At 41.3% G+C, this 69,758-nt stretch overlaps 5 protein-coding genes and 1 non-coding gene across 19 annotated transcripts in view; 5 read left to right on the top strand and 1 right to left on the bottom strand.

Annotated features, from left to right (window-relative positions):
• pxna (paxillin a) overlaps positions 1–26,565 on the top strand; it is a 29,203-nt gene extending 2,638 nt beyond the window's left edge. For 2 of the 3 annotated variants that reach the window (XM_040159487.1, XM_040159488.1), the window contains exons 2-11: positions 14,719–14,900; positions 15,041–15,126; positions 15,492–15,631; positions 15,851–16,046; positions 16,199–16,346; positions 21,932–22,090; positions 22,999–23,172; positions 24,741–24,822; positions 24,950–25,098; positions 25,187–26,565. In XM_040159487.1, coding sequence (XP_040015421.1) covers positions 14,719–14,900; positions 15,041–15,126; positions 15,492–15,631; positions 15,851–16,046; positions 16,199–16,346; positions 21,932–22,090; positions 22,999–23,172; positions 24,741–24,822; positions 24,950–25,098; positions 25,187–25,453 — 1,583 coding nt within the window. In that variant the 3' untranslated portion in view covers positions 25,454–26,565. Of the gene's footprint in view, positions 1–13,373; positions 13,474–14,718; positions 14,901–15,040; positions 15,127–15,491; positions 15,632–15,850; positions 16,047–16,198; positions 16,347–21,931; positions 22,091–22,998; positions 23,173–24,740; positions 24,823–24,949; positions 25,099–25,186 lie in introns of those variants that run through there. The other variant, XM_040159489.1, reaches the window with a different exon arrangement.
• A 4,317-nt stretch (positions 26,566–30,882) lies between these two features.
• On the top strand, positions 30,883–34,276 carry rplp0 (ribosomal protein, large, P0). The gene is made up of 8 exons (XM_040158449.1): positions 30,883–30,998; positions 31,295–31,402; positions 31,569–31,744; positions 32,002–32,089; positions 33,021–33,167; positions 33,347–33,532; positions 33,627–33,767; positions 34,047–34,276. The coding sequence occupies exons 2-8, from the start codon at positions 31,349–31,351 to the stop codon at positions 34,203–34,205; spliced, it is 951 nt and encodes a 316-aa protein (XP_040014383.1). The 5' UTR covers positions 30,883–30,998; positions 31,295–31,348; the 3' UTR covers positions 34,206–34,276.
• On the top strand, positions 32,782–32,911 carry LOC120783516. Its single transcript, XR_005706350.1, has one exon. It is a non-coding gene; the product is annotated as a small nucleolar RNA SNORA63 (small nucleolar RNA).
• A 728-nt stretch (positions 34,277–35,004) lies between the features above and the next one.
• Positions 35,005–37,109, top strand: golga7 (golgin A7). The gene is made up of 6 exons (XM_040158632.1): positions 35,005–35,094; positions 35,582–35,704; positions 35,788–35,940; positions 36,066–36,167; positions 36,432–36,490; positions 36,812–37,109. Exons 1-5 carry the CDS (start codon positions 35,086–35,088, stop codon positions 36,477–36,479), a joined length of 435 nt encoding a protein of 144 aa, XP_040014566.1. The 5' UTR covers positions 35,005–35,085; the 3' UTR covers positions 36,480–36,490; positions 36,812–37,109.
• A 1,885-nt stretch (positions 37,110–38,994) lies between these two features.
• Positions 38,995–45,802, top strand: r3hcc1 (R3H domain and coiled-coil containing 1). 10 transcript variants are annotated; one of them, XM_040158624.1, is made up of 9 exons: positions 38,995–39,084; positions 39,425–39,585; positions 40,094–40,231; positions 40,597–41,179; positions 41,396–41,571; positions 41,868–41,938; positions 42,035–42,130; positions 42,267–42,410; positions 44,382–45,801. In XM_040158624.1, the coding sequence occupies exons 2-8, from the start codon at positions 39,542–39,544 to the stop codon at positions 42,374–42,376; spliced, it is 1,218 nt and encodes a 405-aa protein (XP_040014558.1). In that variant the 5' UTR covers positions 38,995–39,084; positions 39,425–39,541; the 3' UTR covers positions 42,377–42,410; positions 44,382–45,801. The 10 variants fall into 10 exon arrangements, with proteins under 10 accessions (XP_040014558.1, XP_040014565.1, XP_040014564.1 ...); XM_040158631.1 differs by having other exon boundaries at positions 39,018–39,140; positions 40,124–40,231; positions 44,382–45,802; XM_040158630.1 differs by having other exon boundaries at positions 39,018–39,140; positions 40,121–40,231; positions 44,382–45,802.
• Positions 42,640–68,720, bottom strand: LOC120807015 (lysyl oxidase homolog 2A-like). Of its 3 annotated transcripts, none has more exons than XM_040158618.1 (14): positions 68,606–68,720; positions 66,388–66,692; positions 63,835–64,010; positions 55,375–55,583; positions 53,341–53,557; positions 52,167–52,350; positions 51,391–51,542; positions 51,137–51,304; positions 48,231–48,396; positions 47,764–48,004; positions 47,225–47,340; positions 46,828–46,964; positions 46,336–46,447; positions 42,641–44,013 (listed from the first exon to the last, which is right to left on the bottom strand). In XM_040158618.1, exons 1-14 carry the CDS (start codon positions 68,611–68,613, stop codon positions 43,943–43,945), a joined length of 2,262 nt encoding a protein of 753 aa, XP_040014552.1. In that variant the 5' UTR covers positions 68,614–68,720; the 3' UTR covers positions 42,641–43,942. The 3 variants fall into 3 exon arrangements, with proteins under 3 accessions (XP_040014554.1, XP_040014552.1, XP_040014553.1); XM_040158619.1 differs by lacking the exons at positions 66,388–66,692; positions 68,606–68,720 and adding exons at positions 64,118–64,378; positions 64,521–64,744 and having other exon boundaries at positions 42,642–44,013; XM_040158620.1 differs by lacking the exons at positions 66,388–66,692; positions 68,606–68,720 and adding an exon at positions 64,118–64,264 and having other exon boundaries at positions 42,640–44,013.
• Between the last annotated feature and the right edge of the window lie 1,038 nt (positions 68,721–69,758).

Below are 69,758 nucleotides of genomic sequence, written 5' to 3'. Positions count from 1 at the left end.
AGTGGATCAGGCCCACATGCAGGGATTGGGCCTCAGCCAAAATTTATCCTCCTTAAACACTGCACTGCCCCACCCTCTCTCTTCTCACTCCCCACCATTCCTGTGGCGAACCACGTAGGAAGCTGCAGGCTGCAAGTTATTGACAGTTTAAAGCTGGCTGAGTTTGCAGGAGAACAGATTAGCCTTTGGATTTTTTGGATCAAGGCAGATTGTTATGCTTGATCGCTTGCAGTTATCAGGTTTTCAACTCCAGTAATCAGTAAGCAGTAATGAGAGTCAGTATTGGAAATTGTAACAGCAATAGTAACACAAGCCAGAGTCCGTCTTTTATTATGCTAAACGTGGATTTATATCATTTGTCTCTCCTTTTATTTGTGCAATCTTTGCAGTTTGGATGCTGTGTCAGGTTCTGAGGCAAACTTTCAATGACCTCCCCTCCTCAGCTATCAGTGCTGCCAGGCGTTTGCTCCATGCTTCATTGCTCTGGGCCTGCACCAACAAGACATGAATGTCAAATAGCCTCCAAAGTTAACATCCTTTCACTGACTTTGATCCGCAGTACCTTTCACTATTTCCTTTTTATGCCTGCAAATACAGTAACTGCCCTGTTTCTCTCTCGCTGATTTGTTACACTGTCACTTCAGTGGCATCAGTGGAAGTCAAGTGATTCCCCTGAGCCCTGACAGCAGAGCAGCTGCAGCATTTGAAATGTCACTCATAGAGGGGGTGTGGGCGAAATAGTTCCTTACTAACTCCAAGTGAGGTCTGATGTAGCCTAGATACACAACCAGTTCTAAATTTAGGTTGGTTCATTGTTTATACACAAAAAAAAAAACATCAGACAGCTCACATTTGGACATTTGTCATTTCCTCTACATGCTCTAAAGTTAAGTCCATAGTATTTGGAAAATGACCCAATTTTCATATTTCATCTTACCTATGTACACCACCACAGTGGATTTGAAACAAAGCGATCAAGATGTGATTGAAGTGTAGACTTTCATCTTTAATTCCAGGGGTTTAACAAAAATGTTGCACTAACTGTTTAGGAATTACTGCCATTGTTATAAATAATCACTCCATTTTCAGAGGCTCAAAAGTAATTGTAAAATAAATGTAAATACAAGGATTATTTTAAATATTTGGATTAAAATCCTTCTTTAGATGTTTTCTGGAAAAGTCTAATCTGGCCTTTCTGTTCTTGAGTATTACCAGTGATTTGCACCTTGTAGTAAACCCTCTGTATTTACATTCATGAAAGCCTGTCTTGATTGTAGACTTTGACAATGATACGTCTACCTCCTTGAGAGTGTTCTTGAGCAGGCTAGATGTTGTGAAGGGTTCTTCTTCACCAAGGAAAGAATTCTGTGATCATCTACTTTAGCTGTCTTCTGTGGTCTAAAGTTTATACTAATGATGGCCTCCTTCATTTGCATTGACAGCTTTTTTGACAGCATATTGAGAGTTCCCATGAACAGCTACAAATGTAAATTCAACACTAGGAATGGTTTTGTTTCAAATCCATTGTGGTTGGCCTCACTGTCCACATATTTATGGACCTAACTGTATATTAGACTTTGACATGAATGTCAGTTATGGCTGAGTGGTAGTTTTTCACTCCATCAGGGAAACAGTTTGTGTAATAACCTCATATGTTCTTTCCATAGTGGCAGCAAAACCCTGCCAGGCAGTGCAGTTGTCAGCAATAGTCACATTTCTTATTAATTTGAATCAGGATGTAGTGATGCACCAGTAACTCTACAGTCCTTACAGTGTGATAACTAGTGAATGAGATACAGAGTTGAAGGAATTTTTCAGCTTTTTACTTGGAAGTGAATTTACAAATTGCATTTAACCTTACTTAAGAATCACAAACATGTTTTGGGGAAAATCAGGAGCAGGCAAAATTACATATCTGTATTTTCTGTATTGTTGATTTGAACATAAACAATTATTGTTTTTTCCTGTGATCTTACAGAGAGAAAGAGAGAGAGAGACTCTAAAGGAAGACTGACATTTTGGGAAATACCCTTATTGTTTTTTTTGTTTTTGTTTTTTTAGCAAAAAGCAGATGAGAAGATTGATACCACTCTCATGTATGTATGCTAAATATGTAGCTGAAGCCCACAGCCAGTTAGCTTAGCTCAGCATTATTATTATTATTATTATTATTATTATTGTTATTATTATTTATTTTATTTTTTTTGGCATTTTGCTTTAATTTCAGAGTTGAGAGTTTATGATTGCAGTAATGTGGTAAATCACTTTGGCCACCCGATGCCCCTAATACATATTTACTGAACAGATTTGAGAGTGTTATCAGTCTTCCCATCTAACTCTTGCCAAGACAGCAAATAAGCGTGTTTCCCAAATCGCTGAACTAAAAGCTATCTTATCTAGGACTTGAGGTCTACATATTTAAAAGACAGTCTGGGTTAAGCCCAAGGTGTGGATTTTTAAAAGACATGGGCATTTACCAGGCAGGAAGGATGTAACAAAAGACGCTATTGACTTGCATTATTAGAAGTGTAGGGTCCAACGTTTTTGGAGGTTGACAGATACTGGAGACTAAAAGTTGGGACACCTCTCAGTAGAGGCAGATGGCCACCCATGCAGTGCCTGGTTTCTTCCCGTTAAAAGGGAGTTTTTCCTTGTCACTGCCAAGTTCTTGCTCGTGGGGAAATGTTGTGTCTCTGCAAATAATATTGTAAAGAGAACGGTCTAGACCTGCTGTACATGAAAAGTGCCCTGAGATAGCCTCTGATATGATTCGGCGCTATATCAATAAAATTGACTTGACTTGACTTGAAATCTCTTCCCCTGCTGCTTCGATTATGACCATTCTTTTTTGAATCTTTGTCATGCAACTTTATTGAAATGCAATACTAAATCACTGGAATACTCTTCTAAGTTTGAACTTAGACGTTCCTGTTATCAAATATCCCCTCCAATTAAGTTTCTTTCCACTTAAGCTTAAAAAAAATAAAACCCTGGCAAGTTGTTGTTGCGAATTACATCTCTAGTGACATTTGGCTTAATGCAACAAGGAGCCTGCCTACACTGGATGATAAGTCTCATGTGCCTGACACATGCACATAAATCACAAACGGAGTCAGTGTAGCATCCGAAAGCTTGAGACAATCCCCTGCATCTCCTCTAGTCAATCTGTTTGACTTTAAAAGGGAATGCTGCAGGGCTTTGAAACATATGGTGTATGCACACACACACAAACAAACACACACACACACACACACACACACTCAAAACACCTTCCTGATCACAGACTGCTGGTGTGGACAGACAGCTCTGAAAGGGGAAGCTGACTAAGCAGCGATAGCTCTACATTCAGCCAACCGTCATGTCATCTCTCATGGGCCCAGCGCACCATAAAAACAGCCTGCAGGGTCGATATCCAAACAGCTACTGTAGGTTTTTAGAACCAGGATTTAAATGGAAATAGGCCTTAAAGCCAAAACACATTCTTGGGCTCACAGGCACTGGAGCAAAATCTGGCCATGGTGGGGATCTGTGTAGTTTCAGCTATAGAATAGCAGGTCGTGCAGTACAGTTACTACATGTACTAGTCATGTTTTCTGTTCTGCTGTTTGGCAGCTGAGCTCAATGACCCCTTTTTATTGGGTGGCTACTCTCCTGCTAGACACGTTTCTTGACAGGAAGTGTCCTCAGTGACCTCTGTTGTAGTAGCAGTCAGGAGGTTTATTTGTTGCTAACATCCGAATAATCTACTGTAAGTCACAGACATTATGTTAGTCACATATAACTTGTGGACATGTCTCATCCTGTCCTATTCTTGTTGACTTCCTTAATGTGAGCAGAAGAAACTGGTTTACTTTGGGTCTTGTTAAATCCTGAATTTCTTTCTTGTTGTTTTCGCTGTTTCCCTACTGTTTCCAGGCAACCACAACAGCTCATTACCTTGATGTAGCATGTTGTCAGTGACGAAATGAAGCAAAAGGAGGAGAAAGTAAGGGGCACTTATAAGACATTTTGTATCATGTATCAGGGATATACTATATGCGTATGTGCCTAAAGCTGTAATAAGCCTTCCACCATCCGGCTGCGCTCTGAATTGAGCTCCCTGCTGACTTTGTGGGATGCTCATCCTCGCACTCAGTCTGACAGTGACTGACAGCTTGGTTGGCGTGATGTGTGCCGCCGCTGATCCTCTGATGCGAGCTGTAATGCGAAAACAGCAGGTATAACAGTTTTGCGTAGAAGATAAAGATGCCAGAGAAATTGCAGGATTTGTTTGGTAGCACAGACAGGAATCCGTCACAGTGTTTCAGAAGAAACTGCTGTTACAATAGCAGTCCTTTGCTCCAGTGTAATAATAAATTTGTCATTTAAATTTGAGCTCTTGAAATGTCAGATGGCCTTTCAAATGCACCTGCGTGGTTTTTCAGGCTTTCTCTAATTGGCTCCTAAATGTCATTTTTCTAGGAGGAGGTATGGTTGGCAGGGCTGCAGGCTCAGATAACACATCACTGTTTTATTAGGAAATGGGTTTGTGCCCAGTAGGTTTCCTCTGGCCTTGGCACAGGTTTAAATGGTCACAACACACTGCTGCTTCTGCCCTATTTTGGATATAAAGCCATCACAATGAAGGGCTTTGATGAATTGGGAAGTTGGGGGGGGGGCAAGTGAGTGTGCACATGTAAGAGAGAGTGTGTGTGTGTGTGTGTGTGTGTGTGTGTGTGTGTGTGTGTGTGTGTGTGTGTGTGTGTGTGTGTGTGTGTGTGTGTGTGTTTCAGATTGCTTATGCTTCAGCTGGATTTTACAATCAGCATCTGGCTTGATAAAGAGGATCATTCAGTCGGTCTGATCTAGACCCCACTCGGGTTAATGATAGCATCAGTGATGCTGGGTCAGAATTACTATCCCACAAGTTTATAGGGGGGAAGGTTAAGAGGACTTCAAACATGCGCATGCACACGCATGCACACAAACATGGCAGGTTCTGGCACCCGGATAGAGCTGATTGTTTTTCAGTGGAATTGTTGGGCCTGCTCTGCAGACCTCACCACCCCTTCCTTTCCATGCTCTTCCCTCTGTCCTTGTCCTGCCGGAGGGGGACAAAGAGCAGCTTGTTTCTGGTGCTGTGACCTACTTCAACCCAGAAAAGACCGAACCAGACATGACCGATTAGGGGAAGGGAGAAAAATGTCCTTCAATCCATCTGTCCATCTCTCGCTCCAGCCATTCTGTTTTCTTACACCTATTGGATTTTGGCTCATAATCACAGCAAGCTAAGCACAGTAGCTCAAAAATTGAGCATCATTCTATACTTAGGTATTTTAGTAGTTTGACAAAAGTATCTTAACTCAAGTTCCTCTTAAATGCTTTTTTTCCCCTCATACCTTTCAACCACGTCTCACAAACTTAATCAATGGATTGAATATGCTCAGTTGGGAGCTAAACTAAGATGGTCATCTTAGTATTACCTGCATAACACCAGCATGTTAGCATTATCACTGTGAGGATGTTAGCATTCTGATGTTCACATTTAGCTCAAAGCACCTCTGTTCCTAAGTACAGCCTCACAGAGCTGCTAGCATGGCTGTAGACTCTTAGTTGTTTGTTATCTAAAGGATGTAGTGTTTCATTAATGCCACTCTATAACCCTTGTTCATTGAGATTTTGTAACTAGTAACTACATGCTATCAGTTTCCTTGCAGCACAAACACAATATGCCCGGTCTTTGACAGATGCATGTTGTATTCCTGAAAGAGAAGATTTACCTGTATAACACGGATGTTGGATAAATATAACAACAAAATGCAGTTCATTTCATATCTGACTTTACCTTATTACCTTATTACCTTACCTTATTGACTTTATAGGACTTTACCTTGGTAATGCATATTACTTACAGACAAGGCAACACTTTTGCTGCCCTTTAGACAGGTGACCTCAGTTGGAGTATACAGTATGTCTATATTTTATTCCTCTATTGTGCCTTCAATTACCCCCTTATTCAGCAGGCAGAGTTGCATCGGCACAGGACGAATGCTGAGGATTTCTTGTCTGGCAGTAGAGCTGAGGAAGGTGTCTGGATGAATGAATGAATGAATGTCTTCAATGTCACAACAATAGTCCAGTGGTTTTCCACGTGTTACTGGAAAACCTAGATGAATGACTTGACTGTACACAGCCAGCAGAATTATTAACTACTATTTCCCTTTTTGCTCAGTTTATAGTGTGTTCATTAGACTTTAGACGGTGTTTGCTGTCAGAAGCACAATAACAGTGCAAACTTTTAAGTGTGCAATTCAACAAACCTTAAAAACAAACATCGCCACAATATTGTTCATACTATCTTTAAAAAATGTGGCAGCCTCAGTACTGCTAAAACATTTTTAAAGTGCTTTCACCACTGTTGCATGCACCAAAATAACCATAGGGGCAACGATAAACCACAGGAAAGCTGTTCGCCCACGGACCACCTCTTTTTTCCTCTATAGGGGGAGGAAGATTAGAGACAGCAAGAGGAGAGTTCATCTTTTGACTAGTATTATTTAAGTTACAAATAGTCTTGTCTCCCTTTATTTCCTTCAGTTTTTAGAGTCATGTAGAGGTTGAAACATTATTCATACATTAAAATATCCTTTAATCAGTGATTTAACTCTTTATCTCCACCAAGAAGGTTATGTGATCCACTGTGTCTGTCTGTTTGTTGTTTTTTTTGTTTGTTTGTCAGCAGGATTATGCAAAAACTACTAAACCGATTTGTACTGAATTTGGTGGATGTCTGGGGCATGGGCCAGGGAAGACCCACTAAATTTTGTGGCAGATCCATATCATTTACTTTGAATTTCAATTTTTTCCTCTGAAGTCTGATGTATGTTCTTTGACATTGTGATTGGCAGAGGTCTGCGCTCTGTTGAGCCTATGGGCAATAGATTTGCAGCACGGATTAAAAAAAAGTTCAAACACAACTCAGGAGCCATAACAACAACGGAAAAAGAATTCAAACATAGTAGAAAAAGCATCAAGCAAAATAATCAGCAGTGACTTAAAAGCAGACAGGAGAGGAAGTTAAAAGTGTATGTTAATAATTCTGAGACGTTTGGTGGGAAAAGATGAATGTTTTGCTCCTGAGCTGCACAAAGTAACAATTTCAAAGCAATCCTAACATTATGGATCTCCTTCTCACTCTTAAAGTAAATCTGGGAGGCTGCAAAGAAGACGTAAAAATATTAATCAAGAAATTATCCAAAATCTCACATTATCCAGTTTTAGGAATCACAGCTCTAACTGTAATAGCTGCAAGGCAGGACCGCTTTAGATGATATAGTTATAAATGTTGGATGCTGGAAGGCCTGAACAACAGATAAGTCCAAGGAAAACTGAACGTGCAGAGTAAGGTTAATGTGCTAAAAAGAACAGAAGCAGGATCACCATCGGATTGGCTTTCTAAGATGAAAAGCACTCAAAGATGAGACTGAAGAGAGATAAAGATAATGCCGTTAAGTCGCACGAGTTGCACGGATGGATCGCTACCAAGAAGTGTCTTAAAAAATCACTCAAAATAATATAGTGCAGGAATTCGTTGGGACATGGTCAGTTGCTTGCTGTCCTACTCTTAATCTCCATTATGCCTCTTTACAAGGTAATCTTTGTTTTAAGGCCCTTATTGGGGATGTATCGGTTCAACCTACTAACCTAGAGGGGGGTATTTGAACCTTCCTTTGACACCTTGTAGACTGCAGCTTTTTTATATTGTTAAGGTCAAACCTACATTAATTTCTGGGAAAGCAGACTCATCAACAGGCTAGAAGGGTGGGACTTTCTGGGTGGAAACGTACAGAGATGAGGTGTCAAACTTGTGACTATTTCTGCGGTCAGCTGTCACTTGAGGTGGCTGCACCCTTGTCAGAAGGCTTAACTTCGAATACCATGTCAACAATTTGTTATAGTTTATTTGAAAAGCATGGGGGACGATAAAATCAATATGAATAATAATGTCTATGAATTAAAAAGTGGTTGTTCTGTGATGTTGCAGTGTAATTAAAGAAATAGTTATATATTTTGGCAAATGCGCTTATTCACTATCTTAGCAAGATCTGGCTTCCAGTTTGTTTGCAAAGCTAGGCTCTAGCTCTTTACTTAACGCACAGACATGAGATTGGAATCAGTCCAGCTCTCAGCAAGAAAGTGAATATGCATATTTCCTTTTAAACCTGCACTAACAAGTTTTTGGTCCCTTCTGGGCAGCAGAAACAGGCTGTAAACTCGACACTTATATATTATCAACTTTAAATTTTATGTGATGAACTTACTAGCAAACAATTGCATATTTACAAATCCAGCAGATATACGTTCATTAGTTAGCATTCATTTGGAGTCGTATTTCTGGCCACTGGGCAAATGTATGTCCAGTAACTCTGTCTGTCTGCTTCTTGGTGCTGTGCTAGAAGGTTGATTTGCCATAGCTCTTTTGTTCAAAACAACTGCCTTCTGGCAAAATTGAACCGAGGACGTTTTGCTTATATTGTACTCATCTTAACCCCCAGGATGGCCCCTGCTTTATGAAGTTGATCATTTTTGCCGCAGCATCGGTCATAAGCGGAAAATTTGTGTCAGCTTGTTCTTTGTGCACGTCTAACACTACACTCATTTGAAAATTGTGATGCTGAGGCAACACGCAGCTACACTGTACTTTAAGTCATAGTAATACAGCCGTAGTCACAATGCACCTTGCAGAGTCTTTCATCAGGTATCACTTATCCATTTATTAGGGCATCCAGTCAGTTTACATTACTTATGTTGTTTATTAGCAGACATTCTCTGGGCCCAAGTCCAGTGTTAAGTTTTGGATTGCATGTATCTAAACAGACTTCCTGTAATCGTACTGAATAGTTTAGATCGGAGTCCACGCTGCAGTGTAAGAGGTCGTGTTGCAAGTGTGGGCTGTGGAGCCATTTCCATTTAACAGAAATTGTAGCAGCACTTCATTAATGTTACCGAAGCTCCAAACTGGTTCGTCCATGCACAGTATAGAAGTGTATGAGAGCACAGCAAATGTAATGTAGCACATAGGTCAGGCTGGTTGGGTGGTCTGTAATGTCCTGTACATCTACTCCCACAGGTCAGGGTTGGGGAGGTATTTATAGTGGGCCTATATGCCTCAGTCTGTCTCTGGTATGTGTAGGCAGCCTGGATGAGAGGCACCTGTGTGTGGTGTTGCTGCTCTACTGTTGTACGTGAGTGTGTGTGTGTGTGTGTGTGTGTGTGTGTGTTTCTGGTCTGATTTAATTTTGCGCTCGTGTGCCCGCTGAAGCGCTCCAAATGAACACAGGCACAGGCCTTCTGCTGTCTAACACAAGCCCAGAGGGAAGTAAAGCATGAGTGCGTGCGCACCCATCTTGTCCTGATGTTTGGGGGGGGGGGGGTTTCCCTTCTAGGGGAAGCACAGACAGGGATTTATCATTTCTGTGACGGTCTGTCAGCTTGTGTCACATTGAAAGGCCATCTCACTCACAACATAACATTAAGGGCTGTCACTTTACGTCCATGTACACTCACAGTTCCGACCAACAGAACATTGAGACAATCTGTTTCGCTCATACCAGATTATATACAAAATGTCTTTGTCTAACAGCTGACATTTTGTTTTCTTTCATCTGTCCTATCTTGCCTTTTAGTTCCTCCTTTTCTCTTATCACACAGCCTTGTTCAGTTGGTGTGAACCTTGCATTTCTCTGTGTCCCTCACCCTTTCTCTCACAATTGGAAGACGAGCTGTGGCATGTCAGGAATTCATATCAGCCACCCTGCACCTTGCAACACATCAGATGCAGAGGAAAGAAATGAAAGGAATGAGGGAAGGAAGATGCAGAAAGGGGGTCAGAGAATACAGGTAAATCTGCTGCACACACAGTCTTGCAGGTTTACTGCGGATATTCATCCTGTTAGTCTCACTTTGGTGTCAGCTCATATCTTGGTAAATCCCTTTGCATTTGTGAACCTCTCAGATAAAGCCCGTTCTGTGTACCAGCCTTGAGGAGAAGAGAAAAAAAAAACAAAAAAAAAACGAGAAGCCTGCCAGGCTCTCACACACAACTCGACATCACCCCCTGTAGGTCGTTAAAGGCCGTGTTTCGTTTCTTTACATTTCATTGGACTTATTCCCTGAAAGGAACCGCTACCAGCAGGGCTAAATAAACAAGAGATGTGTTGAGAGGTAGACAGCATTGATTCACTCTGTGCAGTGGTCAGCACTGATAGGGGCTCAGGCAGTTTTTGCTGTATGAATCAGGCAGGATGTCCTGTCAGGGATAATGGAGGCTTTGCCTCTGTTGACGTCCAGGACTTAAGCTGATCAAACCTCATAAACTAAAAGTGGTGCTCTAGGATTGCTTTGCCTAATTAGATCCCATTTATATTTAATGTCGCTTTTGACTATCAGAGGTTGAAATATAAGTGCTGATCCATCATCTGCCCTGGCCTTTGCTGTCAGCGTACTTGACTCTTCCTTTCCATACCCTCATTTCCCTGCATCCCCCGCCCTTCATTCCTAATGTTCCTTTCTTTTTCATCCCTTCTTCTGCCACCCCAATCTTCCCAGTCCCCTGTTGTTCTCCCTCCCTCTCTTCCTCTCTGTCTTTCCTGTAATGAGCCTCATGCAGAGCAGTGTTCATGTAATTAAAATGCACACCATTCATCTGGGAGGAAGGGAGTCTCCTTAATCTGCGTCAACCCACATTTTAGCCTCTGAGGATTTGCCTGCTGCACGCCACACACACACTCTTCCCAGTTTCACTCGCTATCTCTCTCGACACTCCCATTGCCATTCCTTATTGTTTGAGTCAAGCTTTGCTCTACCATGTCACATTTAGTGTTGTGGATATGGAGGCTAACAAAATGCTGGTGTTTTTTTCTTTGTTCATTAGGTGCAAATGAAGAGGGTGGACTGTGGGGGTTTTTTTTTGTTTTTTGTTTTTTTTTAAATCGATATAGGCAGTTTGCTAAAACTAGGTGTGGACTATTTTAAGTACACAGGTGTAGATCTGGCACCTTCTCGCTCCCGCTTGCTTCACTGGAACTTTGGTCTCTCAGGGTTCTACATAGCTTTGTCCTTAAGAACCATCAAACAGATGTTTTATTCCATATGAAATTACTTCAAAGCAGTTCCCTCTTACATACTCTTTTCAATAAAATATACTAAAATATACTCATATAAAGGTATCTCTCTGAATTGCTTCTCCTTACAAAGGATAAGACAGATTCAAGAGGCTCATTTTTAAGACTCTACACCCAGACGTCTAATGAGTTCCTCATTCTACTGTAGTTCCATTTTTGGTCACTGGGGAACGAGTCTGTGCTTTGCACTAGAGTCTGTGTGTCATGGTATGTTCCCTTGGCAGAGGAGGCTGACACACCTCAGTGTGTTTGTGTAGTTTGTGGATGGGTCAGAGCCTGCCTAGCATGCAGTGTTCACTGAACAAAGGCAACCCTGAAGCTGCTAGTTTCTATATTTTATGTTTAACCCATATCCTCTAAATTATAGGACTGTACCGCAACCACTTTGTTGAGAGAAATGAGCTGTTGATTTCAGTGAACTTGCTTCATTATGATACAAGACCTCTTAGACATTAAAGTTAGTGCACAGATCTCCTAGAAGCCAATACCAAACAGAATATTTGTTTCATATAGCCTGGAGGTTCGTTTTTGAGCAGTAACTCTATTTTGGAGGAGCAGAATCTTTATAACCAGGGTTAAGGCCAGTTCAGCTTGAGAGCTAAGTTGATTAACATCTCTTGTGTAAACCATCTGGACCAAACTCTGTTGACTGAGGTCTCCACCAGCTGCATTAAAACTTTGTTCTGACACCAGCAACACATATTTACTGAGTCCTCCAGATATGCGTACCATGTATTTATGTAGCATTTCAGTAGGGTTTCTAATGAAATCTAAATTATGTTTTGGCCAATTCTCATAGCGATGCAGAATGCTAGATTAATGTCTCGACTTTCTATTATCTAGTCTGATCTTGTTTTATTTTTTTAGTTTATACTTCCTTATCTGTAAATGTGTAAAACATCTTGGAGATTAGGTAAAATACAAGGAACCTGGTAAACCGTGTAGATTTTTACCTAAAAAAAATCCATATCACCCATTCTTTCTGTGTTACAATAAAAAATCAGCTGCATCGTGGGAAATGTTTCAAAGAAGAAGAAGCCTTCACCTCTAAATTTGAAACACAGAAAAGCTCTTAGAATGAATTCATAATGCTCACTTCCTCTTTCCTGAACCAGAAGTAGAGCTCTGACACCACAGTGTTGGCTACACCTGTCTGTGCACCGGCCCAGCTATTGGTTTGAAACATCTTTGAATGGTAGGTTTTACCACACACCATACTTGGTATGGACTATAAAGACTGACAGCTGTGTTGTTTCTGCCCTCTTTATATCTATGGGTGTGTGTTTTTTTTTTTTTTTAATACCACCAAGTATGAGATGAGGATACAGACACACTCACAGATCTGCCTGCAGTAGTGTAAACACTGGGCTGCGCTGTATCCATAATGAAACTCTGTGGAATGCGCGCGAGCTTCTGTGTCCAGAGAGGTGTCTCTGCTGTGAAACCCAGTCAACTGGCATGTCAGCCATGCAAATACTAGGTTGGTCCAAGTGGATCTGGTATTGATCCTGTTCTGCTTCTGCCGTGTCTCCTCTCCGTCTGGGAAACACTGCAGTCTAAGTTACCACTGTACTGATGACACTATGGTGTACCTAGCAATCATGTTCAGGCTAAAATGTACAAATGTATAAAGCGTCCTCAGGAAATCTTTTAGAATGTTAATGTTGTAAAGCGATCATTTGTTAATAATCTGAGCCTTTTTCTATTTGAAGACTAAGATTAATTTAACATGTAACACTAAGAGGTGTTAAAAGCGAGTCATGAGTAACCTAAGCAGAGTTTGCCCTGACAGTGTGAAGGAGGGGCTGATTATACCTTTATATACCTTTTGTGATACCACTCCCTTAGTTGGGCATGCCTCTGTTGATAAGAGCTCTGCTTGCTCTTGACTTTCCTCATTTCACAAAATTGTGCACTCCTCCTTCTGCTGTAACGGGCTCTGACTGCCAAAGTTGGACAGCTCCGTCCTCAGAGACTGTTTTCGGTGGGTCGTCATTTGCGTGAGTAGTATCTCTTAACTTGAGCTTTAAGGCAACTACGATGGACCTGGCATAGCAATTTGAGAGCTTGGGGGGGGGGTGAACCTAACCCCCTGCCATTAATTTTAACCTTCTCTACCCTCAGCCTCTCGGTAGCAACCCCCTCCCATCTCATCTCGTTCTCTTATGCTGATGGTAGAGTTAAGAAAGGCAGTTCCTGCCTGGCAGGCAGTCTGTTTGTGTTGCCCTCTTCCCCCTCCACTACTTTTCCTTTTTTCTCTGTGTTATCTCCTTTTCATTTCCCTGGTGTAACTACTGGTCTTTTTCAAAAGGTACGTCTCATCTCTATGTTACTTCAGCAATGCTTTTGTCTTTCTTGACCCAGTGATTTTTTTTTTTTTCTTTTTTTTTTTTAGGATGGTGGTTGAGTGCAGTAGTCAATGTTGAACAGTCAAGTACAGTTTGAATAATTTTAAATAGGCTTTTCAGCAGTAAAGAATAAAACTTGATGATAGCAGCACTGTACATTTGCTGTATCTAACTATGGTTTATTTGGCTTAGACTTGAGGATTCCCAGTGTCTTTAATAGCCTGTTGGTATTGTGGTAAGTGCGTAATAATGTGTGTATATATAGTAATTATGCACAAATCTTTGATTGACGCTTGACATTTCTCGTTAGATCGTGTTAGTTATTAAATTTAGGGTTTTAATTTTTAGGACTTGTGAAATTCTGCAAGAGAATCTAAACCCTTCTTTTGTGAGTGAGTGCGCTAAAATAAGCCAGAGTATTCAGTAATACAGTCTGTGCTCTTCAGTAAATCCCCTATTATGTTATGTCCTTCTACCTACTGGTTAGGGCTGCTAAATTAGTAGTTGTTTTCTTGAACCTTGTTCTCAAAATACCAAATAAGCCCTTTCAAGCACAGAAGGTAGCTATTGGAGTATAATGGTAAATATGAGCATGTATACCTGGTTGAAGACTTGACAGCAACTGTTGGATTTGAGACATGTAAAGACTGCAGGCAGACTAGGGTCAATGAGTAACCGAAGGAGTGGCTATGACAGTCTGCATGATTCACCTTTTACAACTCCACTTCCCCTGATGTCAGTCGACATTGGGTTCTGACTGATTGCGAAAGACGCTGTAGTTGTTTTGTCCTGTGTGTATCTAAACTAAACTGGTGATGTGTTGCTAAAACCTTTGCAGTGCTAAATTCTAGACATACATAAATGGATCTAAACTTTTGCGTAGGGGTGGGCAAATATGGCTGACATCTATCAAAGTTTACCCTATTTGATGTTGAAATGGTTTTCACCATTGTGATATTGTAAGTTTCTGAAAAAATATCAAATAGCCAGAAGGAAATGTCTGTTTTCGTTGAAAAATCAATCACATTGATGCAAAAATCCTGTAAATCCATTATTGCAATGTTCACTCTTATGACCTAATACAACTAGAGATATTAAAGTGATAGTCAGTGATTGTGTTTTTACAGTGTATGTCATCATATGGCCCTTCCCTGTCTGCAAGTGTAATAATCTTCAGACCTTTGATGATGAATCTTGTATTTCCATAGATGCTTTGTTGGCGGACCTTGAGTCCACAACATCCCACATTTCCAAGCGCCCACTCTTCCTGTCTGACGAGACCGCCTACTCCTTCCCTATTGGGGGTCAGACCCAGCAAGACTTCTGCTCTCCACCCCAAGTCCCACCCACTCCCTCTGAGCAAACCCTGAACGGACTAGATGAAACTGAGGTAAATACACAGTGTACATATACTATATGTGTCCTGGGCATGACATGAATGATCATTTTCTTGAAGAGGGTTTCATTTACTCACAAATAAAGGTTTATGTAAATGAGGTGATTCATTTATGAATGGCCCTCTGCATATAGTCCTTCAGCTCAGCTCAGAGAAGTCCCTGGTCTAGAGATAGCAGCAGTCCAAACCAACCCACTGGTGAAGAGGACCACGTATACAGGTAGGATTCACAAGAACTTGTTCCCCTAAAAGTGAGTGAACTCTTTGGTGATATAGATTACTTCATTCGGTAAAATGGCTGTGAACAACCTCTACCACATTTTGCCAGTTATAGGGAGGGCATTAACAGCGGGAACACTATGTTCCCGCTGTTAATGCCAGTGGGAACATAGTGTTTCTATTTAATTCCAGCTGTTTGACACATAAGTGAACAATTAGACTAGAAATCCCCATTTTGGTTTCAACTTTCGACTTAACAGTTAGCAGAGACACTTTCCAAATGATGCCGCTTTGAAAATATAGCAACATTCTCCGTCCATAACTCTATTGGCAATAAGTAGTGCTTCTTCTGTCTATCCTGTACAGTTTCCCTAATAAGCAGAAGAGTAGTGAGTCATCAGCTGTTGCCATGAACTCATCTTTGGGCAGCAACCTGTCTGAGCTGGACCGCCTGCTGTTGGAGCTCAACGCTGTCCAGCAAAGCACCCCTGCCTTCCCCACAGAAGGTACACATGCATATTCTTTCACAATTTATAAAATGCTCTCTTACGTTTCTCTGAAAGAGCTCAGCTGTCACTATCTAATTTGGACATATCTGTTTCTGTTGTACTGCACAGGGATGTCCTTTCTCTACACTGTTTTGTTGCCTTGCATTTTTTTATGGGTACCTACGCATGTAGATGTGTTTGGGAGATTCACTTAGGTTTTTTTTTTCCCTGTAATAGAAGAAGCAGCTCCACCACTGCCTGGTAGCAGTATCATCCACCATATCCACGAGAATGGGGTCTCTACTGCTGGCAAGGCCGTGCCACCTGTAATGGAGAAGCCCAAACGCAGTGCGACAGCTCGAGGAATAGAGGATGTACGACCAAGTGTAGAGAGCCTTCTAGATGAGCTGGAAAGTTCTGTGCCCTCACCCATGTAAGAGACAAATCGTTACAGCAAGAAAATAAATTATTCCAATGCATTTAGATGTACTGATTAATGCTGAAGTATATTTTGCTTTAGGGGTTTTTATATTTTTTGTTTCATGCAAAATTTTTGGTTGATTATGTTCTTTTCTTTTCCTTTAGTCCCACACCTTTGGTGATGTCAGATGAACAAACAGATGGACAAGAGGAAATACCAGCACAGCAGCAAGCCAGAATGTCTGCCTCCTCTGCCACACGAGAGCTGGATGAGCTCATGGCTTCCCTGTCTGACTTCAAAGTCCAAAGCAATGTGAGTACAGTTCACAAGTGGGTAGAGTTTGGGGGCTCTGCAGTTTGCACACTTGATTGAGGATGTTTATTTTTTGGCATTGTGTGACTGTTTAAGACTATGCTGCATATGTTAGGGGTTTGCAGAACAGGTCAATTGATTGTAGAAACGGATTGGATCAGACTGATTTTATTCATTGTTTTTGTGATGTTAAATTGGTTGCTGCTGCTGGCAGTGAGTTTTCCTAAAACAGATTTTCTGCTGTATTACCGTTTCACATCATATCTTCATCGGCAGTTGCCACAGATTTCATTTGCAAACTTTTGCAGTGTTTCAGCGGTATGCCTATAGTGGGTGGGGCTTTTGTTTATCTCAACCAGCCTTTAATTCAAAATTGGCTTTAAATTGTTGGCAAACTAGAACAAACAAATCATGCACCAGATATCATTTAGGCTTTGTTATTCTTCGTTTGGAATACTTTACAATTTGTTTCAAGCTTGCAATCATAGAGGAAGAAGTTTTGGGGTTTACACAGCAAAAGCAGCATCTGTACAATATAATGCAATGCAATTCAATTTCCCATTAAACCCCATTAACACATAGCAGTAACTGTTATCTTTACCTTTGAAGTTTTAAAGTGGTCATTTTTGTTGATATTATGTCAAAGAAAAAGGGTTGATTGAACACCCTAGTAATATTTGAGATCTTAGGGGATTGTGTCTGGCCCCTGCATGTCTGAGGGAAACAATCAAGACAATTTTGTTAAAATAAACTGAAATGAAGTTTATTTGTTTCATTAGAAGTTATTTTTTGTAGTATTTTATAAACGATTACTTTTTGGATAAGACAACTGAGAAGGCTCTGCCTTTGCTGGGTTTTCTGTGTGAGACTATTGTTCATTCCCTTCATTCTCAATCTATTTTTCCTGGTCTCTTTTTCTTTTCTCTATCACTGTGTATGTCTTGTCTTTGTATGTACATTGCAATCATTACATCATTGACCTCGATTCAGTCTGGCTCTCAGGTGTCTGTAAATCAAGAGGCAGTGGACTCCTCACTGGTAGCTGGTTCACCACTTGTCCAATCAGTAACTGCCCCATCTATAAATTCTCATGCCGGTTCAGTGGATACTCTTCTACTTTCTAGTTACACCACTTCCTCCTGTACCCCTCTTCCACTTGAACTCCATATAAATGAAGATGGTTGTTCAGCCCCTACAACTTCAGCTGGTTCCACTGTAGTAATTGCATCTTCCAAGTACTCCCAGATCCAACAGATAGATGATGAAGTCAGTGTCACTTCTGAGATCTCTCATGTGGAGAGCCTCAGTATCTCCAGTACCCAAAAGCCTCCTAGTCAACTTGAAGCCCACAGCTCTACACAGATGTTAGCCACTAAAGTCGTTGTCAGTAAATTCTCAAGTCCAGCTGGAGAGAGTTTAAGTCCAGTTACTGTTGGCAGAAGTTGTAGTCCAGGTCTTGCTGCCCGGAGCTCCAGTCCAGTGGTTTTTTCCAAGATCCCTAGTCCACCTGATATCAAATGCTCCAATAGAAGTCAGTCTTACAAGAGTTCAAGTCCAGTTCCCATTAATCATAGTCCAGAAGCAGCTGGAAAGAATCGAAGTCCAGTGACAGTGCCAACAATTACAGAGGCAGTGCCAAAGACTGTGAGTTCAGTCACAATTCCGAGGCTTTCAAGTCCAGTACCAAAAAGTGCAAGTCCTGTGACAGTCCCTATTATATCTAGTCCGATAAGTGTCCCAAAGTGTGCTAGTCCAGAAACAGATCCCAAGAGCATGAGTTCAGTGTCAATTCAAAGACTTGCAAGTCCTGTGACAATCCCTAATATCTCTAGTTCACCTGTACCCAAGAGTTCTAGCCCTGAAACAATCCCAAACAATGCTTCCCCAATAAGACTTCCAAGTCCAGTAACAGTTCCAAAGAGTGAAACTGCAGTTCCTGAGAGTCCTGCTTCAATCATTAGAAAAACATACACAGTTCCAGGCACCAACAGTCCCAGAGCTTCAACAGTTTCGCTTGCCACTGCACCACCAAATAGTCTGTCTCCCCCACCCACAGAAAAACAGGCAGACAAAGTACTGGGTTTAACATGGCCATGCCGGGAACCTTTATTGGATGATGCTTTAGACAAACTCTTAGCCCCTGATTCTCCCCATTTGGCTGAAAACCAGCCAACTGCTTCCGTTATGCCTGGAGATGAAGACAGATCATGGGAGGAGGAAGACGGAATTTACCCTGATCTGAGCCGAGAGGGAACCCTGACACCCATGACAGAGTCCAGCTGGATGGATGAGTGTTTCACCCCCCCCACCTGCCCCGGGACACCAGATGCAACGCTGGACCTGCCCATACAGCAGCCTTCTGCTGTAGAGCGTCTATCTGCTTCTGGCCAAGTACGAGGCTCAACTTGACTCTTCCAAAATAAGTTGCTGGCAGAAAGCAAGAGACCCCATGTTGTCTTCCTGTTATTTGGCCATGTGACCGAATATATTAATTAACTCTTACAATAATGGCAAGATGGATGTGTAAGGGGGTTGTTCAAGCAGAGTATATCTCTAGTTGCTGAAAGAAGCTTATTTTGGGAGAGCAACTCCTACAAATAGTCCAAGAGCTGTGCAATAATACAAATATGTCTTGATGAGGAGAAATGCTTCCATCTCTGTGGTGTGATGCATGTGGTGTCACTGCATAGCAATTACAAAATGGCTTGAGGGAGACGTCTCCCTGTAGAGACTATTTGTGGCTGACGTTGAAAGCTTTTCTGAAAGGTTGTCTACGCACGCCTCTACATGCTTCAGTCAACATTGCTGTGTTACTCACTGGGCCTGACCCCTCATGTTTTTACAACCAACAAATGATACAAAGATGTGTTTTTAATCACTTACTGTGTCAGTATAATAAGATGACAACAAGACTCCAGAGTAGAGTCGATATTCTTCTCATTTGCTAATGCATATGTATGCTCTAAGAACATGCACATGCAATTAAAAAACATACAAGATCTTTGCTTCTTTGACCTTTGGCCTTGCTTTGGCATGTGCAGACCTTTGTGAAAGCATTTTGTGGTGGACCTGTGTTGTCCCGACATCAGCTGTGCAGCATGCCATGCCACGGATTCCTGAACAGTTTTAAGTTAAGTTGACAGTAGAGAATGGACTTGAATGGAAGGCTGTGCTTAGCGTTGGCAAGCAAAGTTGAATAAACACGCAAGTGCCTGACAAATCTGCAGAGCATTTGACAAAGCCAGTGCTTGAGCATTTTTGCCGTTTGAGTGAGCCATCCTGTGCTCGGCCTGTCCTGTTTGTGATGATAACCCGACATGGACACCCTGGTGAATGGCCCAACCCCAGCTTCCCACGCCTCCTTATTGTCTACTCTCCAGCTCAAGTCAGTTATCCGCCGCACCAAAGAGACCTCCAATGTGCATCCGATGTACAGGGAGGGCCTGCTGCGACGTAAAATGGGGCCGATCATTGTGAATAAAAGCAACTCGCAAGACCGACTCATTGAGGAGCTGCAGGGGAAACTGGGCATAGGGCGAGTGGAGAGCCAGCGGAAACAACAGCAAGATGATTGGCTGACAGAGGGAGTCATCGTCATGTCGAACCCACAGCGAACATGTGAAAAAGGGGCCCAACCATCTGTGGATAAGGTAGACACTACAGGCGCAAAGCAGGCGTAGTCAGTGCTATTTCTGGATCGCGTTAAACCAAGATTTGGAAATTATATTTTTTGGCCTATATTTTAGGAATTAAGTGGCAAAAATTTAATTTATATGGAATTTCCTCAAATTACCATAAAAATTGTATTTATTTATGGGAGAGTTCATTGTGCCAGTTTTGTTTCATCTCAATTTCCTTTTCTTCATCCTGACCCAATTTTAGTATCTTATCCGTTTGCTCTCCTCTTTGCTTCTTCCTTTTTCCTTCTTTCCCTCAGATCATCATCCCTCCTGAATCACCAGCCCCACAGAGAAAAGTCCTGCCCCCTCCACAAACTCCCCCAGAACCCAAAAAGCAACCCCCAGTTAAGCAGACTCCTCCGCCACTACCTCCTCCCCCTCCGACCCCTTCTCCTCCTCGAGAACCCACCCCAGCAACCCCCAAAGAGCCAACTCCTCCCCCCAGGGAGCCCACGCCTCCCCCTGTCCAGCCCCCTCCATCACCTAGCCCCCCTCCCAAGCCTGTCACGCCACCTCCGCCTCCCAAGGTCTTTGTATCAGTGGGGTGTCAGACCGAGTACGACCCCATCTTCCCACCAATCCAGGCACGGATCACCTTTCTTCGTCTGTCCCTCTCCTCTTCTCTGACCTTATACTCTCTGTCCACTTTCTCTAACACTTGAACTGTTTGACTCTCTTGTCTGGTTTGTACTGTGACTTTGAGTCTCTTTTTCTCGAGTGTGTTTGCGTATTATTTATTTATTTGGTACAAATCAAAGCAGTTGCATCACTGTATTATTGTGAGCTACAGACTTTGTCTTGTCATTGGCTCTGTTCTTAATCCCTGGTGTCCAAATTACACCAAGTTGCAATAGGTAGCCTCTTTAAAGCTTTGTCTGAAATCCGGTCAGTCCAGGTTAGGAGGGGTGCTGACATTCAGGCTATTGAGACTGAGCCCCCTTTTCTAATTCTGACATTTGATGGCGCCAAGAGCTGTGTGTTCAGAGTGGAGTGGAGAGTTTAAGAGCTTAGAGGCAAGTTAAGTGTAACCCCCATGTCCCCATTACGTTAACTGTCCTGCCATGGGCAGGAATGGTAGGCTCGCAGTGCAACCGAAACCTAATCTGCCACACGACAGCACAGTTACCACCACAATTATAGCATCTCCCACAGGACTTCCGTCAACAGGTCCCCCTAGGTTAGAAACCAGCATGTCCTTGTTGAATGCCATGCACCATCACATCTTTTAGAACTCATAATATCTCTTTCGAAGTAGTTTTACACTTGTGGAGTGGTAGATTGACATTAGTAGGATTACACAGGCATCAAAGTAAAAGGCCCGATGAGAAGCCTTTTATTTGGTCAAAGGTAAGGTGGGTCATTATCGCGTGCGCGTGTGTGTGTGTGTGTTGAACATGTGCGTCTGTGTGTTTGTGTGTGTGTGTGTGTGTGTGTGTGTGTGAGAGTGAGAGTGAGAGAGTGAGAGAGAGTACGTGGAGCAGAGATGCTATTTTCTCTCGGTGGAACATTGGCGTCATGAAGCTCCAATGACCGCACCATTTGAGAAGGTCTGTGTTTGCTTACATTACAGCAGCCAAATGCACATAGATGCACATTCACAGTCATCATTAAACTCTGCAAACATGAATTACATTTGATCAAAACATACTTTGTCATTGTTAATATGTCCATTAGCCTTGGTATTCTCTTTCATTTAGTTTCAGTGCCATACTGTTTGATATTCATAAGTACAAAATATTTTCTATATGTACTGTAAATATTTTTTTTCCCTATAAGAGGAAGCAGGTCTTCTTTGCCTCTGTTGATGTGTAGACCTCTGACTGAATATCACAAGCTTTGCTGCTGACATATTGACTTCAGTGCCATTTATTACAAGTCATTTCTGTTATCTTCCATCTCCGCCAGATCCAGTCCCAGGGAAAGACGTCTCCCACTGTACTCCCCAAACCAGCCAACAAGCTGGACAACATGCTGGGAAGTCTGCAGTCAGACCTCAACAGACTCGGAGTCCAGACTGTGGCTAAGGGCGTTTGTGGAGCCTGCAAGAAACCCATTGTTGGACAGGTAATGAAAATACTGAATCATACAAGTCAGTTCACATTCACACAAGACTTCAGTTGGTATACATACTGAATGAAAAAACTTGCAGGTTTAGATATGATTTCTGTGGCATTTACAGAGTTAATATATTATTTGATGGCATAAGCACACAAGTGAAACATAATTTAGAATACCCAGTGGGCTTCATCATCATAGCTGTTTTTTGTTGATAATGTGGTGAAAGGAAGATTGCTCACTTGCAGATTTATTTGCCCAGGTTGGATGGGTTGTGCAGTGTTGGCTCCTGTTCTGCATGTCTTAGGCTGTGCTGATTGTTTAAGGTTAAAGCCAATCAATCTATCAATAATTCAACTGGCAAACAGTAGTCGGAGAGATATAAAAAATTGCCGCATATATTCTGCGTTTTATTAAAGTGTAACTTTGTGAAAACATATGTGTGAAGACAACATTGTCACAAGCTCAAATTAACAGAAACCAAGGTAAGGTTTTCTCTTCACTCAACTGGTATTATTTTCATAGCAATTGTCTTTCTGTCAACAGATCACATATTTTACTTACAGGATTTCATCAAAACTTATCAGAAATCACGAGATTTTAATATGCTTTCACTTTGAAGATACCCAAAACGGACCAAATGAAAGAACCTCTGTTCACAAGAAGCATATAGATTTTATTTCCCGGGAATAAAATTAAACTAAAATGATCTGGGGTTATCATGAGTATGCAGCCAAAATGGACGAGTAAAATGTAAAATGTCTTTTGAAACATCGAGTTATGAGATCTACAACTCTTGCTGTTTGCAATATCCCCTTTGCCTTTTGCATGCAAGGCTGCAGTGATTTTCCCTGCTGAGCCAGGCCTTTCCTCTGGCAGCTCGTTTCAGTTTACTGCACTGTGTCTCCCCAAACCAGGTGGTGACTGCCATGGGCAGAACGTGGCACCCTGAGCACTTTGTGTGCACCCACTGCCAGGAGGAGATAGGCTCCAGGAACTTCTTTGAGCGAGACGGACAGCCTTACTGTGAGAAAGACTACCACAACCTGTTCTCACCGCGATGCCACTACTGTAATGGACCCATACTGGATGTAAGTAATGCACACACACACACACACACACACACACACACACACACACACACACACACACACACACACACACACACACACACACACACACAAGCACTAACATGCGTACAAGTAGATGGATAATGATATTTATTTATTCACAACCAAATGGATGAAGGTCTTACTGGAAAATTGCTACATGTCAGAAATAGCCCTTCCTTCTCAAGCAGACAGTCAACTAACACAGGCAGACACACGCACTCACACACAGTCCTATCGGCAGTAGAAGGGAAGTGACTTCCAGTTGTGTTACGAATGCAGAAAGACAAACGCATATGAGCAGGTCCCTGCATGCTCTTTCACTTGTCAGAGCTCAGACATATCGTCATAGTGAACCCACTCCCGTCAGGGGTTGTCAGCCATTGCTCTTACACACACACACACACACACACACACACACACACACACACACTTGTGCACATATACACCTTCAGCATGCACACACACACACATTAAGTGCCAAAGGTGCTGGAAGGGAAGCAGATAGTGGAGGGTGGACTTTAGCCTACAGGAAAGGCCAACCTGAGTCGCTGCCAAGACCTCCAGATTCATCCTTGCAGAGTGTGTTCAACACACTGACATACGCATGTTTGTACTTCTATCTTTGTGAGGACACTCATCGACATTGCCTACCCCCTTATCCTAACCTTAACCATCACTATTGAATGCCTAACCCCAATCCTTACCCCAACCCTAACCCTAAACCTAATTCTAACCTGAACCCTAAAACCAAGTCTTAACCCCTCAAACAGCTCTTTGAAGGTGTGACAATCGGCCAAAATGTCCTCACTTTCCAAAAATGTCCTCGGTCCTTAAAGTCTATAACTCAAACTGGTCATAACAAAGATATAAGTACAAGTACACGCACACGCACACACACACACAGACAACCAATCCATCACTTCTTTCTTTTTTCTTCCTTCCTTCTTATGTTGAACTTCCAGTGATTTACTCTCAAATTTGGTTTTGGGGTTTTCTTTTCAGGGGTGTTGGAATCTTCCTTTAATGGTCAGAGGGAACCAGAGAAATTTGAATCTCTAAATAAGGAAAATTATAATATATAATTGTGTGAAACATCAGGGTCGATAGAGAATATATAATATATAAACATTGAAATCAACATTGCACCCCCTGGTGGCAAAGTCGAGAATTACTTGTGGACTTAAATGTTTGGGGGTTTGTAACACTAGTTTCCGCTGAGTAATTCTGACCATGCTGTGGAAACTTAGCAGTTGTGGGTGTTTTTAAAATCTTGTGTTACACGGACAGTGTGAGTGTGCTTCCATCTGAAGCTGCAGAGAAATGGTATCAGGCCTGGAAAACATGAGCTAACAGTCATAGAAGTCCAGCACCTCCCACACTGACCTACCCTGGCCCTCCACTGCCTGATGTATTAGTTTCTCCTATAATGATGACATGCATGCTTAAATGTTGACCTTTTTTGAGAGTAACATTAGAAAACATATTTATGGTTCACATATTAAAGAGATGGTGAATGTTTGACCATTTGCTTCTCCTTGGTTTCACAGAAAGTAGTGACTGCCCTGGACAAGACCTGGCATCCAGAGCACTTTTTCTGTGCCCAGTGTGGAGCCTTTTTTGGACCAGAGGGTAATAATTACTCATCAATTAATGGCACGACACATTTGGTTTCTGTAGACTCAGAGCAGTGGCGAATTTTTATTGCGAAAAGAAGCCTGCAGAGAGAGAGTCAGTATGTACCTTTGCTGCCCCCTAGGGTTCCATGAGAAGGATGGGAAGGCGTTCTGCAGAAAGGACTACTTTGACATGTTTGCCCCTAAATGTGGTGGCTGCGCCCATGCCATCCTGGAGAACTACATCTCTGCTCTCAACTCTCTCTGGCACCCCGAATGCTTCGTCTGCAGGGTGAGTCACCCCTCATTCTGTGATGAGTTTGGCCATTTTGTGTCAACCCCTCCTCATAAATTCTACCTCTTCGCTTCCGATTCTGCAGGAGTGCTTCACGCCATTCATAAACGGCAGCTTCTTTGACCACGACGGCCAGCCCTACTGTGAGTCGCACTACCACGAGCGGCGCGGCTCGCTGTGCTCTGGCTGCCAGAAGCCCATCACCGGCCGCTGCATCACAGCCATGGGCAAGAAGTTCCACCCGGAGCACTTTGTGTGCGCTTTCTGCCTCAAGCAGCTTAACAAAGGCACCTTCAAGGAGCAGAATGACAAGCCCTACTGCCACGGCTGCTTTGTCAAACTCTTCAGTTAGACTGCGGGTCTCTGTGTGAATGTGTGCGTGTACACATCTGCACGCATTTATTCTGGTGTCTAAATCACATGTCTGGCATATATGATTCAGTGAAGTGGTTCTTAAGACAGAGGGTTTTAATTCTCTGGTGGATTATATCAGGACGGGAAATGTCTCTGAGTATTGACTCTTGACATTGAATGGACTTCCCTGGTTGTCCAACCTCTCAGGTTTGGCATTTCACACTTTTGCTAAAACATTTTTAAGAGAGCCCAAAGAGATTTTTATTTAGAGGTTTATTCCTGTGTGCAGCAAAGAAAAGACTAATTTTCCCCATGTGTGTGTGTACATATATAAGCATATCAGAGAGGTCATAAGATTTCCTCAGAGCTGTGATTTGTAAATGATTTTATTCCCTCTCTGCAGGGCAACCTTGCACCATAGGGTGGTTTTACAGTATGCAGGTATGAGACAACTACTTGATTGCAGGGACCATGGAGAGTTAATCAGTTTTAGAATATCTTGAATACCCACTGCGTGGCCAATGAGTGTTAATAATCTGTGAAAAAGATGTATTTTTCTAGCTTTGAGAAGTATTGAGGTGCCATTTAAAATAACCATGACAACACTCCATATGTACACGCACACAGACACACACTGAACTCCGTCTTGACTTCCTTAAAACACCAGTTCAAACTCTTTGCACACACCAACCACAGATCTTTTGATGAGACCGTCTCAAAGGTGCATTTTACAAGTTAGTGTCATCAAGATATCAGTTCTTATTTTTCTACTGTTTTACTATTTAATAAAATGAACCCAGATGTTTTCTCAGTATCAGCATACAGTACATTCACGTGTGCTCGTGTAACTTCATTGTTTCCCAATGGAAGTGAAATCAATCATTAGGAAAATAACCACACTGAACTCGTTTTTCATGTAGCCGCTTGGAACTTTCTTTTTATTTTACTACTGCAAAGTGTGTTGTCATTGACGTTAATGATGTTCAAAATAAATGAAACCATTGCGGCTTGTGATGACAAAAAGGTCAATAAGAATAATATATGTACTGTGGTTATAAATCTTGAAATTTTGGTGCGGGTTTTGATTTAAAAAAAAAAAAAAAAAAAAAAGCCGAAACAAAGTTATGAAAGAGATTAACTGCTGTGAGAAGATTTCTATTAAGAATAAATGATGCCTAAGTAGAACATTTTTTCCCCATATTTTACTATTGCTACTCTTGTGAATTTATCACTGTATTAAATCTATTGAGAAAGGCTGGTTCATGATTTAAAATGTGGTTTTGCGCTCAGTCTAGAAGCATGCTACTTTATTTTTTGTGGAGTTTTATCAGCAGTAGCTGCCAGTCGCTGTTACAATCAGAATCTAAATTTATATTCGATCGACTTTCTGACAGAACTGTGTTTTGTCACTGTTTGGATTAAAATATATATATTTTTGAGCTGTTGGGGCTCAGGATGATATGCAAAGAGCTGGCTCTATTGGCAAGTAGGCTAACAACAGTTTACCCTCCTCACACACACACCCACGCACACGTACCACCTTGGATTCCAGTGTGTCAGACTTCCAATGAAACGCAGCCCTCAATCGTTTTATGAGGAGTCATGAACCATGATCCTGCTGTCTGAGTTGATATCGGTGCTTGGCTCACTGATGGAAGCTGGATGTTATGCGTTAGCTGGTCAGGAATCGGAATACGACACCAAGCCAGGGCCAAGCCTTTAGCAAAATGTATGTAATGACTCATTTCATCTTTATTTTATTTGTTGCTTACATTGTGTTTTCTTTTTTGTTGACATTATTGCTTGTCTTTAATTTGATCACTAGGTGTGCAAGGAGTTATTACACAGTATCCACATTCACATTGTTTTTACTTTAAGATATTTCTCGTGCCAAATGTGTCAATGCAATAAGGTCTTACACACTGTGGAGTTCTTGGCCTTTCCTGTGATCTGAGTCTTTGTGGGCTGAACTCTGGGAGAGGCTTCGTCTGCTGTGGTGCATCTTAATTCTAAAACTTTACACTGTAATAGAGGAGCCAAGGAGAAACCGTCTGTGCTGAGTCATTCAGCCGACGGTTTAGTGTCCACTTGTAGCAGACTGAGATTTACAGGTAGCGGGGGCAGCGTGGCTGTTGGAAAGACATCTGCATCATTTAAACTTGTGTGTGCCTAAGAAAAATAAAATAAACAGGAAATGTGAGTTAATTTTGCCCCATCTATATTTGTCTTCTATACACTATATTGCGTTATAGTTTTTGCTTCTGTCAAAGAATGAATGAAAAAAAATTCATGCAATCTTTTACCATTTGAATTTTCTCACGAGCCCCAAATTATTTTGGTTCTGTGTGGGTGGGTCCTGATTACTGATCAATTAATATAACTGCTACAAATAAAATAACTACTTTATTTCTGGCATTGTTGTGTCCCAAAAAGTGTGACTTTGGTGCTTTTACTTTTTACACATACACTATTTAGTGTTTTACAGTTAATCAGATCTTTGACACACAAGATATTGAAACACACAGACTGGAAGTAATCAGCGTTACTTTTTTTAATTACTTGTAGGGCTGTAGCAAACAGATTACAAGTGTTAATTCCAGTTAGGAGCATTAGAAATGAACAGATGTTACCTGTACCTGAGTAAGATGCACGCTAAAATAAAAACGCTAGCCCCACACTAGCAAAATGTTATTAAAAAAAAACCAACCAACTAAATATCACAAAAAAAAAAAAAAAGTCATTATAAGGTGCACTTCATGTGTGTAATCAAATGCAGGACATTTGATATGCACCGTTTAGTAGAGTTTACATTGGCCCCTGACCCCTTAAAACAAAGGGATGCTTACTTGCTCAAGTAATTCACAAGAAAAAAAAAAGATTATAGGAAAGCCTGAAAACAATGGACATAATATTGTGTAGCAGAAACATCTTCTTTCTGCTCTCCTATCTCCTTAATCGTCTCATGTCGTCTTATGTTTATTTTGTGACAGATTTGGGATTTAGGTTTTGGGTTAATATGGGGTACAGAAAGAAACTATGGATGTCCAATGCAGTCACTTTCTGTGAAACAAAGGGGAATAAAATAAACTATCTGATAGAGCTTAGTGAGCACTGTATGATTTTGAAGTCTCTAGATTATTTTGAAGTAAATGCATGTTCAAATTATTTTGAAAAAAATCAAAACCCCAGACATTCATTTCATCCCGACGGGCTCTTCACAGCTAAAACTGGAATCTGTAAACAGTCCCAACTGGCTTGCTAAAAGACAGCAATTCAGTACACCTGACAAACACAGGGACAAGACAATACATCTCTCTGGCGAGGAGAGGTTGTGACCTCAAGTCTGTAGTTTGTGAGAGCCTTGAGCTTGCCAGTAAGCTCAGAGAGATGTGGCCGGCTATCCAGAATCTCCAAGTATTCCAGGTCCTGCAGCTGGTGAAGGCGCAAGAAATTCTTCTCAGGTACACGTTCATGGCGAAGCTTCAGACGTCTGAGCTTTGGAAAGAGTCGCGGGATTTGAGCCATGCGAGCTCCCAAATGTGAGGGCCAGGGGTCTATATGAAGGTGGAGGAGATCTGGTACCTGCGCTGCTGTGGCTGCCGTGTCCTCTGAGGATAATCCTGCGACGCAGAGTGTGAGGCTGGTCACTGTGGCTGGAATGGAGGTGACATACTTCTTAACAGGTGGGCCCTTGACAATGACCAAGGTTGACAGTTGAGGGAGGTCACTGAGCCATGTTTTCAGGTGACACACAGGTGATGGCCATCTATCGATCATCTCCTGATGCGAGTGCCTGTAGAAGACAGCAAGACTCTTCAGGCCAGGCATCAGCTTCATTGCGTCTTCTGGCAATGAGTGATCCATGCAGTCGATAAGTTCCAAACTGGACAAGGCCGGGGCACCGGCTTGTCCATGTGCTCCTCCTAAGGGACCTGGGTTGGGTGTGGGAATACTGTGAAAGGTGCACAGTTTATGCACAACAGACAGTGACAAGTGCTTTAACTTAGGCAGGCAGCTGAGTATGGAGTGAACCATTAAAATGGTCTCCTCAAAGACTCCCATCTGATGACAGACCAGAGAAGTAAGATTTGTAAACTGGGAGACAGCAGAAATGACGCTGCCCATTTCTGCTGTGGGAAATGTAACATCACACATGCTAAAGTGGGTCAGCTGCTGGGGGTTAGACACTGTGGAAGCATCTAGCGAAAGAGAAGTGCAACTGCCTCTTACAGCCAGGCGCTTCAAATGGGGAAAGTCCTTTATGCAGTCGAGGCTCTTCTGGGAGCTTAGGTCCATGACCACTGTGGTGAGGGTCGGAAGGGACTGGGCAAGCTCTTTCCAGTCCTTCGCTTTGGTGCTCCTCACCACCACACTGGTGACTTTTCTGCGACGAAGAGTGGCCCAGAACTGACTGTTGTAAGAGCCATTTGGAAAACCCAGAACTACAGCCCAGTCTTTCCACAGGGACCCGTGGTCAACAAGTTTTTTGAAATACTTGCAGGTTGCCCGGACCTTAAACTTGTCGGCCGCTGACAGGTATCCAAATATGTGGTTCCAGACCTCTGACGGTAGCTGTAGAGGCGGCTGTGCCATCGTTTTGGCTCTGCTACCGCATGTGTTAGCTAGTTGCCTCTCAACGCTGTTAATTTTGTGAGTTTTCGTCTCTGTTCAAAAGTCAGAAATATCATTTTTGACTCCACGGTCGTTACTTGAAGTTAACATGGAGCGTAAAAAGCGATGATTCCCTTCTTTTCTATTTTTTTCTACTTCTTCTTCTTCTTCTACTTCTTCTTCTTCTTCTTCTTCTTCTTCTTCAGTTTTAACCAAAGAAGAAGACGGATGCAAGCTTGCATCCTAAATGTTGCACTACCGCCATCTTCTGGAGTTAGTTAACTCCAATAGCGTCCAGTATGTCAGATTTTACTCATTAGGAAGCTGGTCGAGCATCCTCTGTCTTGTCCCCTGTCACTCCACTCCAGTATACTCCTTACTCCTGCTCCTGTTAGCCCTGATCCTTTCATTTCTTCCATCATGACCTTTCTGTCTGCAACACATTTCCTGCAATCAATACCTACACGCTCTACAGTTTCCGATACCTGGCAATGATCACAACAACCAGTTGGATGCTTTTAAGTTTACCGCACTTCTGTCTCGTTTTGTCCATTTTGTGTCTACTGCTTTAGTTTTGCATTCACTTAATCTTCCTTGAGAAACAATAGTTGAGGGTATTGTTTATAACTGGGGTAAAGGTTTGTTTCTGTACAGCAGTGTAAATATGTATGTACAAAATATGTCATGTAAATACTATGTAAATATGTAAAATTCATTATGAGTTTTGAGAGTAAAAGAGAAAAAAAAAGGCGCTGGTTGTAGTGAGTTTCTTTTTATTGGTGTGTGGCAACCAACAGGCGTGATTGACACTGAGTACGTCCAATAGTTGTGAAGCTGTCGCCCATAACTCCACAGTGATTGGTCAGCTACTTAGTATATATTCTTCTTGCGCCCTTCTTCTTCCTCTTTCTTTCACGCGACCCTTGTGCGCGGTAAGGAATCGCTCTCGCTGTTTTATTAAACGGAAAAGACTAACATTTAGTGAAATTACCTTATTTATATTTTTTGAATTAGTGAGACAAACATCTACTGTAAATATGTATGTATTTTGTGTTCAGTAAAAGTACCGGGATGCGACTTGACTAAGTGCGGCCTGTTAAAATATTGCCACCCTATGATTAGCAGGCTAACGTTAGCAGTCGACCACATGTCATGTTGTACTATGCCGATTGTATCGTTTGTTGTTCACGTTTTAAAATGCGATTACTAACGTTTTCATTCTCTCTAGGTTCTACCTTGTCTTTAAACCAGCTGCTAAGCGATCCTTGGAAGCACTGCAAAGATGCCCAGGGAAGACAGGGCCACGTGGAAGTCCAACTATTTTATGAAAATCATCGTAAGTATGATTTGACATACACGAGTATTTAATCACGCACAGTCCAATCTTCACTTGTATTTTTATACTGTCTCTCGATATATATCTATATATGTAAATATAAAGTATCAATTAGTAGTTTTTTTGAGTTGAGATTTGTCTGACATACTGTGCGCTCGTTTTGTAGCAACTTCTGGATGACTATCCCAAATGCTTCATTGTGGGGGCAGACAATGTGGGCTCCAAGCAGATGCAGACCATCCGTTTGTCCCTCCGTGGCAAGGCTGTGGTGCTGATGGGTAAAAACACCATGATGCGCAAAGCCATCCGTGGCCACCTGGAGAACAATCCGGCCCTGGAGAAGTGAGTTTATTGCCCCCCTCCACTTTTGCTACCCTGAACCATCAGTTTTTATATGGCAGGATAAGTTACAGTGCAGCTTGTGTGGTGCTGTGTTGTCGTTCCCCCTGCAAACAGTAATCTGTCTCCAGCTATCCCTGTCTGTCTAAATCACTTCCGGCAGCTAGGGACGCAAGGTCTCAGACACTTTATGACCTTTTTGTCTTTGTAGAAATGATGGTCTGGCTGCATAATTAACAGCTGATCCCACGATTTGACAGGCTCCTGCCCCACATTAAAGGAAATGTGGGCTTTGTCTTCACCAAGGAGGATTTGGCTGAGGTCAGGGACATGCTGCTGGCCAACAAGGTAAGAGACCTAACAAGAAACCTGGTTACAACTTCCTGGCACAGACTGACTACCACTTAGTCTAGTACATTTAGTTGTAGACCACATACAACTATTGGCCCTAGATTTCAGGGGGTTTTTTAAGCATTGGGGTTTTTTGGGTACACTTAGCTAAATAGAATGCTGTTTAATTGTATTGCATTACAACACAAGTTGTGGAACCCTGTCTGCTCTTACTGATACAAATGGAGTGGAAAATATTCAAAACACCCCTCAAGTAATATAATCAACACCACTACAACCTCTAGAATGACCATGAATTTGAGTTAGCACTTCTCTGAAACTGAAATGAAACCTTCATGAAAGTAGGAAGGCTGTTGTACTGACTGCATTAGTTTTAGCAAAAGTGTACCTACAAACAGCCATCAAACAGTAGATTCAAGCATTTAAAATGCTAATTGCTGTTCTGGATGACAGACCCAAAATGGCAAGTGGAGCCTTAAACTTTTTGTTTGACAATCAGTGTTATACCCAAACATCAAACAAAATGACAAACCTTGAAACATGATTCATGTTAACTTGAAACATTTAGACTTCATGTCATACAGCAGTTAGTGGTAGCAAATGGCTTTTTAAGGTAGAAAATGTGACATGCAGATCCTATCAGCAACACATTAGGAGGAACCTGGTTGAAACAGATATTCACTGTCAACATGCAGGATAAGTTACAATGCAGCTTGTGCAGTACTGTATTGTCGTTCCCCCTGCAAACAGTAACCTGTTTCCTCGCTATCCCTGTCTGTCAGCACCCCTTGACTGCCAGGGACGTAAGGTTTCAGACAGTGACTCGAAACTTGTCAAACCTCAAAACTATGGTCAAACCTACCCCTTAAAAACTAGAATTCAGCCCTAGCAAAGTAGCATACTAAACTGTTCATTCTCAATACTCTAGGTACCTGCAGCTGCCCGTGCTGGAGCCATCGCCCCGTGTGATGTGACGGTGCCTGCCCAGAACACTGGTCTGGGTCCCGAGAAGACCTCTTTCTTCCAGGCTCTGGGTATCACCACCAAGATCTCCAGGGGAACCATTGAAATCTTGGTAAGTGAAAACCAGTATACTGCTGTTGGAATTTGTTTGCTTTACATGTAGGAATAGTTGCCTCATGTTATATAAAAGCTAATACCGCAGACTTACTGAAAGAAACACATGGAAGTTAAACCAAACAGAATGTTAATCAACATGATTGCATCAGTAACTAAGCAACATCTCTCTCCCAGAGTGACGTCAATCTGATCAGGACTGGCGACAAGGTTGGTGCCAGCGAGGCCACGCTGCTCAACATGCTGAACATCTCGCCCTTCTCCTTTGGACTCATCATCCAGCAGGTGTATGACAATGGCAGTGTTTACAGTCCTGAGGTGCTCGACATCACAGAGGCTTCCCTGCATGCCAGGTTTTTGGAGGTGAGATGCAGTGCCTTTTTTTTCTTTTAGTCATGTTTGTTTGAGATGTTGGTTGTGGCTGTTTAATTAACTATATAACGCGCTATTTCTTTAGGGTGTGAGGAACATCGCTAGCGTGTGTCTGGAGATTGGCTACCCCACCTTGGCATCTGTCCCCCACTCCATCATTAATGGCTACAAGAGAGTCCTGGCTGTCGCTGTGGAGACAGACTACTCCTTCCCCCTGGCAGACAAGGTATGATGCATTTCACATTAAACCAGGATATTATGCTATTAGTTTACCTGCAGATAGGTTTCAGTGTAGCCTGTGAAAGTGCAGGATTGTTGAGCACCCTGCTAAGAGCAACATGTTTGATTTACATCCCTGTCTCTTGGTTTCTGGTCAGACAGCTTTCAAGGAGTCAAAGTGTTGTCCTAGAGTGCCTTAAGGCTGCCTTTTTTAATTATTTTTTTTAATGACCTGAAACAGCTTGGTGTAGATGGAAAACTAATGTTATACCCTTTGTCATCACAGGTCAAAGCCTTCCTGGCTGATCCATCTGCTTTTGCTGCTGTCGCAGCACCTGCAGCAGCTGCTGAAACTGCTGCAGCTCCAGCTGCTGCTGCTAAGGAGGTGGTTAAGGAAGAGTCTGAGGAATCTGACGACGACATGGGCTTCGGTCTGTTCGACTAATACAAATACAGTGAACGGAACCAAATTTGAGTCAAACACCACCGTGATTCAATAAAAAAAATCTAAATCCATGTTCCTTGTGTGAATTCTCTCTTGCATTGAACCGGCAGGTACACATGGTTAAGCTGCAATTGCGTGTTGAGCTCTTGTGGTCACTGATTTATTGGGTGAAAACCATAAAAGGAGTCAAGTACTTGGTAAATTTGTTTTGGACAAGGTCAAATATTTTTATTCAATTGACAACTGATTCAAAGTTACTTGAGAATGGGTGGGTACAGGAAGGGATTAACCATGTTACTGGAAATTGTTAGGTATTGGTTCCTTTTTTCATTCTTTTTTTTTTTCCTCTCGAATTTCGACAAAAACACCACACACTCTTCCTGTTTTGGCGTGTCACCCTTCAGAATAAAGATGCTAGCTGAGTAGTAGGCATATTGCCAATTTTACTTCACTAGAAGGGATGAGGACTTCAGTATACTTTTGCTACATGACGGTATCTGCACTCTAGAAAAAGGTGCATAATATGAAAACATAACAAATTACTAAACCAATGCCAATTTACATATACATACATAGGCTGATAAATATTGTCTCTAATCTACCTTTTTTTTTTTTTTTTTTTTTCTAAATTCTGCAAGACTTTTGCAACATTTAAATCATAGTACATTTAAGGAGTACTAATTTAAACATATTGGAGTAGCATTAAAACCTCAGTTCAATATTCAATATGAACATGTCAATTTTTTTTTTTTTTGCATTTCAATTCATCAATATCGCTGAGCCAAAGGCACTTTTATTGTGAAAACAGTAGGCCGGAAGTCGTAGTGGGCTGGTGGAGCTGGAGCATAGACGCGGAGCTGCTCCAGGGGAAGCGTCCACTATGGCTGAGGTAAAGCATTATGGGGAATTTATTCATAAAAGACTGACTTGTATTTGGATGTCTACATCGTTTTACGCGTTTACCGTGATTTGTTGATTTGGGTGTGGATAAAAGCTACAATTGCCGTACTTTACAGCGGCGTTGATGGGTCAGCAAACGTAAGCTAACGTGTTATTAGCTGTCGCTAGCTAACGTTACCCCATATTATAAGCGGAACGTAGTATTTCATATTTTATAATTTCCTGCAGTGTCAGCATCACATAGGTGGTAACTGTCATTGCATTAGAATGATATGAGGAAAGAAAGTAGATGTGGTAGCCAGTAGATTAATGACGTTAGCTTATGTAAGTTATAAGTAAAAGATATTAGTATGAGCGTCTTGAGTTCCCGTAGAGTCTAAGTGTAAGGTAGCTTTACAGTAGGAGCCCCTGTTCCAGCCTTTTAGACGGATACTCTTCAAGAAAGAAAGACGGATAAATTTTGATTCTTTGCCCAGACCCACAGCTTACAGGACCTCCAGCAGCCAGCTGTCTCCTCCAAGGTGTTTATCCAGAGAGACTACAGCTCGGGAACCATCTGCAAGTTCCAGACCAAGTTCCCCTCTGAACTTGAGTCAAGGGTATGCACAGTGTTTACATGGATGTTATCATTGTTCACTCAGTATTTAAAGATTATGCCTTTAAACTGTCTGTGTGGTTTCAGCTCGATAAGCAGCAGTTTGAGGAGACCATCCAGACTTTAAACAACCTGTATGCAGAGGCAGAAAAACTAGGAGGGAAGTCTTACCTGGAGGGCTGCCTGGCTTGTCTAACTGCTTATACAATCTTCCTCTGTATGGAGACACACTATGAAAAGGTAAAATTGCTGCAGTGTTATGTTGTGTATATTATCAGCTCATATTTTTTTTCCATGGTGGGTTGGAAAGATCTAAATATCACTGTATATCTTACGATTGTGTGTATCTGTCTCTGCCTGTACAGGTGTTAAAGAAGATTGCCAGGTACATTAAGGACCAGAATGAGAAGATATATGCTCCCAGGGGCTTGCTGCTGACTGACCCCATAGAGAGAGGCCTCAGAGTTGTATCCTTTACCTGGCTAATGTCAGATACATTTCATTCAGGGTATTCTTGGAAAAGTTTAAAGTACGCCTAATTTTACACAACAGTTCCAAACAAACTAGTGTCTACTCAGCCCCTAAAGGTACAGTAACTCAAGAATTTAGGCTGTGAATCTAAACATTGTCTGGTGCAACCTTGTGTACACTAAGAAAAACAGATGGCTGTTAGTTATATAGGAAAATGTGCATGTAGCACTGTGTAATTTCCTTAGCTTGCTATCTTCCAGGTTGAAATCACCATCTTTGAAGACAGAAGTATTGGATCCGGCAGATAAAGAATCTTGCGGTATGTTGTCACTCAGCTGTATCTTTAATGAAGAGCCAGCTTCACTGGGCAAATCTTGGGAGCTCCAATATGAGATTCTTGCTCTTAAAATGAGAAATCTGAATTTCAGGATTGGATTTCCCCAAAAAGTCAGGCTAAAAGCTGTTTGTTTGTTTTTTATCTGTAGTAAAACTGATTTTTGACAACCGTTGAATTCCATAATTTGATCGTGACTACAATTTACTTACCAGGATGCTTTAACAACACAGAAAACTTTGTTGGCTTTAACCTTTGTTTATTCTCTAACAGATTTTTCCATTTTCTTTTTTATTCTTTGTATAGACTGATGACTCTGTCCAGATACTCTTCATCTGTCTGGCAGCACATATTCAGATATCTGCTTCACCTGAATGGATGTATATATATTTTGATCTGATTCTTTCCTCCGTTATTTATAAGTACTCTGCTGTCTGCATATCGTTATGTTTGTTAATGTATTTTAATGTCTTTTTATACATAAGGCGATGTACAGTCCAGACTGTCAGTATTTCGACAGTGACACATTTTTTTTGCTCTTCAAGCTCTGTTCTTCAGGACATTCCATTTGAAATAAAATAATGGATACTACATTAAAGTGCCGAGTCTCAGCATTAATTTGAGTAGGTTTACATCAACATAGAAAGAACTGTGTGGGAGATACAGCCCTTTTAACACATATTGCAAGGGTTCAAAAGTTGTTCTCTAAATGTTTCTTGGGAAGCTGTATGTTGTTTCAACGTTAGTTCATGCTAAAAAGAGCTCACATGGCAACAAGAGCACGGGTGAATGCAGACATATACAGGGGTATTCTGTGTGCCAAATACATCAAAACGTATAGGCCATTTCACCATTCAGCAGGGCAGCGATCGTAAACATACGGCCAAAGCAACCGAAGAGCTTCTCAGGGTGAAGAGGTGGAATATCCTCGACTGGCCGAGTCATCACCTGATCTCAACCTGATTGAGCTGCATTCCACTTTCTGAAGCACCAGACTAGGGGTAGAGAGAAACCCACAACAAGTGAGAGCTGAAGGTGGCTGCAGTGGACGCTCTGGGAGAAAGGATTTTCCACAAAATATTAAGTATGATGATTTTGATTGACTTGACTCCAATTACTTTTGCAGCCCTAAACTTTGGGCACTATGTGTTTAAGGGGCAATATCTCCCATACAGTTCTCTCTATACTGACATAAACTTACTCAAATTAAAGTTGAGACTTGGCACTTTAATGTACTATCTATTATTTTATTTCAAATTGAAAGTGCTGCTGCACAGAGCCTGAAGAAAAATGTGTAATTGTCCAAAAATGTACGGTTTGGACTGTATAAATCATGTCCTAGTTGATCAAGACTGGTCGTTGTGAATAGTGCGACTGTGTTAAGTGCCACTTTTCGATGGTGGAAATCATGAGTGATTTGACTTGTGTATTGTTTTGCAAATGATATAAAGTCAAATAGTATGTCGTTGCTGAGAGCTGTCATAGAAAAAGGTTGGGGCTGAGTTGTTGGCACAGTCAGTAAACAGTATTTCTGTTATGGGTTGGCCTCCAAATTATTAACATGCTGGTTGTAGCCTTTGTTAAGGCAAAGTTTTTCTTGCATGAATGTGACTTTTTGGGGGGAAATCTTGTCTTGTGAAACACACACATTGGAAGCTCTGTACTGGAGATTTTTGTTACTTGGAAGATGGAGCATGTTTACCGTTAATAAGTCTATCACAAAAAAATAATGCGACTGAGTACATTTTAAGAAATGTCTGTCTCTGCCCTGTCATAGTTCAACTGCACTAAATCTCCAAAATCATATCCAACAGTCCTGTTACATGTTTCTCCTAAGATTCCCTATCTATATTATATTGCGAATGTCATCCCCTTTTTCATTATCACCAAACACCACAGGAACCTTAAGCACTCTGTACTCCCCACATGGTTGATGTTTGATACAGCCAGTCTACTTTTCTTACAAATATTGTTCTGTTTTGTGTAAATAAAATGTCTTTTCCTGAAATCTGTAGCGCTCCTTGTGTTTGAGCTTGTTTCAAATATCAGAGTACATATGCAGTGCTGGAAAGTAACTAACGCGTTTCCTCAAATACTGTACTTTAGTATAATTTGTGGTACTTTACTTGAGTGTTTCTATCTTCTCTTATTTTGTACCTCCACTCCACTACATTTAGCAGGGAAATACTGTACTTTTTACTTCACTACATTCACTTGTCAACTCTAGTTACTTTTCAGATTCTGATAAATAATACAAAATAAAATCAACCAATAAGAAAAGACTGATTTTGACTATTGATACTGAAGTTTGAAAATCTGAGTGTGCTTTAAGAATATTTCAACCATGTTTCAATGCAAATTTTACTTTTGGTACATTGAGTATCTTTCGATGCTAATACTTCTGTACTTTTATGTAAGAGTATTTTCGTTTTTTACAGTCTTGTTTGGCTAGATTTTTTCTTTTATTATGAAAAAGTCAGACCGGATATCTCGATGACTAAAAACAAGAAAACCTCAGCTTCCGGAAGCTAAACAATGCTAGCTAGCTACTGAGCCGCTGCTGCCTGTGACCAACTGCTGTCAGCATCTCACTAAAACAAACCCAGGTCAAAAATATTATACTTAAACCACAGCGGTAAGCCCACTCAAATTGCTACAAGCATTGACTAACGTCTGGTAGGCTGACAGTTACAGCAAGAACGTTAACGTTACCTAAAGTCAGCTAGTTTTATTTTGAGTTTTTAATACGTAGTTCAGGTGATGAAAACAATATAACTAGATAGCTTTCTACTCTACTTAGCTTTTAACTTACGTAGGTATTGCTGTTCTGTCTAACCTTTCTAACCATTGTTGCTAGCTAAAGTTGCCGGTCAGAGAGAATTTGCATTTGGCTTAAGTTGAATTGTTTTGACGTTACAGAAAGTTAACTTTCACCACACGGTCAACAGGACCCATCCTCCTCTTTCCACCCTGGCGTTTCCCTGTTTCGATGGCATTTATCTCCCTAAGCAAGAAAATGAATTCGTGCATCATGTCATGGATGAGCTGGAAACATACCAACAGAAGAGCAACCGCAAGAGGTAAGGCTGCGATCGTTAGGAAAACACACGGTAGAACTGGCCGGCTGTGTTATTTGTACCTTTTGGTCACGTGAGTAACTGTTTTCACCTCAGTTATAGTTATTAAGTGATCACACAAGAGGATTTTTATTTTTAAGAACTCACCATTTACATCTTCCTCATCATCACGCTGAAGTCGCACAATCACAAATATCTGGGAATTTTAGTTAGACCGTCTTTTCTCTAAACGTCATGGGAAATAACTGGCACTGCTGTTAGGAATGGGTTTCTTTACTGGAGTAAAGCATGTTTTCTCTTGAGGACAGGAAAACCATTGTGCATTCTGCTGTACTCAGCAGAAGAGATCATGGTCCCAGTGAGACCACCTGATTTAAAAAAAAAAAAAGAAGCTCATATACGATTACATGAAGGCCTCAATGCCGGCTTTATGTTATTGAAAATGAAGTTGCTTTTATACCGCCAAAAGACTGTCCATCTCTGTCGTCATGCTCTCTGTGTCCCTCTCCAGTGTGCTCCTGTTCCCCTGTCTACCCAGCAGACTGCGATACCTGATTCACAAGACCATAGAAGACCTGCCAGAGCTCACCACCTTCTCAATAGGAGAAAGCTGGTGTCGCAGGGTGGTGGTCTGCCACTCTGAGCTCAGGTACTGAACATAGTTAAGTAAATCATGCACAGCGCTGTCCAAACTCTCATCTAAATGTGAGTCGTTTGTCCTATGCATTTTAAAAATAGAGTGAAACTGACTTCTTCTGATCAGGTGTGATGACACTTAATACATACAATCATGACATCTTGGAGTTAAAGATTCAGTTTATCAGTTGTGTTTTAAACACATTTTCTAATAAGACTGAAAGAAATCACAGCTAGTTTCTCTGGTGCAGGATACAAGAGCAGCAAGACTGGTCATTAAAGCTGAACTGGAATGAGGAAATGTGTAACAAAGTAATTAATGTCAAATTCAAGGTAGGGTTTTAATACAACGTGGGTTTATTTGTTGGTTTTCTGTAGTGGTGAGATCGAGGAAGACAGTGACTTGGAGAGCAACAACAGCTTGTGTGAAGAGCCTCTAAGAAGTAGGAAAGAGATGGATGGCTTTGCTAAGCCGAAATCTTCAATCCCATCTCGAAGCCGAGGACCTAAGAGGCCGGACAAACCACTTTACATGCCCCGAGCAGCTCGGGAGAGACTGTCCGTGCAAAATGTACAAGGACCCACTGCATACAAAGAGTTACTAAATCCAGCCTCTAGTAGCTGTAGCTGCATCAGCAGTTCATCTGACTCTTGTTCCTGTTCTAAAACTACAGAAAACACTAAGCCCTCATCAACATCCAGACAGGAATCACTCTCCAGTGTAGCGGACGGTATCCTCAACCGTATAGCAGACAGTTCAGTGCATTGTCTTCAGGAACAGAAACAACAGTTGGTGCTGAGGCTCCATGAAGCCGAGCCCCTTGTCTGGGACCAGACTGTGTCCTGCTTCACTGACATGACTCTGGAGGAGGACGTGAAAGACAAAGAAGACCTTGCTAGTGTGCCATACAGTGTCCTGACAGAAGACATAAGCACAGACACAGATAATGTAACTGAAGAGGTAAGTTAACACACACTTGATTTTCTAGATGTGATTATTTTTCTATTATTTCTGTAATTTTCTACATATACAATACCTATATTATTATTATTATTATGATCTCTTATTTTGGGGGTATTTTCCAGTGCTTGGTATTTAAGTGTTTTTGTACTTAATGTTCTCTTTCATGTTGAGGCCACATTAACACAACCAGCTATTTTGTGTTTGCCCTATCAGATCAAGGCACATCTGAAAGAGACAGTGTCTTTTTCCATTGAGCACGTCCACAATGACTACTCTATTTATGAGAATGTGTGCATCAGCCCGGATGAGTTTCGTCACGTGATCGAGATCTATGACTTCCCGTCTGTGTTCAAAACAGATGACCTCCTGGACGCTTTCACGGAATACAGGTGTGAGCAGAGCATTACGATCCTAAACCTCTTCACAGCTCAGGTTGTCTTCATAGCGATTGTCTAATAGCTAAGGAGTCCACTTAATTAATTTAAGTTTACTCAGTCTTTAGCAAGAGAAACGTGTTTTTCTTCTGTATTTACTCGGCAACACAATGGTTTCATTGAGACTGGAGGGAAAAACATCCTCATTGTATTAGTGTATGTCCAACATAATTAAATAAAAACCATCTCAGTCGATCTAGCAAATAAAAATCGAGATTTACTAAAAAACACTGCTCTCCTGTTTGTCTCAGTGATGGTGGAATGAAGATCAAGTGGGTGGACAACACACATGCCCTGGGGGTTTTTTCCAGTGAGTCAGCAGGTATGAGCCCCCTCCGGTGGGTTTGAGGTTAACAGCTAATGTATATATGACTGAAGATGTACTAACATGTAGCACTGTTTACTGTGTCACACGCAGCACTCCATGCCCTCTCCATCTGCCACCCACTGCTGAAGGCACGGGCATTAGCCGAAGGGAGTAAAAAAGCCAAAGGCAAGGCCATTAGACGAGCAGGTAGGAGAGCTACTTCTTTGACCTTAAGCAATAATATTTTCACCTTCTGTAGTACCCTATATTTAGTCTGGGAATTAGTTTTGGTTGCAATAATGGATGATATGCATCAGATTGTTGTTTCTTTGATGGCCTCCAGAGTTTATCCAGCCAGTGAAGGAACGTCCCAGGACAGACTGTGCTGTTGCCAGGCGGATGGTGACCAGAGCCTTGGGGCTGCAGGGACGAGGCAGAGTGCAGCGGTACTGAAGAGAAGTGCTTACACTGTCAGCATGATATACAGGTGAACAGACTAATGAAAGCAACTGGTTTTAGGCATTATAGGCCTGAACTGTGGGGTTGATTGAGGAGTTGTTGAAAATGAATTCCTTTTTTGTGACATGAAACTCTGACATGAAAGCCTTTGTGCCACTGTGGCAGTGCTTTTCTTGTTGTATGCAGGGAAAAATTAAACTCAACTTTTGGCAGCACGTGTAAAACCATTAACTGCAGAATATATAGTACTTTTATGTCATATTACTTCTGTGTCTCTTCACTTTTGTCCTGGGTTCCTTTGAACATTCTAAAAAAAAAGGTTCATCATATTAATTGGTATCTGCTTTTATCATATTTATTTTAAACAATTTAATGCTTTTCCACATTCACCCATGCATACAAAATAAAAACAGTCAGGCAAAAACTAACAATGACCCTTATAAAAGAGGGGTCATTGAATTCTCTACGATAAAAAAACAAAACAAAAAAACAAAAACAAATTTACAAAACAATGAAGAGGCATTTTCATAGTCCCTGATGGTAATAATTTAACAAAACTGAGAAATAAGCTGAGGGGGTGTGCAATTCATGAAGATGAAAATGTGTGTCTACTGTAACGACCAAAAAAAAAAAATCAATAAATAAAACACTTTCAAAAGTGACCTCAAGTATGTGGAACACAAAATCCTGGTAGCAAAAAGCACTTTCCCTCTCAGCTTCATTTTGTTTTAAATTTATGACTGAAAATCTTCAAAGATTGTCAGAAATACTGCAGGAACAAAATCCAAGCAACTGTTGGCATAAATAAATCTACTATATTTGGCACTGGGTGGCTTTGACAGAAAATGTAAAAATAAATCCGACTTTTGCTTAAATACAGTTCTGTATACAGGAGTTATTTGTCTTGTCAGTTGTGTTGTTGCCATAGATTGTGGCTTGTTGTGCTGCACTAATCATCATACTCATGTACTGTATTTGTTTTTAGGTTCTAGTTAAGGCCTTTGACTATCCAATACTGTGGAAGCAAATTTGATTTATATACCTGTCTTTCAATTCAACCTCTTTGGGGAACAAACATACAGTGCAACAATCTGTCCACTTGGAGCACCAGATTCAGGCTTTCTTCATTCACCCTAAGCAAGCTAAAAATAAAGGTGAATGTCTCACCTGAGGGCTTTTTCATTTGAGGGTTTCCCCAAATGCTTGAAACTTTGGCTTGGAAGGCAACTGTTGGCACAGTTAATTTAATAAATTATTTGGCTACAATCCTCCCTGACATCTCTCCCAATAAGTGCCAGGTAAAAACCAACATTTCACTGACAACAAAGGCAAGAGACACTAAGGGATTAGCACATTTTTGTACAGCTGAATGTGATTAAAAAATGTAATAAGCAAGCAGGTCTTTTTCCCATTGAATCATTGTCCATTGTACCAGTTGAACTCTGAGCTCAACATCAATCCAGCTCCAAGGAAGCAAAACAGTACAGCCCCCTCTAGTGGTTGTCAAATATTTATATTCGCTTCCCTAATGTCCGTCCATCTGTGTTGTCCATCTCGGGTCTACCTGTGTGAAAGCTGGTTGGTCACCAGTCCAGGGAACGTTTCCTCCATTTCTGAACTCAGTGAGCCACCTGTGAGGTCAGACAGGGAGAGGATGATGAAGAGCAATACTATATAACATAATGCAAATCAAATGTTGAAGCTCCTGGTCAAACAAATCTAAACCTAAAATGCTACCATTCTTTTTGATGTAATTAAAATTGCACCATTCGAACAAGCCATTCTGACATGACCTACCTACTCTCTGATTTGAAGTGACCAAGAGATGGCACAACTAGGAAAACATTTAATTTACGATTTGTTGACAGTGAAGTGCTCTCAAAATGATGGAAATTTTTGGCTAAAAAAAGTATCAACTTTTGGAAAAGGTTTATTTTGTGCCATGTTATGATATGATAACTTTTAAAATATCATCTGAAAGTTTTTGTATTTTCTACAGAGAGGTCCAGCAGAGGTCTGCCTCTCCACAGTGGCCACAATCCCCTAACTGATCATCAAGAGTATGACTACCGTCCACCAGTGTTTGCCTGCTTCACGGCCCCACGTTACCAACATCTGCCCTGCTCAAGTGTCCTTGAGCGATACACTGAATCACCACCAGCCTCAAAGTTGTTGTTCTGTAGCTCAACCTGACCCCTGACCTTTGGACATTACTATTGTGGTTCCTGTTGTTCACCTGTAGGATCGCTAATAATAGGACAATGATACATCTGTATTAAAGAAACCATGAAGTACTAAGCATTCCGATGCCAAAAGTGATTTCAGATAAATCAAAGGGCACTGGAGAAAACTGGAGAAGCTCTCCTGCTTGTTCTGATTTGATTGCATGTCGCCTTGAAACTAAAGTGCGTTTCGAGGTTGTTTTAATATGCAGGCAGGGTGTTTTTCGTTTCCTCCTTGCCCAGGTGATCCAGGATGTGTTGCATAATTCAATGTAAGTAGTACTTGTTTTATAACTTCATGTCGAATTGCTCCACAGATTCATTCTCAGGATTTGGTTAAAGGAAGATATTACATTGTGCGCTGTAGTTACAGCCAGATTTTTATATGGAGTGCAAAACTCCCAACAGACCAATGTATCGTAGAACCATTAACCGAAGCAGATCTTTTAAAACACAATAATTACTGTTTTCAAAAGCCAGCATTTAAGAGAGACATGGTTACAAAGAAAAACACATAACAAGCAGTGTTATACTGGGCTTGATATTTATTTTCTAATGTTTTAGTTCATTTTAAAACTTTGTTTTATTTTTTGTAAACAAGTTGAAAGATGCTCAGTTGTTTTTAATATTTAATTTATTCCTCTAGATAGCAAAAAACTACCTAGGATTGTTGGCTCAGAGGCAAAGTGTTCAAGTTGTTTCTCACTCCACGTTACAGAAAACTACAAGATTTCAGACGTTTTCAATCAACTAAAGTTTGAGCATTGGAAACTTGAATGTCCAGCCCTTTCTACATGTTACTGTATCAATATTTTTATGTCATTTTGTCATTGACTTAACATCAATCTTCTGTAACGGGGTGTACAACATGCCAATAAGAGAGAACTGTATATGTAAAGGAAGAGGAGTGTTCTATTTTTTGTCAAAGTGAAATGGGCTGTTTCCTTGAAATGATCTTTTGTGCCTGATTTCAGTTTGACGGGACTCTTTCTATGGTATGTCTATGCATTACCATGACAGTTACCTGTAGATTTAAACTCATCTACAGTGTTGTGTAATTTCAGGGAAAAGAGGACCTGATTGTAGCATTAAATTCAGAAAAATTCCATGAAAATATGAAAAATATTAAATGGTTTTTAACTTGATAGGTTGTACAAAAATGTTTCAGTGTTGTAAAATTTTAAATAAAACATACATTCACCAAGCACTTTATTAGGAACACCTGTACACCTGCTTATTCATGCAGTTATCCAATCAGCCAATCATGTGGCAGCAGCATGTTGGATAAAATCATACAGATACTGGTCAGGAGCTTCAGTTAATGTTGACATCAAACATCAGTTCAGTGAACAGAAACATCTTATTGATGGGAGGTCAGAGGACAATGACCAGACTGGTTGGGGCTGACAGAGAGACTACAGTAACATTGGATTTAAAATGAAACAGTGTTAAATGTGAATTACCGATACTTCATGAGGATGTTTACCTCTAAACCAGATGATATTTAATACTTGGTTTCAAATCCTTTGCAGTCAAGTAAGTTAAAAAACCCCAAGACTAAATAGTGCATAACATTATATATTTCATTTTAAGCTGAGTTTTTTCCCATTATGAAAACAGTTATAATGCAGCCCTAATTTTTCACTGAACTTGATGTTTTACGATTGTAGTTACTATGATTTGAACCCAAATGCGGAGGAGATTATGATTCTCATAAGATAGAGGTCTCACCTATACGACAGTTGTATGTCCATATCCGTTGTCCATCGTACCGGGAGCGGCACTTCATAACATTGTTGGTGAAATCTGATTCTGCGACCTCATAGTTTGGGTTTATCACAACCTGATAGATAGAAAAGAAAAAAACAATGTTAAATATGTCAAAGCAAAATATTTCCCCTTTACACATTTATACACCATTAATAAGTCATTTTTAAGAACTGTGCTGCTGAAGACCGAATAATACAGGTTTAGTGATTGCCATCGCCGCAACCTTGAGATTGTAAATTTAGTTTCTGCGGCAGCTACAGTGTCCATCTGCCAATTCCGTGTCCTTCAACAACCCCTGCTCACTTGCTTTGAGTCTGAATAAGAGTTTACTTCGGTTGAATGCCAAACAAAAGCAGAGGCTGTTTGGGCTATAAGCCTACACTGGCCAGGGATGAGATCATTTTTCCAGCAGCAGATGTATCATACCATATCCACCATGGCTAACAGACTAACCTGGAAGATGTAGTCTCCGGGCTTCACGTCTGTGATATCGATCCACTGACAATCAATGTCATGCCTGTAGGTATCCCAGCAGCCAACCGTGATTCCTTGTGCGCCGAAGTTTGCACATTCGTACCTTTTCTGGATACCTGTCAGCATGCCATACAGAGCGGTTTTCATTTTTGTATTAGGACCTGGCTTTGTTCACAAAGTTTCATCCAATCAAACATTCAACAACATAGTCTATCATTAGCAAAATCATTCATATTCTGATATTAGAAATTTAACTATGGTTTTACTGTATTATATTCTTAAGAAAGTAAATTGTTAAACCAGAACTCAGCATAATTCTACACAAAGTGGCAGTATGTAATAAAATGGAAAAGGAAAGGAAGGTGTGTGTATTTACCCTCGTCACAGTGGCTGTCCTCCAGACAGAAGCTGGCTTTGTGTCCCTCTGCCACTCTAGTGCCATTCAGACTCAGCAAGTCATAGTGGGTGAAAACCTCCATACTATGGTAATGTCTAGGAATGACAATGGCCAAAAAAGAAAAAAAAAAAATAGACATTGAAACATCCATACCTATTTTTCGCTACCCAACAATAACATACATGCTCTTATCCATGACCCACTCCAAACAGCATTTAAAGCAGGAGTACAGGGGGAAATTGCCAACAGGATATGGGCATTTTCAGGACAGTTAGATGTTGGTAATTAATTATCTATTGTGTTAAAATGTAAAAAATAATGTTTCCTTAAAAGATAACTTATAGATTCATTTCACATGATTTTTCCAGTTTCAAAATACATTATTCAACATTTTTCTGCCCCCCCCCCAAAAAAGTTTCATTACACTTTTGCATGTAGCATTAGCATTAACAACATTTACACCCGTGTAATCATTTGAGAATAACAAATCAGTCTCACCTGTTAGTCTTAAGTCTCACCTGTGACATTCATGCCAAATCCAGGAGTGGTGTGCCGCCCGCGGCCTGAAATCTGACTGGCCGTTGTTGTGGATTTGGGAGGAGAAGCGGAGAAGGCGGCGGTAAGAGCTGAGGTCGGTTTGGTCGGCGGTGCTGGAAAGGCAGTTCTCCTCCTGGGCACACTGAAGCATTTGCATGGGCCTGTCCTCCAGGTAGGTGGTCTGCTCTACAACTTGAGCGTTGAGGACCAGGTCTGGGGCCGCTGGGAGGGAGAGAGCAACAAGGAACTGGTTTTGAAAAAACAGTTTTACAAAGTTTATATCAAACAGTGACCATACAGTGTTTTCTACATAGTTGAATTCACTTTTAGAACATTTTTTCCTAGTTCATTAGTGTGTTTAGCCCATAAAATGTACCTTTTGTAGTTTAACTCTTAAAATATGTACAATTCTAAATGTGTACAAAATTTGTATTCTACAGTTTCTTACTCTGAGTACATGAGACCCCAGCAGCGAAGCGTCCACCTTCTTTGGCACACTGGACGTGTTTCCCATGATGTAGACACTGTTCCAGAGTCAGCTCGGTTCCTGAACATCTCACTCCACTCATCACCACCGCATCGGCTGAGGAATCCCCTTGCCAGTACCATGTTTCCTGACAGAAGAGCAGCACAGAAAAGACAGAAGAAGTCGTTCAGCTGAATGATAAAAAAAGAAATTCCGAAGACTTCAAGTCCTAGTTGTTGTGACTTAAAAGAATAGTTGGTAGTATGAAGCTGGAGACAGCAGCTGGTTGCCTTAGCTTAGCTCAACACAAACACTAGAAACTGGTGGAAACAACTAGCCTGGCTCTGTCCAACAGTAACAAAATCCACAAACCACACACCTCTCAAGCTCGCTAACAAAAACATCTCATTTGTTCACTCTGTTCAAAAACTAAAGTGTAACCTGGCTCTAGTTGGTGCCTCTCGTGTTGTATCATGATACATGGGTGAGATTTTGTTACCTTGAGACGGAGCCAAGGTAGCTGTTGCCCCCCTGTCTACAGTCTTTGTGCTAAGCTATGTTAACTTTCTGCCGCCTGTAGCTTCATTTTTAGTATAGAGACTTGAGAGTGATTAATCTACTATCTATCTAACTCCTGGCAAAAAAGCAAGTAAGGGAATTCTCGACAATTTCAAACTACTTCTTTAAATTTGAGTTGAGTTTAAGTTTCAAGCTCACAGCTCTGTAACATAGTTTCATCTATTTATGCTCGTGTCAGCTGGAATCAAGCAAATGAAGACTGTGCTGCTTAAACTGCTTAAAATTTGTGTTGGATGCTTTTGAGCCAAACATTTCGATGTTTCTCTTGTATTTATTTTGCAGACACGTTATCCCTCTTGTCCCAGAAGGAAAATCCAATCAAAGGGTATATCAGACATCACACACACACACAGCAAGGGGTGCTCTAATCTTCTCACAGTCCTGACTCATCCTTATTACAGCAACCTTTCGCACACCACAGAGATGCCTTCTGTAAAAGACGCTCATACTTTCCGTCATCTTTCATGAGAAAGAAATGGAGCTGACGGATATGGATGTGGGAGTACTTGCTGGTGGGTTGAGGAGAGGGGCAGGCATACAGCAGTATAGTTTAAGATCTGTGTCATTTGTTCCATCTGGTGGTGTGATTTGTCTGGAGAAGCATTTACTCAAACAGGAAAGAGTCTCTGGAGAAACTGATTCCCAGCTCTGCTATGATAACATAGAGCAGACATGTATTACTCCTACACCTGCTGTTAACATGGCAACTTACTTTATGTGGTGACAAAAAAAAAACAACTTGTAATCACAAGTAGACACTTTGTTTCAGACGCTGCATCAGAGAAGCATAAGGTTGAAATGTACTGGACTAGAGGATGAGTTCTCAGTGACCACAAACACATGGTGACATGTTTGCGTGTTGCTCCATTTGAAGTGCATTGCACTTACTTGTCCCAAACACAGCTTAGTGAGATAAACTGCCTCGGCCAGACCCAGTCCACGTTCCACTTATAAAACCCCCTGCTGTTACCATCCCCACGATTCTTGCATATTTTCCAGTACTACGTAATCTTAAGCCGCAAAGGCCACACTGGTTTCTGCCTTAAAATAGAAAAATATAGGGGACACAAGGGGGATCTTTACCTTTACTAGCCTCTCACCTCATGATATAAAGGGAGCACAGGGGTTTCCTTTAAAAAGCAAGAGGGAAACGTAAGCAGGACAAGACTGTGACGCTGTCAAGTCATGCCATGGGATTTACTGTTGGAGAGTCCACTAAACTTCAAACGAGAAGTCAAGACTTTCCCCATCACTCCCGCTGAGAAGCTGAACGCTCATTTATGTCGTAGGTTTAACGTGCCTGACCAGCTCCGTGTGCTGTTTGCGTGTTTTTGATGTTCCTAAGCAGGCGCCATCTTTATTTTGCCCTCTGGGATCAATAAAGCTCAAGCTTGTCGGAGCGACGGTTAATGGCATCCACTGACACACACGCAGACATTTTAACGGGCAGTTCTGCCGGACTGATTTCATCTCGGCTATATTACACATGTTGTAACTTTCATATCGTCTCCTGCACTCTCAAATTCAAGTCCATCTCAAAGAATCTAATAACACAGGTTTACTTTGTAAGCTACAAGTGAGCCCAACTTTGTTACGGTGGCGCTATAATGTGAGGAAAAGGAAAGCTGAAAAAGCGGGGCATGAGCAGTGCCTGAGGTGCAAACTGTATTTGTGTGAGTGTTTTTCTTTCCATTTCACCAATTTAACCTGGTCAATAAGATAGATGTACTTCTACTTTACATTGATTTGAGATTGCACAGAACCATATAATGATAATGTGGATGCAATCTCAAGACAAAGTAACATTCTACAAAAAAATTAAGGAGCCATGGTGGAGTACATTGATATGCTTTTAAATGGAACTTTACCTGAGATTAATTTGTTAAATGGGAATAATGCCATATACTGATGATAAACGTACATAGTTTATCATGAGTTTACTATGTTTATCACTACTGTCCATGCCATCCTGCTGTTGTTAAAAACTCTTCAGGAGTTTGTGCAGGGCCTGAATCATTTCACAGTGGCCAATCCCACACATACAGTATGTGGCGGGATGTGGTTTTCCTTCTAAATAAAACTAACACAGCCACATATTGGAGTTACTTACTGCTAATAAATAAATAAACCAGATTGATACCACAAATTATGAAGGGTCCAGTTCGGAGTGCCAGTGTTGTGTCAGAGCAGAAGCTACACCCCAAACCATCTCCTTTATGCTGAAAACATGTGCAGTAAAGATAAGCTCATTTTAAAAATGATTTGATGGAACTGGGCATGGAGGGAAGCATTTATTCCAGAGGCCTTACCTGGAAAGCGTGGCTGGCAAAGCCCAAGCCCAGCTGTCTGCACACTACCGTGGCCTCCACGGTCCCCCAGGTGTCACTGCACACTGTGCCCCACACCAGAGATCCGTTCTTCTCTGCCAGGACCTCAACGCGGCCCTCGTAGGGGTTACGGCCACCATTTAACCGAAGCTGAGAACAGACATAGAAAGAGCTGTCTTGCAGTGCCAGACAAATAAAATCTGTTTTTGATTTATATGGTAGATGGAGTTACTCACTCTATTGTGGAAACCCATGGCAGGAACATTACACCTGACAGCTGCATCTTCCTCGTGGCCGCAGCCCACAGAGTCACGGTTGAAGTGGCACTCAGTGAGTGACTTTTCAAACCCAGAGCACTCAACCTCATTCATGTGGACTGGCCCGATCCCTATAGGGAAACAAACCCAACAGGCACATAGAATATTGTCATTCTGTTGAAACAAGATTAAACAAGCTGGAGTATTCACCATGTCCATAACGGAACACAACATAATCTCACAATAAGGGTCATCTATTTCCATAACTGGAAAGAAAAAATTTGATCTTTGGTTTAAACAGTCACTTTCAGAAACACAAGGCTGTACAGCCCGTCCTTCCTGTCAAAAGACAGATTTAAGATTTAATGCTGTTCCCTAGAATTACAGTGCAAAGGAAAGTCAGCTATGTCAAATGAAAATGAAACACTTGAGGCCTGTATAAAAAAAAACTCTCTCTCTCTCTTTTTTTTTTTAAGTTTAAAAAAGTCATGTGAGTGTAGCAGAGTTTCCAGTGTGCAGTTTCTGAGTGGTCAGGGATGTCTCTAGTGATTGAGACAGACTAGCATAAAAATTATATTATAAATGAATTTATTAAGTAAATATGCATCTAAATGATGATTTGTAAGACTCCCCACTCCCCCCAAAAATGTTTATTATTATTATTACTATTATTATTATTTTATTCCAACTCCATATCAGTGTACCATCATGAACAGCAGAACCATGTTACAGAGTGACTAATCTGTAGATCCTACCTTGGCCCAGTCGGGCGCCAGTCAGGGCCTCTTTGGCGCTACCAAATCCCAGCTCACGACACACCACAGTGGCAGCTCGAATGTTCCAGTTGTCGTCGCACACTGTACCCCACTCGCCGTTCTTCAACACTTCTACTCGCCCCTCGCCTATCATAGCTCCGCCTTTTAGACGCACCAAGGGTTGCTACGGAAACAGTACACCAAAAACTAAAATTAGGGGAAATGTTCAAAAGAACAGTCTTGATGATAATAACAATGATTATTGTTAAAATCTACAGAAGTTGAAGAAGTTTGAATTAAAGTGATTTATTTACTTTAGTTATACTGGATTATATGCTATATACTATATTGGATTACTATTGTTCCTTGTTTTCCAGTCTACAGAAACACTAGTGGTCCCCTTGGTAACAACTAAACAAATTCACAATAAACACCAAGAGGGGATGCTGAGGATTTGATCGTATAGTTAACAGATGCTCAGCAATCATCCACTCAAATGTTTCCAGATGCTTGACTACAGCGCCACTTGATTAATAAACAGGAAATGTTGTAATCCAGACGTGGACTAGAGGCAAGAATTGATAAGATAGTGTACTTGTATCATGTACTTCCTAGACTGATTGGACATTTCATTTCTTTCTTTTAAAATTAATGATAAATCAACAGAGTCTAATTCGGAACAATCACAAGCATTTGCAATATGTCTAGTTTCAATGAAAGAGACTAATATCAGCTGTGTGGTACCATAAACTGACTTAATGAAATGTCAAGGGGTCTGTTGATATTTTTCACTTTACAGTTAGGTAAACTCTGGGGGCAACCCTGTTGCAGTTTGAATTGCATTGGGATAGATGGACTTAGTTCCAGGAGGCTCAGAAAATGAGCTGAGACCATCTTGGACTCAGGGATTAAATGCTCTCTGGGAATCATCTGATTGTAATGGTTACAAACGAATACATTTTAATTCATTGATCCCTTTAATAAAATTTGGCCTCTGCACCTGGCCCATCTTAAAAAAAAATAGATCACTGGGTACAATGCAGCAACAAGAAACTAAACCAACTTGAAGCCAGTTTCCGGTTCAAGACTATTGGCAGGATTCAGAATGCTTCCTCTCATACCCAAGACCTTCTTTCTTGCAGTGACGGTGCTGACCACGTATGATCTGACCTACCTCCACCCTGTAGGCCTTCCTGAAGCCAATGCTGACGCTGGGAGCAAAGGCGCGTCCAGGCACACAGCTGACCACTACAGGCATGCCCTGTCTGCAGGTGCTGTTGCCCTTCAGCTGTATCTCCCGGCCCAGTTTACAATCAGACAAGTTGGCCTCGTTGCCAGTGCAGTTGACAGAGAAACCCCAGTAGTTCTTCTTACGACGCTTGGCCAGCAATCTGAGGGCGAAATAAAATGAGGGCCACAGGCAACATATAGTTATTTACTGTAACATATAGTTTATACGGTGGTATATTTTTTGTTAGTTTACATAACCACCAATCACTTTAGAAAGCATGACAACATTTTTCCAACCTTTCATAGGTATCAGTTTCATGCCAAAGCCTGCACAGTTGAATCTTACTTCAGAGACACAATCCATCACAGTCAATATTTAGTCAGTCTTTGTTATTTTTCTTATTTCATCGTTGCATGGTAATGCTGTTGGAAAGAATGTTTTGAAAGAATCTGACATCAAACACTTAATCATCAACCACTGAGCTGCACTGCACTCTTGAGATTCATGTCAGTCAAGAAGAGCTGCTGACAATGATGACATAGCATCACTACGAGGGATTTTCTGTATCAATTAAGTTTATGAAATTCACAGGAATGAAAAACACCTTCAGTGATCTAAGAAAACAGCGGTTTGGTTTGTAAAACAGTCGGCAGTAGTTTAAGTTCTTTTAGGAATAGCATTCATCTGCATTACCTTACAGTGTTGCTAATGTCCTGTACAAGAGCACACAAAATATTTTATTGTTCTTTCTCACACTTCACTAAAGTATTGAGGAGCTGTTTTATGAGATTTACTTATTTTGTTTGAAGAATTCAACAGTGCCCATCCTATACTGAGAAGCACAATGGAGATATTGTTGTGGGAATAACTTAACATTCCCATGACCCCATACTTGAATGGAAGTCATCAACCTGAGTCCAAGATTCACTGATGGACCCAACAACACTGGACCTTGAAGCAGGTCCGAGCCTTGGAAGAGGCAGACCGTGTAATGAAACCAGCGTGAGCTACATTTATAGCCTTTCAGTTCTTACAGCTTATCCAGATGCTGTAAACAAAATTAAGCTCCCAGTCGGTTTGAATACAAGAACAATTTGTGGTCCGTGAAATCTGATGAAACGCCAAATTTGACTGATAGTTTTTAATTTCGCCAGGCGCGATTGGTGAATAGAACTGTCTTGTTGTTGTTGTTCCAGATAAATGACAGATTGAATGTGATCTTTCACCTCTGTAAAACGGTGTGCCATGTGAGCAGCATCACATTAAAACCAAACAAGCTTTGAGATTTGCTCATGTGATTATTTTCTCATGTGTAGTGAGCATCTGCTTTGTTTTGAACTTCATTTTCCATTTTAGCAGATATAAATTATTAGACACAAAGTGTTCTCGGAAGTAGCTGGCTTTGCGTTAGGCTTGTGACTTTAACGAATGGCAGCACCATTCATGCTCAGAGGGAATCGTAGCCAAAAGAGCCACTGTTTCACAGTGTTTTGCACTCAGTTGTTTCCCAGCAAGGCCCATCCTTCATCCTCTAAGACTTCCTAAGGCGGTGTTTGGCTTCTTGTCAAGAATTTCCAGGCCCAAGTCTGTTTAATCTCAGTGTGGAAAATGGATGAAGGGTTGACTGATGACTAGTATAAACAAACTTGGGTTATGTAACGTTTCCTAACATTGGCCTGGTATGGTATAACATTACTATATATACTAAGATCTAAAAAGCACGCAGAGGAAATGCAGTGTTTTTAACACATAAAGGTGTTGGTGTTGTAAAGGAATGTGTGGTGTACCTCAAATGATAACAAGCTTTTTACATGAGTGTGAAATTAAAAGGATTCTCTACTATATTCCCATAACCTAAGCTGCAATTAACTCAGCTAAAAGCAAAACGTTTAAGTTAGACTTTAACTCGTGAAGACTTTGATTATATCTAATTGGCTTTACTTAAACTCTGCTGCTGGCCCCAGCACCATTACTCACTTGTAGGGTCGGCTATTGAAGCGTTGCTCTCCGGGGAAGCCGTACATGCCACAGATGACCCTGGTGTTCATCTCTGTCCACTCCTCGTTACAGATCTGTCTCCACTTGCCTCCGTCTTTCACCTCCAAAAAGCCCTCAGTGATGGGAACCTTTTTCCTCTGAGAATAAGTGGCCCTGATCCTCACATCCTCCACCTGCACTGTCAAACCCTTAGACACAGAACAGAGGAAATGTTTGATCACTGCCCTCGATAGTACAGATAATGTACTATCGAGAGAGAACTGGAGAGAACTGTGCTACACATAGACTGTTCAGCAGGATACGACACTTAGTCACTTATTTCTTTTAGAGTCACTTTTACTGTCATTCATTACATATCTAAAGTGATACATTTGATGAGAATCCTTTTTTTCTTGCTACAAATCAAACAAATGGAGTCCCTATAAAGCCTAAGGTTGAAATTTTTGTTTGTGAAATATTGGCATTCCCTTTTCACGTATCATGTTCCAATGGAGTCTTTTTCTTTAATTCCCTCTAAATGATGTTTCCATGAACTTGCAGAGCTACATTACTTAAACTTACTGAATTCTATCTTGAAGTTTCCGTAAACTATACTGACATAGAGTCACTGCTTTATAAATATGGCAGTATATAATTAGTCAGGTGACCATAATCTCAAATGAACTGCCACAGTTCTAAAAGACAAGTATACAGTTTCTAGGATTTAGCCGGTTCCATTTATGCTCTTCACGTGTACTGTTTCACTTGATATATTGTAAATACTATAAAAAAGGAAGTTCGCATTCTGAGCAAATAAAGGAGTGTGCACAGTTTGCACATGTGCTTGAAAATACAAGAAGTCAAGTTAATAAATCTGAAGATTAAATCTTTGTTTAAACTTGTTGAGTTTTGGCGAGAGGCCCTAGCTGGTCGGATGAATGTCTGGAATTCTTCCTTTCCTTTTGCTGCGTCTTTAGAGTTTAGAGTGGAGCTCTAGGGAGCTGGTGGACAGCATACATCACAGCAGAGATCTATCAAAACCACCTAACAGTGTTTTGCCAGCATTGTCATTATTTTCACTGTTGCAACAGTGAGCCAAGAAGCTGAAATGAACCAGTAGGGCACAAAAGTAGAAACACTAGTCTTTTCCATAAGGGGAGTGTGGAGGGAATCTAAGCTCAATGTCTCTTGAAAGACTTCTCACCTTGCAATCTTGTATTTCATGCATGATAAGAAAACAGAAAGCACTGATAGGAGAAGTTAAAAAAGAAAATCGTAATCCATGAAACCCTAATTTTAAATCAAGAGAGGTTAAAGAAGGAAGCCATGGTGAGCTGATCAGCTGACAGGGTTCAGGTGGGGAGAGTGTCTGCAGGTGGTCCACAGTCTACTATAAAGGGCTGTAAAGCCAGTTGGTCAGGCGGAGGGTCACCAACCACAGCTAGCATCATGTGTCCTGAAGACCCCTAAATCAGGAAGGAATGGTAACCTTTGACTTCCAGGGCTTTATAGGAAAAGAGCAACCTAATAAGTCTTCCATTGTTCATTTTTCTCCTTAAGTGCTGCAGTTTGTTGCTGGCTGGGTGTGAGGTTACACTGTGGGTGCCAAAAAGAGCCAACACTATGAGCTGCTTTGTGGTATGCAAATGGTGATCTCAGTAATTTTGTAACAGCCTGCTTCTTTCACTCTGGAAAAAAAAAAAGAAAAGCCATTCAGGAATGTCTCCCAGAAATATTAAATACTTGTCCAGAGGGTGGTTTCCTGAGATGGCGTCAGCCTGAGGGAATGTTCAAGGCTTCAAGGTCTCTAAACACTAAAGACTGCAATGCAGGAGGAGCCACGACTAAATCAGACTGTTCCTACAGTGACCCCAGTCCTCCCACTGACCGCAGCGGTTGGAGCGGGTAAAAACTACTCTTTCATGAAGAGATTCCTTCTGGCCATAGTATGACAGAGTGTTTTCCGTTGGTGCCTGGCAGGATGGGAAGGTGAGGAGATGTGATCATGATCAGGGATCTGGTATTCTCAATTTAAAACCTATCTTAGCGCTTTGATTTACTTTGATTCAATATAAAAGCAGGAGGAGAATGATGTAGAGATTATTAATCGAGGTATAAAAAACATGAAGCTAATTAAAAACATGTAACAACAAAAAGAAACAAAGAAGACAAATGAAAACCATACTCATAAATGGCTAAAGCTAAGCTTAGCTAAAGTACATCTGATACAGAACACGAAATCAAACGGAATAGTCATTGTACCCAAGTGAAGCCAGGTGTGAAGGTTAAAATACCAGACAGGACAGGGGGTACAAGGTAAGTATGAAATGGGGCACTGAGAAGGGTCTGACCAGTGTTGCATTTGGCTCAGAGAGGGGAAACTGGCCGTCTGAACGTGTGAGACTACAGAGAAGAGGACAGATACCCACAGCTGGGATCAGGCCAGGCGTTTCCCCCCAAACCCAGACCACCAGACATTAACTCAGCAAAATCCTGTTTGGCTGAGGCCCAAACTCTTTTGTAAAGCAATGCAGGAAAATTACTACTACGGCACAAAGAACATGGACCCCTGATAAGCTGTTTCACATTATATGACTAAAAAGCAATGAAATTTCATAATATCAATTTGAAAATCTAGACTTTTCAATAGGAGGAAGTTCAGAATTGTACCATGAAATAAATGGAAAGAAATAGTTCGACATTTTGGGAAATATATTTTTTTGCTTTCTTGCCGAGAGTTGGATGAGAAGATTGATACCACTGTCATATCTATGCAATAAATATAAAGTTACAGCTGGCAGATGGTTAGAGATCAGCCTAAAGATGTGATGTAGGTACATGATCCTGTATGAAATGAGCGCAGGCTTTCCATCCTGCAGTTCAAACTGAGGTTAATTCTCAACTGGACATTTGTATCAGGTTGCCTCATCTAACAGTCACTCGGTGACTGTGGTACTGTAGTGATTCATTCATCTTGTGGATTTTTTCCAAAATACTTCTTCCCTGTTTAAGTATCGTCTCGCATTCTTGTTCTTGTTTGTAAGAGTTTCCTGAGAAAAAAGAAAACATTCTGCATTTAGCTCAAATTGGTACTTGTCTCTGAAGTCAGCTTTGAAAAATACTGAACTATTCCCAACTGGGAGTAGACTTGTTTTTCTGACCAGGACCCCCTCAGAATGTAGATGTGTGAACATGAGACCATGGTCTAGCCAGTGTCTGACTAATGCTCCCACTACCGTGCATTTCTTCCATTTTACTCAGCTTTCCAGCCCTGCTGCACGTTGATCTACACGTGCCCCCACACACCCGCCCATCCATCCAGTACCCGCCCCACCTTACAAAACATGGCAACTATGAATGATAATTACGCCACAGTTTAGATGAAAAGCAAGGGAACAACAAGGCTCTATGTAATGACTTTCACATCTAACCCCACCCCACTTTCTGCCTCACCGGCCCCCAGTCTGCTGGAATGACTTGACTGAGGAAGTGTGTGTCTGTGTGGTGAATAGTTGCGTGCTTTGCATCTGGAATCTCTATTAGACTGTGCTGTTCCCATCATGGCAATGAAAAAGAAGCATTACTACAGCTAGACTTGACACACACATACACATCGCAAACTGTACAAATTCATGTGTGACAATTGTTTTAAAACTGAAATATGTAGGCAGAGTTAGATGAACCTGACTACAGCATGACTTATTATTGCATATTAATCAAATTAAACAGTTTAATGCAATATTGTTCATATTAGAGGGTAATGATTTTTCCTATTTATTTATTCCTGATCCAGAAACTGACTGAACTAATTTTAACATGTGTCTTAATGGTCTGCATTTAAATTGCTTCCCATGTATTTACGGGAATAGTTTGACAGTTTGGGAGAAATGCTTATCCGTTTTCTTGCTGAGAGTTAGATGAGGAGATTGATACAGCTCCCATGTCTCTCCTTTAAATATGAAGTCTCAAAGCTAGTTTAGCTTAGCATAAAGACTGGAAGCAGGGGGAAAACAGCTTGTCTGGCTCTGTCCGAAGGTAAAAAATCATGTTTCATCAAATGTTTCATCTTGGTTATTTAATTTGTACAAACACAGAAATGTAAAATCAACAGTTTGTAGTTTCACAGGGGATTCCTTGCCAGATTTTTTTTTTTTTCTTGTCGGAAGACAGTTACTCCCCGCAGTCTTGTCACTGTGAGTTTGCCAGATGACCAGCTCACTGTTCACAGCCAAAAACTAGTCCGGCACACAACCTCCCGTTACACCACAGGTTGCTGTTTTTAAACTTCAGTATTTGTATGGATTAAGCTGACAAGATATAATGTGTTAAAAAGTAGATTTAAAGGTGCTCATAGGCAGATTTTGTTACCTTTGGACAGAGCCACGCTAGCTATTTCCCCCTACCAGTTTTTATGCTAAGCTAAGCTAACCTGGTTGTAGTTTCATATGTAATATACAAACATGAGAGTGATATTAATCTTATTTAACTCTCAGCAAGAAAATTAATACGCATATTTTCCAAAAAGTTAAACTAATCCTTTAAGTCTAAACGGTATGTATTGGACTGTTGAAATAGCACTGTTCACCAAAATGGGGATAGGGGAATTAATGTATGCAACTCCAATAAAAACATTTATAATGTTTACTGCAATATAGTAACATTTCTCTCCGACACAGTTTTTGAGTGACTCATGAGCATCTTTAGTTTATATCTGAATATCTCAGTTTGCGTAATATCTACAATTTAGTCTAGATGAATTCAGTATGTGCAGTGCACGTACAATAATTCACATCTACTGGGTCAGCCCAATGTGCCAAATGTAAATCATAAAGTGCAGTTATGAATAGTAACGGCTGGGACTTTGGGCACTGTGCAGCCAGGAGGGGAGCCCAGGCCACAGTGGGACCCAGCTGTTGAACATGTGGTGGATCTGTCTGCTACTCTATCCACAAGAGAGTGAAACTGGCTTCAGCCTGCTGACATGCATCAACCTTTTCTCCCTTCGATCATTCTCCTCCTCACAAGCCTCTTGCATACAAATCCAACTTTGGCTCGGGTTTCCTTTTGTTGTATAGAACAGAATGTGCAGAACTGAAATTCTTGTAAGGGGACACCGTCGCGCCTCATGGAGAAGCGCAGCCTTTCTTTGCCCTGCAACAAATCAGAAGGCTTTCAACTGCTGCATTCTGTTATTGCAACTGGCTTCTGACGTTTTTGTGTTGATTCAAGATCTAAGTGTTTGGTTGAAGTAAACACACTAATGGTCTGGTGAGCAACTACAGCTGCTTTTGGTGCTGATTTTTTTCTCATCTATTCAGGAAGGAGACTGAAGATGAACTCATCTAGATTTGTATCTGTTTATAATGAGGTACAAGATTCGGCAAGTAGTAGTGGGTGATTTCTTTTAATGAGAGCTGCTTATTTTCTTTACCTGCATTGGTTTGTGAACAATCAAAAAGGTACAAATAGCAATTCAAGCTTAAGTGACTTCCCATTGGAAATTTCTCTTCTGCAGGGGACAATGTATTATGCAACGATTACGCAAGTACCCAGAAATGCCAACTTTTTCGAGACTGCACAGTAAAGAACATCCTGGAATAACTCCCATCAAACTTAACAGTGGAACTGTAATTATCCTTAAATGGCACATCACGCTCTCACACAAACATCTAACATATACAGACTGAAAATTTAGACATCTTCTAATGAAGGAGATGTACGATCCTGTGGGCGCTGATGACACATGTAGCGTGCCGATCCCACACGAACAACAGCTGAACATGGCGGAGTTGGTTAAAAAGTCCCCACAAACAGATGATAAACAACGTTTCCTGCCATCCTAGTGTTTGGTTCTGCTGACAAATGTAATTCCCCCCTACTGACTGAAAGACTCAGGCCTCAGCGAGACACAAACATATGCTAAATAATAAGGCACCTGTGCTGTATTAGACAAATTTAAAAAAGACTTTAGAAGAAAAATTATGCATTATGCATAATTGAAGTGATTCCAGGCGGAGTCATGATAATGATTCAGTCACATGGGAATGTAGGTTATGTTGTTGTGTCAAAAGTATTGCATAACCAGTACGAACTGTAAGAGTCTCCAGAGGTCAAATCAGTAGCAGACAGGATTGAAGACAGACATTAAATGAATCAGCAACTAGGAGGGTCAGAGGTGAAATGACGGCTCTGACTGGAGCTTGGACTGTGTGAGAAAAACACTAGTTTTCAGCAAAATGACTTTGATATTTTGCTAATGCCCTCATACTGTATTAGTTGTGCTTATAGGATGACATGTCTGTGATTGACTCTGCTAAAAGTCTGGACGTGCAACTCGTGCCAATGGAAGCTGCTGTTTTCATTAATGACAGACTGATGTTTTCAGTAGACTATTATTTGTGGTCTAAGCTGAACCTGCCAGAGTGAGCTGTTATGGTCTTGTCTTCACATATTCCCATATACTTTACAGTAGTGTCACGATGTATCCCTCACAAAAACAAAATAATTACTATTTAAAGCAACTTTGTGACCTATAGATTTAAACCGGAAAGGCTTAAAGACTACTCAATACTTACTCAAAGCAATAGCTGGTAACGCAAATACTGCTTCACCTTTTTGGTTTTCACCTTTACTTGGACTGTAGTACACACATGGTTGTGGTGTTAACTTTCCAGATTGAGCACAGAATGTCAATTCATGCTGTGAATAAACAGATGGAAGGAACAGGGCTGCCCATTGCTGACGTCAGCTCAAGCATGGTTAAAGACGTGTATGGCTTCGGCCAGACCGAGGAAATATTTACAGGGTGTGGGGACTGAACTGCAGTAACACCCCAGAGACCCTAAGTTAACAAGACAAATAGGAAACAAGTGGGTGCTGCTTATATACACGACCTGTAAAAAATAAGAACATTGTGAATACGATTCAGTAGGACATAATTAAATATTTCAGGTTCTTCTTTCTTCTATTCCTCCATTCCCATGAGTCGGCTAGGCATGAGAAAGAAACACAGTCACTGTTCTGGCTGTTGTAGAGAAAAGGGTAACACAGCCACATTACCCAACCAGTATCTAGTATGGACAAAACTCTAATATGAAGGCAGTAACAAAATGTTAGAAGATTGACTGACTTCTGAGCTGCCAAAGACTTGTTGCTTCAGCTCTATCCGACTGGTTTTAATAAGGAAACCTGCTAAGGCAGTGTTTTTTTAAACAAAGGAATGCCTCCATCCTCTCTTCTCCCACTGTTTCTCCAGTCACATCTACAAAACCCACACTGACTTTCCATCCGGTATAGAGGCGTCCTGTGCAGCCAGACAGGATGGTCTTCCCCCACTCTGAGTCATCTACAAGATCTCCCAGGCTGCAGAGTGGGGGTCTGGTCAGGGCAGGGATAGACTAATAGGAGCCTGGCAAAGTCATTAGTGCAAATGGTAGGTTGGACGGCTTATATGCTATATTATAAGCCATTATGCGCTAACTAGTGGATTATTTCACAGGCCTAATATCACGGCAGATGTGACTACGTGCTCAGAAGGACTGCTGTCTCGTTTTGTCCAGACACACTGATTTAGTATCCATTTGATAATTTTTTCAGTTACTATTTGAATCCAATCTCATCACTACATTAAAATGGATTGCACACATCCTAGTTCATATGTATGTATACATATAAGTAAGTAAGTTTAGTATATTGTTTTATCTCTGAAAACTGTATGTTTATTAATTATGTTGCAGCTTCTGATCCTCCAGGTCCTGTTTAAGCTACATAGTTTTGATCGGGCGATGCTACATGTTTCGCATCAACCACTTTACACATTACTAGTCTTTGTACGGTAAGACCTTATCCACAAACTTAGTGTTGGATTTACGAATAGCTGCGGCAACCCAATCCTGTCCCGTAAGAAGATTTTCAAGTGCCAGGGTTGGAGCAAGTGTGTAAAAGTTATTCATTGTACCAAAAAGACAAATGGATGATGGATTTTTCATCACACAACAAGTTTCTGGTATTTTGTTTAGGACATGTTTCATCATTTTACAATGGTAAACCGCAACAAACTGAGGACTGGGTTTTGATGCAGCATAATATTCCTCGTAATACTGAAAGACAATTCCTATAATCCACGGCTCAGTCTGGAAAGTTGGCAGGATTTGAAGGACATACTGCACTTCGCGCTCCTTGGAGCAATGCACTATGATACGATTTTTCTTTCATCCCAAGCCTGTCCCATTCTTTTTTTTATTGTGCTGAACATCTGTTAGGGTTACGTGTGTGTGTGTACTTGAACCATGTGCGGAAGATACTCAAGTGCTATCAATTATGTGATCATCAAGTGATTCCAACCTGGTGTTAAAATTTGTGTGAGTTCAGATTTGTATAAGCACCTACCTACTGTAAGTGTGCTGTGTGCAGGTTTGATTGTTTACACATTTGTGAGTGTGTTGCTCCACATGAACCTACCTCCTCGCTGTTGGCCATGTTCCGGATGAACTTGAAGCCTGGAATGCGCTTCTGGTTACACACCACCCCGACATCTTCTGAATGTTTGCAGTCAGACACTCCGAAACCGTTGGACTCACACTCAGCCAGGCTCTTCTCTCCACCGGCGCAGTGCACGTTGTCTAGCCAGATTTGGCCTGGAGCGGAGAAAGGAAAGGATACGAGGGAATGGACGTGTTCTGATGCAGATGAAGGTTTTTTTCTTGTGGAAGACCCAATGGGATTTGAGTTTGTTTTCGCTTACCTTTCAATCTAAAGTTTCTTAACTGTGAGGAGTGATTGCTTTCCTTTGTCTCATGTGATCTTAATATCTTTAGGAAATTGCGATGGGCATTTTTGTCTAATTTTTTAAACACTTTCTTGGCGAAATGATTAATCAAGGATTTGTGAAGTTACAGCAAGAGTACATGTTGACTGTCTGTAACTTCTATAGTCCTCTTGATGTTGCTTTCTTGGCCTGCAGGTCTGGCTTGAAAAGAGACTTCTGTTTTGTAAGCATGCCTTGCTAGGAAGATAAACAGAAAATAAAAATAAAATGGTGGTTTCAACATTGCACCATGACACCCTAAGCCATGTGTCACACCCTACTGACATCTATTTCAGCATTTCCACAGAAGTGTAGTCACAGAGACAGTAAAGCTACTCACGTGGAGATGTTTTTGGTCTCTAACATAACCTGACGCTTTTTTTCAGACAAGCGCTGGCCAATAAATTTAGTCATGGCTGAAGCGGATCATCTGCCGTCCAGGTGGCTCTTCTAAATCAGCCAGCTAAAGGAAACCACATAACTGTGGCCATGGAAACCACCAACGGACCACTTGTCCTCCCGACAGCCTCAACATGTTGGTGAGGAACATCCTGATCATACCAAGGAAGTGACTGCATGTTATACAGTCACGTAGCCTCCTCCTGGCAGCAGATGATTACTTCAACATTTTTTCATAATATGAGCCAAGTTTTCCGGTACTGAAACTACAGTAGAGATTCCAAGTGAGAACCAGCTTGGTCTCAGTACAGCTCCGTCTAAACAAATAATCCGCATTGCCAGTTGTGATAAATTTGGACTGCTGTGTTAAAACCATCATTTGCAGGTCTTATGGAAAAGAGCTCAGCGTGCAGGGAGCCATTCATTTTCAAACGGAGCTTTTTTAGCATTTAAGTCAACCACATAGCCTAAACTAAAAATCATAACAAACTGGAAAGAGCGCAGTGTTCCTGAGATTTGAATAAGATGGATTTGTGATGAGCTGTGCAATGGCACCTCGGGATCTGATTAACAACCAGGCAGGAAAAACACTCTGCATCCAAAAGGGATGTCCTTGTACTTTTTATGTAGTTATGTCTTCAATTAAAAACATTGGATGCTTTCTTTCATCAGTCATCATGATAATTGGAAATGGAAAATGTTCTTCATTACTTTTATAGCCATGTGTTCCCAGAAACAAAACAAGAAAAGACAGATAAAAGTAGTTAACCTTCACTCACATGCACACAATACTCTCCTTTCAAAATGATTCTCCAACAAACTAAACATGCATTTGTCAGGAAAAGAAGAACCTTCCTCATCATTACCTAATGAATGTTTGGTAATTCTCTCTTGATAAATGCCACAATGCTTCTTCTGAACACATTTCATGTTAAAACTAAAGTTCCTGCCGCTCTCACTGCTATTAAAAAAAATGCAATTTTACAATATTCAAAGTGACACAAGTGTCTCTTAGAAAACTTTCAGAAACACTGGTAGGGCACACCCTAACTCAAGCCCAAATTCCTCCATCTTTATATACATACACTATTGCTAAAATAAAGCGCAAACAGTTGCCTTTTTCCGCACAGCCAGGCCATGAATATACATCAAACTGGTTGTTAATTGCTTCTCGTAAAATAGCATCTGCATGCAACAATATATGTACGGAGTGTATTACTTCATAATTGTAGAATTGCTATAATGACTCTGGTGCTTTGGGGAAGCAAATAACTGAGTTAATTACTTCACTTTTGAAGTGGCTGGCTGGATGTGGCCGACCCAGTGGGCCAATATGGGCCTATAATGAGGGACACTGTTTAAATTAACAGCTACAAACTTACATTTACCACGAGCAGCCAGCAGCTATTGAATTTAAAGAGTTTTGGGTTTTTTACAGTGCTGGAGGAACTGATACACGACAAAAAGAGGAGATGAGATTATGTCTCAGTGTGAGTATGTCTGGTTTACACACCAAGTGTTTCCAGTCCCCCCCCCCCAACCGATTTGTGTCTCTCACGTCTCCTCTAATGGGGAAACCAGTGCCTGTGGGTATTAGCAGTCAGACAGGGGTAAACGTGTACCTCATTCAGGGATTTCCATGGAACATATGAAACTGTATGAAGAGTTACACTGCATTTAAATGTGTGTGGTTGGCTGATTGGAGGTTTGCTGACCCTGACTAACATGGTTTTGAGATGAAATTTCAAGGTTTTTTGATTAAATAATAAAAGGTTTAGATCAAATCTTCTCCGCGCTAGTTTTCATACCTTCTCCTTTTCCGTACTTGGCCGAGGGCACCCAGGACTCGGCGTCCACGAAGCCAAGCTCCCTGCACACCACTTGGGCGGCGTAGATGGAGAAGTCATCATCGCACACTGTCCCCCATTCTCCATTGTAGAAAACCTCCACCCGGCCCTCATAGTGTTTCCGGTTCTCCCCTGCTAGACGTAGCTGGATTACAGGGGTGCCAGAGTCTGACTGAGCATTGCATAGCGCCCACATGCACAGCAAAGCGAACAAGAGACAGTGGATGGCAACTGGGCGCAGCATGATGCAGGAGGAGGGAGGAGATCTAGAGGGAGATAATAAGACAAATAACTTTTAGCATCTGCATCTGTTTGACACTGTATGGGGCTGCACTGAACTATGCTTTTGATTATTACTACATAAGATGGGGTTTAAAAGTAGCATTTTCCTAATCCAAAGAGTTAAATTAAGGGGTGAATGTCATCTGAAGACAGGAAGAGGCAGACAGTAATTTGCGGTGTGTGGTAGTTTTGTCCATAATTTGGGCCAGTGATCAGTTGCAGTACAAAATCTTGTGCAGTAACAGTTTGGTTTGGCCGTGATCAGGCCACCGGAGACCCCTGACTGGGCTCACCACATTGAGAATCACCAACAGAATCCAACGAAGTTTCACAGTATAGTGAGCAAACAGCGAAAATACATTTGACTGCCAATAAGAGACAGAAGAAGCAGAATTTGGGAAGGTTTGGGTGAGAATGAAGGTTATGCTGCTGAGACAAAGATTCCTCTTTCTGTCTTTCTCACAGCCTAATGAGCCTGAGGGGTGGGTGCTACTGCTCTCACTTATCAATCTCTCATAGGGCTGCGCAACTGAGGCTCAGAGGGAAAGTTGACTCCAGCTCAAAATTGGAGTCAAATCATGAAAGTGTCAGCGGAGGGACCATAAGCCCTCAGGGAGGAATGTTCCTGGAGTAAAAGGAGGGAAGGAAGACAGTGAAAGTAAGGAGACCTCCTCGTCTTTAGAGTGCGGAAAGGGGGGGGGGGGTGTTTTCCACGTTGACGTCATAGTAACAGCCAAACAAACTGCAGAGCGCACAGACTTGAAAAAACACCCCTGGAGTACACAGTCAATAAATCGTTAGACGTTGCTTGTGATCCTCAACATCTGGTTTACTTTCCCATTAAGGAAAAAGTTCTGCAGGAGACAGGAGCTACTTTAAATTGGCCTTTTATTACCTAGTGTGTCTCTTGACACAGCAGTTAATTCAGCACAAAGAGTGAAAGAATAGGCAATATGCATGTTTCAAATGAGTCCACCAGAGTTCAAAGTGCACTTATGAACATATCTGAGTGAACAAACATCAGTCCAGTCTGCACATGTCATCTTCACAATCCCATTTTTTACTTCTTACAAAACCAGTGGAAGCACACCCACTTCCTACAGAACAATGTTCACAGTTAACACTTTAATCTGGCTCAGAATCTTGGCTTATATTTACTGCAGTTTTTAAAATGGCAAGTGTTTTTTAAATTGTTACATTTAACACATGCAAGTCCCTTATAAAAAAAAAAAAAGTAGGGCCAAACAATAAGTAGGAGCTGCCTGTCAGTGAAAGGTAGCCAAGGGACGGTCAAGTCAAGTGGAAAATCCAAAATCCCACACGCTGAATTTATTGCTTTCTCAGTCAAAGCCAGCGCTTTTGTATTGTCCATTGTTCGTTTGGGAAAAGCACAAATCGACCATCTAGTGCCTGTTAAGCCCTGCTGAGCCCATATCCAGATATTCAGAGTGAGTGACAAAAAGACAGACCTCAGGGATGTCTGGAGAGCCGGAGAGTCCTGCAGCTTTTTCTGGAACATACACTACAACACAAATGTGCTCTGCACACACAGTATCAGAATAATGCCAGTTCCTTTTAAATTTGGCTTATTGTTCATGTCTTACGACAGTGCCACTCACTAGTAGCCCACTTTCTGAGTAAGCTAACTTTTGCAAGGCGCAAGTCTCAAACCCTGGGATGTACCATAACATTAAACCGCTTTTTATCAAAGAGAAAAATGTAATGTACATCCTATTTATGTTCCGAGTGGTGCGGAGGGGGACAAGAAAAAACGGAAAACTATACAGTTTACAGAAAGTCTGCTCAAAAAGTTTCACACATTCGTCCACGTGCGAAACTTCATTACATCAGCAGTCGAGTCGCCTGAGACATGTTAAAGGTGAAGGGAGACACTTACTTTGACATCCGAAGGACGAGCAGCGCACCCCGTCAAGGCACCGGACCTTTGGGTTTCCAACCTGCCGGACAGGATGAGATGTGAAGCGGCGTCGGTCTGTCCCTTTAGTACGCTCCTAGCTGGTTCCCCTACTCCCCTCGCAGCTGGCAGCGCGCTCCCGTCCCACTCCTCACCACGCTGAGCAGCCAATCCGCGGCCGCCTCAGCATCCTGGGCCCGCCCACTGAGGCCCAGTCACCAGGGTTACAAAAACACACTGCAGGAGCTGGAAAGACCCTGGACCTGTGGATTATGAAACCCTTCTACTTCTGCCTCCATATACGTGAAACCTAAGACTGTGACTGCATTCTTCATTAGAGTTCGGTAAATGATCGACCTCCACAGAAGTCAGTAACTTTTCCGTCGTAGATTATTTATTCAAATCACATTTTATTTATTAACTGTTCATTTTGCCAGATTGGGGATGCCTTTTGTGACTTAGTCATAGCACCCAATACTGAACCCACATCCCAAAACTTCTTCCCAGCTCATTGTTGATGGTCCAAAGCTCAACTATGAGCTGGGAATACTGGGGCACTGGGAGTGCATTGTTAAAGTTTGGTTAAGCAACATTTTGGATATTCAAATTGAATAAAATGACTGGTGTAATATGTAAAGCTTGATGAGGAGTAGTATTGGTGGTTACACTGAGAATCTGCATTTGTTTGCTGTTAACTCGTTGTTTTGGTTCACCTGTCCATACGGACTGTAGCTGGCACCGTGGACAACCATTTCCATCGCTCTCCTCCCATCATGCGATGACTGATTGACAAAGTAAAAGAGTGGCCGATTAAAAACAACTAACAACCCAAAGAGAGCCAGGTTTTTTCTCGACACCTTGTAGACCAACTCAGTGATAAAACAGTGTTGAATATTCTTACAAAGGAACGCAATTTAAAGAAAAACTGAGGGTAGCCAGGCCTTCACTTGAACCCAAAGCGGGACAAGCAGGACATGTGACTTGAAGTTAAGGAAGAAAACTTTCCAGATTGTGTCTGTAAGTGATCCTTCCCATCCTTCAGCAAGTCATTCCTGCCATGCCACGTCTAAGGCTCCGCCTTGAGAATGATGCTGACAGTAAAATGACAGATGTGTCAGAATAAACTCTGTCATTC

This window comes from Xiphias gladius, chromosome 21, assembly GCF_016859285.1.
Source record: "Xiphias gladius isolate SHS-SW01 ecotype Sanya breed wild chromosome 21, ASM1685928v1, whole genome shotgun sequence".
In the NCBI taxonomy this organism is placed as follows: domain Eukaryota; kingdom Metazoa; phylum Chordata; class Actinopteri; order Istiophoriformes; family Xiphiidae; genus Xiphias; species Xiphias gladius.
Note: the sequence above shows the minus strand (reverse complement) of the source record. Positions and strands in the feature narration are given on the sequence as shown.

Excerpts from the sequence above, each read along its gene's own strand:
- rplp0 (XM_040158449.1), top strand. The coding sequence starts at position 31,349 with ATGCCCAGGGAAGACAGGGCCACGTGGAAGTCCAACTATTTTATGAAA. Across the intron at positions 33,168-33,346 it reads GGGGAACCATTGAAATCTTG|AGTGACGTCAATCTGATCAG; the intron begins GTAAGTGAAAAC and ends TCTCTCTCCCAG. Across the intron at positions 33,768-34,046 it reads CCTTCCCCCTGGCAGACAAG|GTCAAAGCCTTCCTGGCTGA; the intron begins GTATGATGCATT and ends TTGTCATCACAG.
- golga7 (XM_040158632.1), top strand. Across the intron at positions 35,705-35,787 it reads CCTCTGAACTTGAGTCAAGG|CTCGATAAGCAGCAGTTTGA; the intron begins GTATGCACAGTG and ends GTGTGGTTTCAG. Across the intron at positions 36,168-36,431 it reads TAGAGAGAGGCCTCAGAGTT|GTTGAAATCACCATCTTTGA; the intron begins GTATCCTTTACC and ends GCTATCTTCCAG.
- r3hcc1 (XM_040158624.1), top strand. The coding sequence starts at position 39,542 with ATGGATGAGCTGGAAACATACCAACAGAAGAGCAACCGCAAGAG. Across the intron at positions 39,586-40,093 it reads CAGAAGAGCAACCGCAAGAG|TGTGCTCCTGTTCCCCTGTC; the intron begins GTAAGGCTGCGA and ends GTCCCTCTCCAG. Across the intron at positions 41,572-41,867 it reads GACGCTTTCACGGAATACAG|TGATGGTGGAATGAAGATCA; the intron begins GTGTGAGCAGAG and ends TGTTTGTCTCAG.
- LOC120807015 (XM_040158618.1), bottom strand. Across the intron at positions 53,558-55,374 it reads TTCAATAGCCGACCCTACAA|ATTGCTGGCCAAGCGTCGTA; the intron begins GTGAGTAATGGT and ends TTTCGCCCTCAG. Across the intron at positions 44,014-46,335 it reads GACATACAACTGTCGTATAG|GTGGCTCACTGAGTTCAGAA; the intron begins GTGAGACCTCTA and ends CTGACCTCACAG.